The sequence below is a fragment of the Arachis ipaensis genome, chromosome B8 (genome assembly GCF_059453495.1).
Source record: "Arachis ipaensis isolate K30076 ecotype BB chromosome B8, ASM5945349v1, whole genome shotgun sequence".
In the NCBI taxonomy this organism is placed as follows: Eukaryota; Viridiplantae; Streptophyta; class Magnoliopsida; order Fabales; family Fabaceae; genus Arachis; species Arachis ipaensis.
The window spans coordinates 12,183,648-12,255,736 of NC_142443.1; the positions used below are offsets into that span (position 1 = coordinate 12,183,648).

A 72,089-nucleotide genomic window follows, 5' to 3' on the forward strand; every position below is an offset into this window, starting at 1 on the left:
AAAGTATAATATTTATGTTTGATAAATTAAATTAAAAATAATTTTTAAAATTTAAAAATATTATAAAAAAATATAAATTTAAACGTTAAATTTAAAAATTAATTAATATATAAAATTATATTAGACTTTTAAATTTTAAAAACTATGCACATCACACGCCCCTCTTTTAAAATTATATTAGAAACAGCACTCCGATCTTTTAAAGACTATGCACATCACACGCCGCTCTTTGAAAGTTGGTCAAAATTTAAAAGTCTAATATAACCTTATATATTAACTAATTTTTAAATTTAACATTTAAATTTATGTCTCTTATAATATTTTTAAATTTTAAAAACTATTTTATCAAACATAATTATTGTTATTTATATTTATTAAAAATTATTTTTAATTTATTTTACTAAACATAAAATACTACTAAAATACTACGCTTTTTAAAAAGTCATTTTTTAAAAGTTTTATCCTAAGCCTTCTTAGTAATCACTAATCACACAATTTCGATGATAGTAATTTATAGTCACATTTTCAACTAAAAGAGACAATAACGTACCAAAAAAAATTTTAAAAACAACAAATTATGTATTCTCATTCAAAGTTTCAAACAACAAGAATATAAACGGCCATGGTTTAAGGGCATAACCCTGCACTAAATCATGGTAACAACAACCAAGAAAAAAATAACAGAATTTAAAACATCTATTCAAATTAAATTATCCCACTAATAGTGCCCTTTAAACTAATTAAGGGGAAGAAACTTAGATCAATAGTGCCACCACAAAGCTAATTATTCCCAAAGCCACACCAAAAGACCTAGACGAAGCGGCGTTTCCGGCCGGAGCAGGAGCTGGAGCCGGAGCCAATCCCGGAGAATGGACAGGAGACGCTATCCATGGGGAAGCTTGAGGCGGCTTCGATGGTGTTGATGACGGCGGCTGCGTCGGCGGAAGAACGGCGGCGGAGACTTGAACGACGAACTTCTGGCCTTGCTTGCAGTTTTGTTGGTTACCGCTGACGAAGTAAAAGGGACCAGACCTATTCAAGGGGATCGTAGATCCAGATCTTCCTCCTCTGAATCTGTGTAAGGGTTTTTCTGTGTTGCATGAATCGTAGTCTTCTTTACTCACTATCAGCACTGAATCTTTTCCTCTCTCGAACTTGAAATCTGCATTCTCCAAAATTATATTCAATTTCTGTATCCATCAATCTATTTCATTTTCTTCTTAACTAATAATTTTTTATTCATAACTACTCACAGAAAATTGTTTTCAATATAAATATATAATTCTTAAAAGATGTAGAAGAAACGAGAAGGGTTTGTAAAGTGTTTGACTGACAAAGATAATCGTTGACTCGGAAGGTATTTCTCTGAGACCAGTGATTATAGTCTTCTTGAGGGTTGACAACCCATCCACTCTTGCCACCAACGTTGAATGTAGTTGCTGATGCTTCAAATGATGATGAACTCACCACAATAACAACAACAAGAAGCACTACAAGCCCTTTAATTGATGAATGAATTGCCATTGCACACACCTGTTGATCAATATAGTGTATGGTATGTGAGATATATAATAAGATTTAAAAATAAAAAGAAAAGGTGTCTACCTGAGTATTAATATTGTAGAGAGAGATGATAAGATTATTGAAGGAAATGGGGATATGGGGGATTAGGGATAATGACGTATATATATAGAGGGGTTATGAGTTATGCCGACTTATCATCATCATCAACAGCTATATACTCTCTATGTAGAAAAAGCAATTTTGTTTTGATTCTTTTTCTTTTTTTCGATGATTCAAAACGGATCAATTACATTTCAAATTAGTAATTATTGATTATAAATATTAATAATTATTTCTAGTCAAATAGCAAAGCATTTTTGGGGGTCAAGTTGTACAAGTCAATTAAAAGCTTTTAATAATACGTTTTGAACACAGTAAATTGGGGTATTCTTTACTCTCTTAAGGTTTGAATTTGAATACATTAACAAATAAAAAGTTAAAAGGTAAAACTTACAAACCTATATGTATATATATTATATATTAAAGCAATATCTTAAATGAGAAATGCAAAATTATATTGATTTTTCTTAACATAATGATTAATTTAAAGTTATATAATGGATAATTCAATAATAAATTATACATAAAAAATAAGAATAATCCCTCTGTCAAACAATATCTGTTTCAACTTTCAAATAAAGTGATTGTACAAAGCAAGAGAGAAAATTATATAACTTGATACAATTGTTTCAAGAAAAAAACAAAATTCAACTTATACATATTCTTGCTTCTTTTTTTGTTTCTTAAAGTTATATTATCATTAATAAAAATATATTATCACTATTAAGAATAAAGATAAAAATAAACAATACTATCTAAATATATATTGCTTAGAAAACACAAACATATATAACACTTATTCTAAAAAATTGGGATAACAAAAAAATTGTATCTAAAATATACAAAGCTTAATTTTAATATAATTATTTTATATTTATTAAAAAGTTAAAATTCTTTACTAATAATAATCTTTACCTTGTGCCCTATTAGTTAAACCCTAACAAAAATGACCGGGTTGAAAAGATTCACAAAAATCAGAGATTATTAGAGTTTGTTTGAAGACGAATTCTATTTCTTTTAAAAAAAGAATTTATTTTTATTTAAAATTCGATTCTATAATTTAAAATAATTATAATATTTAAATAAAATAAAATAAAATTTAATTTTTTAGTTTAGAATAATTTTTATATGAATTAAGTTTTTTATAATTTTATTATTGACAAAGTTATTTTATTAATTATTAATAAGAATATTTTTGATATTTGATATACTAAGTTTAAAAGGTGTGAGAATTAATTTAAAAATTAGATTTTTTTTAGTCTGATTTATAAATAAAAAAATAAAAATTTTTAAACAAATTTAAATAATTTATTTTTAATTATTTAAAAAAAAATTAATTTTTGTGTGAATTCTAATTTTTAGCCTTCTAATAAAATTCCTAGTATTTATTAGTAGTGAAAATGAGGTAGGCGATGCATGTATCTATACCAACTACCAAGTAATTAAGATTTGATTATTTTCCTTATGTACCCCCTTAGTGCATGTAAGTCCTTAATGGACCTTTTTCTAGTAATGAAATCACTATCTTAAAAAAAAAAAAAAAAAAAAAAAGATTTGATTATTTTCCTTCCTTGTATCGCTCTAAAAACGCAAATTTTGGATTGACACCGAAAGGTCCGGGCAGCCAGCATGCGCAGTCAAATGTTAATTTAATTTCTAGCTATAACGATATTTTTTAAATTTGTAATCAATAATATGGTTTATTGTAGTAATAATAATTTGAAATATTTTATGTTAACTCCAAAATTGATTCTACTTAAACTTGGAAAGTAGATATCCTCAATTCAAAAATATACTTAGTTATGTTAAATCTTAAATGTATTCTTTTGTCATTAACTTAGTATTCTTGTGAGATTCAGACTATGAATATCTTATCAATTATGAAAATATACATCTAGCACAGTCATGTCAATTGACTAATCGATCTATTTTTAATTAAGCAGGTTATTTACCAACACAAATTGATACAGATGAATGAGGGTCTATATTCCTTAATTATTTTTCTCAAATTTAATACTCATAAAAAAATAAAAATAAAACTTACTTATTTAGAAGAGTCATCCATTTTATTTCTGTAGTATCCAAAAAATTAATCATTAAACTTTTAACATAATAAATACTCTGGTACAAACAAAAAAAAATTAACCAGATTATTTAAAAAGAATTTTACTTACCAGAACACTGATAAACTAAAATATCTCTTGCTCTCCAAAAAGTATAATATGTAAACATATTTAAAAAAATAATTATTAATATAAAATATTTATTAAAATACAAAATACATATTAAACATAAATTAAATTATATATATTTATATAAAAATATATTACGATTGATTTTATCATACAAATAATATTTTTTTAGAAAAAAAAAAAAAAAACTTGCTCATAAATTAATAGTTATCTAGATCTAGAATTCTAGATGGATCGTAAACTAATAGTTATCCAAATGGATCCTAGATGATTTAGAGTCTTATTCACCTAGTAGCTAGATTTGTAATATCTAAGCTTCATGAGACCATATGGAATCAATTCATATATCTTTATTTAGTTAGTAGGTTAAAGTTTTGGGTAATGAAAAATAAAAGTACTATCCGTACATTAAAATTAATTAATAATATATTTATGTATAAATATATATAATTTTATTTAAAATAGGGTAAAGTATACTTTTTGTCCTTGAAGTTTGACAAAAGTTTCAAAAATATCCCTAAGTTTTATTTTATTTCAATTTTGTCCCAAAAGTTTTCGATTTGCATCAAATATACCCCTAACGACTAATTTTTCAAAAAATTTAAGATCAATTCAACAATAATTTCATAAGAACAACCCTCAACACAAGTAAATCAAGCATAATTTTCATGCATTATTGTTAGATTGGTTTTAATTTTTTTGAAAATTTAGCTGGTAAGGGTATATTTGATGCAAATTGAAAATTTTTGGGACAAAATTGAAATAAAATAAAACTTAAGGATATTTTTGAAACTTTTATCAAACTTTAGGGACAAAAAATATACTTTACCCTAATATATATTTTCTATTTATAATTGATTTTGATAACTAATTTTAGTATACATGTAACATAGTCAAATAAAAATATTAAGAAATTAAAAATAAATAAAATCATAAAAAAACATAATATTTTGTCTAAAATCATACTTAAATATATATACTAAAATTAACTATCAATATAAAATACACATTAAAATATAAAATATATATTTAAAATATATAATAACTAATTTAATAGTTAAATTTTAGTGTGTAAATAACATTTTTATTTCTTCCAAACCATATATATGTTTTCTGTTTTAATTAGTGGTTGTTTCTTCACAAATTGTTATTCGTTCTAACAAATAAACAAATATATCTTCAATAGCCATCACTTTTGAGGGTCTCATTGCATTGGCCTTTTGTTTTATGGTTGAGATGATTATTAAGGTCACAAGAGGTTCATTGTCGTTACACATTAACAACTTATATTAATTTATAGCGTTTGCTAATTTCATGCATGACTAATTATAGTAGGAAAAGAAAAGATGAACATAAAAATAAAACGTTAACTAATTATTTAATTCAAAAGAATAAGTAATTAATAATAAGCAACTCATTGGATACCATATATCAAAGGAAAAAATAATGGAAGTGTCAAGATCACTTGTGGTTATGTTCTTTAGTGCCATCATCATGGTTGGGTCTCTTCTTCCAAACAATATTGAGGCACGAACGTCTTTTATCACATATGGAGTATTGAAAAGGAATATTGCCCCCGGATGCAGCCCTAAAAATCCCTCCAGCTGCCGTGCGCCGGCACCAGCAAATCCATATACTGATGCCACAACAAATAAATCACTTACATAATCAATCGTATATAGTTTGTTGTATAGTTCATCAGTGTCACCATTGTTATGTAATGTTTGTAGATTTAGAAGTGGAATGTTTAGAAACATCTAATATGTTTTAATTGTGAAAAAAACCTTAGAGTTTGAGTAGCAAAGTATGTTATAGCATTGATTATGAAAAAATATTTATTCTGAAATAAACATATTTAATTTGTGTGCAATAGTAAAATCCAAACACGACGTATCATATTTTATAGGTTAGGGTTGGATATTTATATGTGTATCATTGTTACGTTCATACACTCTCTTAGGGTCAAAATGCGTCAAACTCATAATCGGTAGGTTCACTCAATTAAATTGATAGATTTTGCTTCTACATCGATTTAAATTTTGGATTGAATAGACTGAGAATTAATCCAGAAAAAAAAAAAAGAGTTAAACGAACTAATTTATAGATTAAACGAACAGTTTATTTTTTTTTTTTTGTGACTAAATAAGGAAAGAAACAAAGCAAAAACTATTCTAAATCCGAGCGGATGATTCGTTGGAGATCAACACCAGGCTCAGACCAAATAACATGATTAGAGTTATTCTTGGCACCATATTTAGCCATCTAATCCGCAGCTCTATTTGCTTCTCGGGACACCCATTCAACGTGAACAAGCCAAGGACGAGATAAAAGCTCCTGAATCTTATGAACCAAATCTGTTACTTCAGATGGATACCCACTTGTAAGCTCATACAAGATGGGCAGAATGTCAAGGCAATCTGTTTCACATATAATATCCCTCAAACTGCAATCCCAAGCTAAAAACAGCCCCCTCCAAGCAGCAAATAATTCACATCTGATTATAGGCCAAGGGGGAATGCTTCCAGAGCAGCCCGAGATCCAATCTCCCTTAGAATCTCTAATAATACACCCAAATCCCGCTAAATTTGAATCCATATACAAGCTTGCATCACAATTAACTTTAAAACTATTGCCTACCGGTGGTTCCCAACACAGGCAATTTCGGAGAGACCTAAAGGAATTGCTTCGATTCCTGTAAACCTGTAAGTCCTTGGCGGTAATTCTGGCCAAGGCAACAACCTTATGGTCTGTCCAAGGGTTGTCAGTGTTGAATATGTCATTGCACCTATGTCTCCATACCCACCAAAGTCCTGCACCAAAGGACGCCTCATTGTTAGCCAAGGCCTTCCGAAACTACTCTTCAAGAGCAGTACCAGCCGTCGAGTTCAGGATACTAGGATCCAACATATACCAGATTGCCTTTGATCGTTCACAGTCTCTAAGGCAATGCTCCATAGTCTCCTGCGCCTTGTTACATCTCTTACACATATCTGAAGAAGCTAAATGCCGCTTGAATCGAAAGGTCTCAGTTGGTAGAGCATCATGTAAGCTAAGCCACATAGTAAATTTGAACTTCTCTGGAATGTTTGTGTTCCACAACCAGTTCCAATTACTGTTGGCATTCCAATTTAATGTTTTCTTTAATAACCATCTGTAACCCTCCCTTGCACTATACTTTTTTGTTGCTGCAGGCCACCACTCCCACTGTGGCTCCAACTCAGTCAAACTAGGATATCTCAGACCACAAATAAACTGCTTAATCTCATGCGGAATAGGCGTGGTAAGACTATCAACCTCCCAAGACACCCCTTTCCACAAGTCAGCCACCATGAAATCTGATTCAGAAATATGTACATAAGGAACAAGGTTGCAAAGCTTACCAAAAGGAGTCCACTCATCATACCAAACTGATTTGTGGACATCTCCAATATTCCAATGAAGCCCTTCCTTGAGATGCTCATAGGCACTAACAATGTTCTTCCAGGTAGCCGATGAAGAATTTCTACTGTTTCCGTTCATACCAGATTGATTCCTGAGATATTTATGCTTCAGAACCTGCACCCATAACTTCTCACTATTATTTAGACAATCCCATACCAACTTTCCCATAAGCGCCATGTTAGCACAGGAAGTATCCCTAATACCCAATCCTCCTGCCTTTTTAGGAGTTATGGCGACCTCCCACCTGACCAGAGACAGCCCTTTTCCAGTCACTTGGCCTTTCCACAAGAATTGTCTCATCAAGGAATCAATTTTATTACATGCATACTTCGGGAGAAGAGAAATTTGCATTTCATAAACTGGGATAGAGGCCATAACCGATTTAACAAGACAAAGCCTCCCTGCCTTATTCAGTAGGCGTCCTTTCCAACTGAAGAGCTTTCTCGAAATTTTTTCAATAATCTCCTGAGCCGTCTTCCTGAAAGCTCTGGCATGACCGATGTTAATTCCCAGGTATTTACCCAAATCATTGTAGAACCGGATGTTAGAGACCCCTGAGAGAACCTCTTTTCTCCTCTCCGACACCCTCTTGGAACACTGGGCCTTTGACTTATGAAGATTTACCTTTAAACCTGACGCTCTAGAAAACAAGTCCAAACAATGCATGACCTCTATTACTTGAGCTTTTGATGCCTTACAAAAAAGCAAAAGATCATCTGCAAACATCAAATGAGAGAGTCGTGGTCCATTCCTAGAAACCGCAACTGGGTTCCACAAACCTTGGGAAACTCTATGAGAGATAAAGCAGGCAAGCATTTCCATACAGAGTACAAATAGATAAGGAGACATAGGATCTCCTTGCCTCAACCCTCTCTTCGGATTGAAATTTTGGAGCCTGTTCCCATTCCACAAAACTGCCAACGAAGAGGAAGTCACACAATTCAATATAAGATTAATGGTAGCCTTTGGAAACCCAAACCGGACCAAAGTAGCTTCCAGAAAACGCCAGTCTACCCTATCATAAGCTTTTTCCAAATCAATCTTGAATGCCATGGTCCCTTTTCGAGACTTGGTGTTCCTCATGAAGTGCATAATCTCTTGAGCAATGATAATATTCTCTGTGGTTCCTCTTCCTGGAATGAACCCTCCTTGCAAAGGACCAATGATCTCCGACAGGAAAGGTCTGAACCTGTTAACTAGAACCTTTGTGACAATTTTATAAATTACATTACATAAGCTAATAGGCCGAAACTCCCGTAAGGAAGAGGGAACTTCCACTTTAGGAATTAGAACAATGAGAGTATCAAAAATAGCCGCATTCAATGGCTCACCCTCAAAGGCTCGCTTGACCAGTCTACACACATCGTTGCTAAGAGAGTCCCAGAACTCTTTGTAGAAAATTGCTTGAAATCCATCTGGCCCTGGGGCTTTAAATGAACTCATGGTCATCACAGCTCTTTTAACCTCTTCAGACGTCACCGGTTCCACTAACTTTTGACAAGCCTCAGTACTAAGAGACGGGCAAGAAAAAGGCCCCATGGCGTCCAAGTCAATATCCTCCCTTGTAGAAAAGAGCTTTTGAAAGAAAGAATTTGCCGCCATTTCTAGAGTCGTAGTCTCCGTGGCCCAAGACCCATCCTCCAAAAATAACCCATGAATTTTGTTCCTCTTTCTCCTGATAACTGTCTGCAGATGAAAAAATTTTGTATTTCTGTCTCCACATCTCACCCATTGTTCTCTAGATTTTTGATACCACAACAACTCTTCTTGAAGAAGGACAGCATTCAGTTCCTGATGCAAAACTTGCTCTTTGATCCTAAGCTGTTGATCCTCCCGACTTTCCAGAGTAATCTGAACGTCATTCAAAAGCCTCTCCAACTCCCTTTTCTTAACAAAAATATTGCCAAAAACCTTTTTATTGAAGCTAGTTGCATCTTTTTGAACCTCCAACAAATATTTGACTACATCCGGAGCTCCTCTATTCCAAGCTGTATCAACAACATTCCTAAAAAGAGGATGAGTCATCCACGCAGCCTGGAATCTGAACGGACGATGGCCCTTGGTAGCCCTCTTTGCCATCTTGCACCTAGTGAATAATGGGCAATGATCAGAGTGAAGGCGCGCCAGCACCTCAGTATAAGCCTCCGGAAACATTAGTCGCCAGTCCTGGTTGATGACTGCTCTATCAAGCTTCTTGGCCACCTGCACCCCACCTTTCACCTTCCTGTACCAAGTGAATCTTCTCCCAATAGCCCCCATATCAAACAGCCCACAATCCTCCAATGTTTCCGCAAATTGTTCTGCTCTGGCAAGTCTAAATTGCCCCCCTCTAACTTCACTCTGCAACAAAACATCATTAAAGTCCCCTAACACAATCCAAGGTCCGTGGATCATATTAGCAATCCTTGTCAAGTCACCCCACAGTTCTTTACGCCGATGTATATGCGGATTAGCATACACCGCACTGCAGTAACTAGATGTATTGTGATTTCAAAACTGATACATTGATCAACTACATCCAATACTCTCACAGAAATATTTGAATTAGAACATAGAACCCAGATACCCCCACTATGACCATTAGCCTCAACAATACCAACACCCTGGTAACCTAGATTATTCCAAAAAGATTTCATCCTCTCGAAAGCAATATGGTTTCAAACAGAATGAAAAAAGTAGGATGAAATTTATTCGCTAACTCCTTACTATGAACCCGGGCCAATTTATTAGAGGCACCTCTAATATTCCAAAATAGAAAGCTTAAATCTAAATAATCCATAAAACAATTTGTATTGTAAAAAGGACCAACCTCAGCTGAAGTCCCTAACGAGATGATGAAGATCCACCATCATATCTCCCTGAGCCTTGCTTGTCCTTGTCCGGTTGTTGCCCGGTTTGTCTGTGTCCCTCCACTGACAACCCTTCCAATTTGCCGATTTGCTGCTTGCTGGTGTCGCCAAGGCAGTCCAGAGTCGACGGCGAATTCTGCAAAGAAGAAGGGCGCAACCTCTTGTGTCCGTTTTTGATAATGGCAGTGAAAGTCGGCACCGCAACGGAGACAGATTTGTCCTTCACCCCTTGCTGTTTAGAAGATGCCATGCGTGCCTTAGATCCGCTAACCGACCCGGTCTTCACCCCTGATTCGGCTGCTCTCATACGTAGCCCAAAGTCACGGTTCTGGTCCAATTTCTGATTTGAGCGCACCGTCATTTTATCTTTAGATGTTTGTTGGGCTTTGTTTGATTGACTCAATTTTCCTCTCCTTTTACCGCTGACTTTGGTCCAGCCAGCCTCATTTTCCAAATGTTGGGACCCTACTTCCTTCCCATGCAACGTATCATCTAATTCCTCCCCAATTTCTGCAACTATCACTGACTCTTTGGGATTGCATCCAAATTAAAAAATTTTCTCTTTTAAAGCTTCCTGTGGCTGCACCACCCGGGCCGCCATCTCGGTCACTGATGTTTCCTTTCGATCCACCCTTTCCGAATCTATTGGGGTCATTCTGCAGTCAGTTGCTGGATGCCCGAAACAATTGCACTTGTCATAAATAAGGTGTAAGCATTCATACTCCACTTTATATTCAAACTCATCGACTATCACACTCCGGACCACCGGCAAACCAAGATTAATTTGCACGCAAGCCCGAGCAAATTTTTCCCTTTCCGCCAACTTAGTAGCCAGATCCACCTTGACTGGTCTTCCCACAGCAGAAGCGATTCTCATCATGGCTTTATCCTGATAGTATCATATGCTCAAACCAGAGATTCGAATCCAAACCATAGTCTCCCCGAAAGTGTCCTCACAAGGTTTAAAATCCGGTGTCCATGGCTTGACCGCAATATAGTGACCGAAGATCATCCATGGCCCCCCTAGTAAAACCTTCTCTCGATCGTCCATGCGATCAAATTTAACGAGGAAGTATCCAAAACCCACATCCAAGATTTCATATCCACCAGTGATCCTCCATACCCCTTTCAATTTGTGAAACATGGCCGTGTAACTAAGGTTTTTTCCAAGAACCTTAATCACAATTGCTTCCTTGTATGGTTCAGAAAAGATGTTCCTAGCCTCTTCGGAGAAGCAAACTCTTGGAGGCATAGGATCTCCTTGTTTTCCAGTGACCACTGCCATGGAATCCTCATCTAGAGCTTCAGCCCGATTTATCCCTGTGGCTACCGTAGAACCAATAACCTTGTCACGGAACGAAATCTTGGAAGTCACCCTGGAACTAAGGTCGCCCTTACTTGATCCCTCCTTCACACCTGATGCAAACCCTCCCACACTCTCCCCCTTATCTCTTTCGATGGCATGGCCATCTTCTTCACCGTGTTTCACCCTCAAACGCTCTCTCCCGCTCTCTCCTTCTCTCATTCTCTCTGAGTACGGAGTATGTACTCTTTCTCTGCTAGGGTTTTTTTTTTCTATTAAAAACTCACCTATATTTTAACGAACAGTTTATTTATTTATTCTTTTTACATTTTTTAAAAAATAGAATAGAAATTTTACTAATATTTTCTGTAATTCGATTCAAAAATTCGATTTATTGACTAACAAACACAGTTTGTTTAAAATTATTTTATTTAAAAGTGATTTTTTTGTTAAAATATTTTTTTTAAAGTAAAGAGTCAATAGACCAATCTATTTATCCATTAAATTAACTATAAATGGTCCAAAATAAAAATTATAATCTATAAATAAAATAAACTTAAATAAAATAATCTATTTAACCCACCAATTTAAATAAACCAACTATCTCTGTTTTCACAAGTCTAATTAGTCTAGCAGTCTATCTCTCCCTCTTTGGTTTCCCATGTCTTTATCCAACTTTCAATTCTTGGAAATTGGAATTTAACTTTGAATTTGGACAATATTTCATGGAGTACAAGGTTGATGTCCTTATCCCTCTCCGTATATTCACTATAAGGTTACATGGCTAAGGATTCGAAGACTAAGGATTCGATCGTCTGGAACGTTTGGACTATTAAATGGTTTTAGAATAAAATATGTTTTTTAAGTTATTTTAATAACTACTAAATAGTCCTTTTTTAATTTTAATTACAAATTAACTCCATATATTTTATTCGGGCCTGCTACACATACAAGTTTACAAGTTTACAAGTTTACAAGTTGGCCCAGCCCAAATAGAACTCATGCGCATAAAGAGAGATAACATGGCGCGTCAAAATCACGCGCTCAACACTATAACCGTTACGTATGGCAGACTCTTCCACTTCTCAAAGCGCTTCGAAAACAAGGAAACCCTCCCATTTTTGAGCGAAAATCAAAGTTCAAAATATACAAATCGTTGTTCAAAACCTCCATCAAAACCCCATCAAACTCTCCGTGAAGAATCTGAAGAAAAAACAAAGCAACAATACTCAACGTAAGTTCATTAAGATTCCTGTATATTTTACTTTTCTTCTACGTCGTTCTTCTAGGGTTTACTATTATTCTTGCTTCTTTGTTACACTGTTCTAAGTTCTACGTCGTTCTTCTAAGTTCTACGTTGTTCTTCTAAGTTCTACGTCGTTCTACGTTCTTGTTCTAAGTTCTCCTGCTATTGTTGTTGATTTTTGGGGGTTTATTCCGTAGATTGGGGGTGTATACTGCTTAACCTTGTAATGTGGCTTGATATTGAAGCATGGTTAAGTGATATCTGACTGATATTTATATGGATGTATCTGAATAATATCTATGGGTGTATCTCACTGTTATCAATGGGTGTATCTGATTCTTACATATGGGTGTATCTTACTGTTATCAATGGGTGTATCTGACTCATATATGCGTGTATCTTACTGATATCTCAATTAATTTGATATTGAAGCATGTTTGAGTGATACCTGACTGATATATATGGATTTATCTGAATCATATCTATGGGTGTATCTCACTGTTATCAATGAGTGTATCTGAATCATATCTATGGGTGTATCTTACTGTTATTAATGGGTGTATCTGACTCATATATATGGGTGTATCTTACTAATATCTTTGGGTGTATTTTTCGTTTCAGAGAAAATGGCAGCAAGAAACCAAACAAAAGACCTTAAGTGTGCCACACATCTCCTGAGTGATAAGTTCAGAAACATGACTGAGGAGAAGAAGGCAATTGTGAGGGATCTCGGATTCAGTGGGTTGATGCACATCCCACCACTAAGGGTGGATCACCAACTCTTAAGGGAACTGGTAAACAACTTCAAACTTGGGGAGAACAGACTGAAAACAGGATATGGTTCTTTCCAAATAACACCAAAAACAATAGGTGATGCGCTTGGCATCAATGCAACAGGTAACTAGCTCAAAATTATAGGTGTATATTAAGTTGATGCTTGGGTGTATTTAAGGTTGATGCTTGAGTGTATTTGAACCGACTTTGATACTTTGTTGTTTTTCTTTTTGTAGGAAATCTGTTTCCTGAGAAAGTTGAGTATAAGAAACTTTCTGATGATGACAAAATAATTTTTAGAAGATTCCAGGGTAAGACCCTCAAAAGTCTTACCGATGAAATGATGGAAATCGGCGTTGGCAACGAAGAGGAACGCCTGATGTTCAAGAGGATATTCATCCTCTACATACAGATGGCGTTCCTTTTACCAACGATGATAAACAAAATATCACCCATGCACCTGGCCCCAATTTTTAAGATGGACGGCATATCGGAGAGAAACTGGGGGGGGCATGTTTTGACCTTCATGATCAAGGGCATCACAGACTACCAGGAGAAGAAGAAGAAGGCAATTGATAGCTGCCTCTTTGCCCTGATGATAATATACTTTCATCTTTCAGAAAACAAAGGCAAGAAGAGGGCTGAAAGACCACCAAAGCCTTGGATTGCCAACTGGACTAAGGAGCAATTGGTGGAAAGAATGACTGCAGAAAGAGAGGAAATTTTGGTAAGTAAACATAATATGTTGCTTGTATTTTATTTACCTAAATGCTGCTAGCTAAAATATCTAATGTTTCAGGGGATTGTGAAGATGGCGGAGACAAGAGCAAGAGAAAAAATGAAAAAAAAAGAAAAAAAGAAAAAAAAACAATAAATCAAAAAAACAAAAAAAAGGAAGGCGAGTCCAACATCGTCTTCGGAGACAGAAACAGCTACTGACAGTGACACTTCTACCTCTGAGTCTGAGACTCAAGAAGACTCAGAGGATTCAGGAAGAAAACACCCCAGCAAAAAGGGGAAAAAGTAAGTACCATACTTAGGTGTAATTTCTTTTTCGAGTTGGGTGTATTTTGTTTCGCAGGGAGAACCGAGCTGACCTGCGATCGACAGAAGGTCGCTATGTGTCGTCTGAAACGTAAGAAGCTTTATTATTTAATAAAATCTTGTTATCATGATTTGGGTGTATTTTGTGGAACCATTTGGGTGTATTTTGTGGATCAAGTTGGGTGTATGTTGTTTACTAAGTTGGGATATTAAGTTTGTTGTGTTGGGTGTATATTGTCCATTCGGTTGGTTGTATCTTGTGCATTCATTTGGGTGTATTTTATACCTGTATCTTATTTTGTCTGAATAACATGAAATCTGTTTTAGAATACCGGCTGTGAACTTGGGAAGTGATGGTCCTTCCTCTCAAGGGCGCACAGAACAGAGTAGTGTAAACCAGCCGTCACAGAGCATGTAATTTCTCTTTCAAATAACCGTTACTTTTGTTCTTCTATTACCCTTCTACTTCTAATTCTGTATATATTTTTTTTAGAAAAAAAAGCCTTTTATTATTTTATTCAAGAAAAAAAGGCAGGAAAAAAAAGCAAAAACTGCAAGTGTGTAAGTTCTCAAAAAAACAAAGCCTGTCTTCTTTTTGAATTGTTCGGGTGTATTTCTTGAATTTCTTTGGGTGTATTTTAGGTTGAGTCCGGCTGATTCGAATATGATGGTTGTGAGGGAACAGACACCGTCGGATGTGCTTGCAGTGTGAGTTTTGCAAGAATATTTCAACCTTATAAGCTTATTATTTTCAAAGGCGTTGTTAACCTTTCATTTTTCTTCTTGTTTAAAGTCCCGATTCAGGTTTTTGTGCCGGCATCCCAAACAACTACTGAGACAGATTTTGAACCAACCCCTATGCTACAGATTGAAGGGACTACAGAAACGTAAGAAATAGTATTGAGTGTATATTTGTTTAGAGTTTGGGTGTATATTTGCTAACAGTTTGGGTGTATATTGTTCCTGATTAGTTTTTTTTACGCCGTGATTAATTTTTTGAAACTGTGCAGCACTCCTGAAACCCCCAAACAACTTCACGAGACCACACCCATGCTTCCCCCAGCTCCAACTAAAATGTAAGTTCATCAGACTAAAATCAATCTTTGCTTATCATCCGTATATTCTTATTCTTATTCTTATTCTTATACATGACCAGACGCAGAAGACGCTGCTGCCCTGTTGATGATGGCACGGACAGCATCCTATGTTCCTAAAACAGATCCAGGGGTGCCATCATTCAGCCTTGGATTGACTGATTCAAGCCAGGAGGGGGCGTCAACGCAGGAGACAGAAAGGGCAAAATCTCCAGAATCTGCAAATTTGATAGAACAATTGGACGATTTGGTCCAAAAAATAGCAAGCAGTGCGGCGAAGGGAAAAAACAAAAGTCCACAAATTCAGAGGAAGACTGGGGGAGAAAGTTCTGCAAAGTTTCAAACTCCTGGGGGATTATATCAGATTACGGATGATATGAAACAAAAGTGCTACATCTGGGGGACGAGACTGAAGGAAGATGCAGATGGCAATACTAACGAGTATGAGGAGATGTGCACTCTGATTGGCCAAGGAGAATACATTTTGATGAGAATGCACCTTGTATCCCTCCAGGCAAAAAGTGATATAGAATCTCAGGTAATATTAGAATAACATTAATGTTTTTACACCAAAGTCAATTGCAATGCTTATTAATGTAAAATTGATTTCGGCATATATTTCTAGATTGTATCTGCCATCTGCCTCATCCTCAACCAGAAAAATGAAAAGAGGTTTCAAGAACAAATATACTGTCTCCCCCTCCCCCGATATTGTGGTAAGTGTTACTTCTACGAACTTTGGGTGTATTTTTTTATTGATTTGGGTGTATTTTTTATGTTCAATTGGGTGTAAGTTTAGTATTTCATTTCTTGCAGAGCATGGCACTTTCGGATCACCCAAAGGGGGAATTCATATCACCGAAAACGAAAAAGGAATTCAGGGTGGAAGCCTACCCGAGTTTCATTCCCTTCATAGATAGAAAAAAATTAACTTCGCATCCATATGTAAGTTTTCGTTTGCTAATTTTGTTAGTATGCTTATTTACTTATATGCCAAATAAAATAACACACTGTTGAAATGTGGCAATCCTTCAGATTTTTGCTCCTGTTTGCCACTTGGGGCATTGGTGGTTATGGCTGATAAATACAACAAAGCGGAAATGTCATATACTTGACCCGCTACACAAAAAAGCTCCAAGCGATGAGAGAAAAAAGGTTAATAAATTCACTGTAAGTTGCCTCTGTCTTCTTTACTTTAATATTTAGGTCTATTTCGTTAGTTGTGTTGGGTGTATATTGTCCATTCAGTTGGGTGTATCTTGTGCATTTATTCGGGTGTATTACTAATTTGTTTTGCTATTTAAGGAATATGTATTTTCAAGATTGATAACATATGCCGGCGGGGAACCTCTGCAGAAAGGGGAGAACGAGAAGAAAATTAAAGCATCATATGTTAAAATATCAGGCCAAAAAACAAGGTATAAATTTGTGAGTCTGAACATTAAACTTTTGTAAATGAGATTTGTAATTTATTTTCTTCGTTTTCAGCTATGACTGCGCTATCTACGTTATGAAGTGGATGGAGTTAATTGAGCCGGAAAACATCAAAAAGGGGAAGTATGAATGGGATAATTGGCCACAGGTAACTGTCTTTAGAACTATATAACTCTGTATTACTTTACTGAATTAATATTGCTGTTTAAACAGAATATACTTTTTAATTGTAGGAGGATGTGGACCACTATAGAGTGGAGTATGCTTCCCGGATACTATTCAGTGAGATGAATAAAGAAAGAGATCGGGCAATTAGAGAGAGTAGTGCTATAAGGCTGTCGAAGCAATCCTCTGTATTATTGAGTCTGTTTTGTCAGATTAATTCTACTGATATAGAAATTGCGTAATCCAACTGCTGGGTAGTTTGTAAATTGAACAAATGATGTAAATATTTGCCATTTATCAACAACTTCTATTCCATGTATATTTTTTCCCATAGTTAAACTATCTGTGCTGGTAAACTGTCTGTGATGTATTCAAAAACTGTATTACAGGTGGTAAAATATGAAGGAAAAAATCAAGGCATATATAAACGCAAATTATAAACTGTTACACCCAACGCAAGTCTAATAATACACCCAATATTGCATAAAATATACACCCAAACTGTCTGTGCTGTATTCAAAATGTATGAATTACATATACTAAAATATGAAGAAAAATATCAAATCAAATATACACCCATAACCTGCGAATTTTTACAGCTTTTGTTCTATATGTATCTATATATGTGTCTATATGTAAACTGTGAATTAACAAAAATACACCCAAAAGAACAGTGCTTTTACACCCATATTCTATAAAACTATACACCCAAAGAGTTATCCCCTGCTGCTGGTACCCTGAACTGATAATTCATAACGTGTCCTTGATATTGGCAGGAATTTGAATGCGCCGCTGATGCAGCATCAAACAGGTTTATCTGAATATAACATTCACACATTAGCTAACCTATTAACGAGAAAAATAAACTCAATCGCCACAAATTTAAAGAACATTACTTTTACCTCGCTTAAAACTTTCGTCTTCTTCTTCTTTGTGGCATTTGCAATCTGTTTCTCCAGCTTTGAACCTAGCCTGTTTTTTGGACGTCCTCTTGTTCGAATCCTTGGCGGGCTTTGAAGCTCGTTAACGGATTCCAAGTTGGCTTCTTCGTGGGATAAAGAAGATGTCTCCTTCCTTTTGGCTTTTAATGCTTCCATCTCGGCCATGACGTTATCATACGCACGGTGCAGAATTGCAGTCAGCTCCTCCGATTCGGAGGCAAATTTGCAAATATTTTGCGAACGAAAAACCAATTGGTCGAACCTCTTGCTTCTTGGCTCCATTAGTGGCTCGTCGTGGCTGCTCTTGATGTGTGTGTGTCGCTTCTTTACCTTCTTGCTCCATCGTTCCAGTATGTATCTAGGGGACACTTGGCTTACTTGTTCGAAGCTTAACACGCTTAGTGCGTGACGGCACAGTATCCCTCTCGACTCGAATAATAAGCATTGGCATTTTACCTCGGCTGCAACTGAGTCGTAAGTAACCACGAACTTGTTGAATATTGAGCTGGAAACTTGTTCTCCGACTTCGTATACTGAATAGCCTAGAGCGGAATTCTTTAATCTGGTGATACAATTCGCCTTTCCTCTGAATTGTGCTTGGACTTCCCTAAACTTTGCGTGAGTGTACGCATCTTGAAACTGAGCTTCAATGGAGGATTTGGTTGCACACGGTATGACCGTATGAAAATCTGCAGCATCTAATTCTTTCTCTGCTTGCTCCCTGCTTCCGAGGCAATTATCGTATTGTTTGACAAACTGAATAAGCGAGCTGTTCCGGGTGATATACTTGTTAAAAAAATGATTGCATGCTCTCGCTCCTTTGTGTGCTTCTCATCCCTGCCCAGAAGTGGTGATCCAGATAGATAGGAACCCATATGTGACGGTCTTCGTACAGATCTGCATAATACACCAAAACACAGACTATAAATACACCCGAGGGAACATGCATTTTACACCTCTGCTGCAGATTTTAAAAAGACATTACCTGAAAGCCACTTGTTGTCTGCAAGACCAAAATTCAGCAGAAAATCATTCCAATTCCTATCGAATGAGTCTTTGCTATGAGAGTTCCAAACAACTTGGCTCATTTCTTGTTCAATATCGGCATGTCCCTTGTACCCGTTTAATTTGCTTGGAATCTTCTTCATGATGTGCCAAATACACCAACGCTGAATTGTCGTTGGCATACAGGCCTCTAAAGCCCTTTTCATTGATGCGCACTGATCGGTGAGAAACCCTTTCGGAGCATTTCCTCCCATGCAACGAAGCCAGCATTGAAATAACCATTTGAATGATTCAGTTTCTTCGTTCTTCATCAAAGAGCATCCGAGAAGTGTTGACTGACCGTGGTGATTCACCCCGACAAAAGAACCACAGACCAAATTATACCTGAAACAAATTACCATGGTCCAGAATGCAAAATCATTAGGTACACCCTAACAAATGCTTCGTATACACCCAATGAAACAGCCAATATACACCTCTGCTGCGGATTCGTAAAAATAAATTAATTTAGCATCATAAACAGGGACAGTTTGTTACCTGTTTGTATTGTAGGTGGTATCGAATGAAATGACGTCTCCGAAATACTCAAAGGCAGCTCTGCTTCTTGCATCGGCCCAAAAAGCCAGCTTAATCGATTGATCCTCTTCGAGTTGGAGCTCAAAAAAGAAATCCTGATTCTTCTCTTTCATTCTTAACAAATATTTCCCGAATTTCTTTGCATCTTCTTGTTCGGAAACATTCCGCACTTCCCTGGTAATGTAATTCCTCACGTCCTTTTCGATAAAATTTAACTCGCGGTGACCCCCGGCAGCCACAACAAATGATTGGTAGGTTTTGCTTGGTCTGATACTGGCCTCCTCGTTATTCTCTATCGTACGACGAATGGACATGCTTAGTTCCCTGTGCTGTTTGAGCATCTCTGCTTTGCTTGGACAGCAGGGGTGTGAATGATCCAGCACAACCTTTGAAATGATCCAAGCACCGACATCCTTCAATGTGTGTATATAAATTCTTGCAGGACAGTTTAAACCGGCTGTCGGATTGGTCTTCTCGGTCGGAGATATTTTAGATTTCCATTTTTCCTCTCTGCTACATGTAATCAGTTGATTCTTAATCTCGTTTCCCTTCCTATTTGTGCACCGAACTCTTGTAGAGAAACCTGCAGCCTTGGCGTAGTTCCTGTAAAATTTTCCAGCATCTTCAAGGGTGGTAAAGGTCATTCCGACCTTCGGAACAAGCTCGTCATCAACAACCGAGAGAGGCTGCACAATACACCGTGTCAGAACTGTGAATACTCCCATAGATATGATTCAAATACACCCAATCATGTCTAATATGATACACCCGAACCGCAACAACTCAACTACACAATGACCTTTAAAGCCATAAACTGTAAATACACAGGCTGCAGAATACACCATGTCAAAAACTAAAAACACACCCAATCATGTCTGATATAATACACCTGAACAACAACTCAATTAAAATAACAAAACCAGTACTGTAGATACACCCACACTTCAAGCAAGAATACACCCAAAAAAAGACCTGATCTATACCCGAGCGTCTGCTATAAATTCCAGGTAATTAATCACAACTAATACATTGAATCGACAGATTCATGTTAACGTGTTAGTTTCACAGTCAATATTCAGCAATTTTTCAACTACACAATGCTATACAAATTACTGAAAGAAAATTCATTATGTAAATCAAACCTCAGGAACTTCGTTAGATTCAAATTCATAATCCACTTCGCCTGGATTCAGCTGACAATCTGAGGTTGAATGATCCATTATCTTCAAAACGAGTTCAAACTTTGATTTCAGAAAACAACAAATCAAAATAGAAAACGAAGCTCGAGTTGCAGAGAGAGAAAAAGGTAACGTAAACGAAGAACATACCAGTGAGAAAAGGAGAGGAAAAGAACGATGGAGAAGGAGGAGGGAAGACGCGCGAGAAGAAGAACAACCAAATCTCAAAATAACGAAAACGAAGAAGGAAACAAATATTTTAAATTTGGTAGTTAGATATACGCGGGATCTTATATAGCGCGTGTAATCAACGTATGTGGAGGAGCGCGTATTTTGGTTTTATTGTTTAATGAACTTGTAAAGCATACAAGCCCTAATGGCTTGTATGCAGAGCTTTTCCGTATTTTATTTAATCATAAATCTATCATGTTTATTAACAATCAAGAACAAAAACAATAACGAATTAGATCTTCCATTGATCCTAATAAATTTTTTGGCTATTCCAATCAATTAAAAGATTATATTTGATCCGTGACGTTCGTCCAGGATGTGAAATCATGTTTCCCTGAAAATCAATCGATTGGATTATCAAAACAATCGATTAAAATTCCAAGGGAGCATGGTTTTCGCAAAAATCAATCGATTGGTCATATTACCCAATCGATTGAATGATGACTAAAATGTGGGTTTTTTATAATTCAATCGATTGTTTATACTACTCAATCAATTGAATGCTTCAAAATAACTTGAGGTCTCACAATTCAATCGATTGGTTGTGATACCTAATCGATTGAATTCATCAAAACAATATGAATATGCTGCCACAGGTAACAATACTGTTGAGAGTATTAGTCCTGGGGAGAAGGATTTGAAGATAGAAAGTGATGGGAAGGGTGTTACTTCTGATTTTAAAATTGATGGTGATGATAAGCCGGCAGAGGTGGAGTATGAAAGGAATGTGGTATCTTCATCTAGTGTTGCTGTAACTGTAAGTGATGGTGGCGATGGTGAGCTAGATATGAAATATGAAGAGAAAGAGGCATCTGAAGTGAAGACAGATAATGAAAATGGAGGATCTTGCAAAGATAGTGATTTTTCTGTGGTTTCAAGCCAGCCTTCCACACATAGGGAAGAAAACATTGGATGGGACGAAATTGAAGATATTGTTAGCAATGATGAAAATAAGGGGGATGCTAGTGGGTCCACAAGTAGGGGTGATTTGCGGAAGAGGTTGACTGCAACAGACTAAGGGGAGGATCTCAGTTGGGATATTGAAGATGATGATGAGGATGTTAAATCATAAACAAAATGCGAGTTTCAGAATCATTATCATTTATAAACAGAAATTGCTTATTAATTGTATACTTCAATCGATTGAGTATCACACTCCAATCGATTGAATTTGGCATATTCATATTGTTTTGATGAATTTAATCGATTGGGTATCACAACCAATCGATTGAATTGTGAGACTTCAGGTTGTTTTGAAGCATTCAATTGATTGGGTAGTATAAACAATCGATTGAATTATAAAAAACTCACATTTTAGTCATCGTTCAATCGATTGGGTAATATGACCAATCGATTGATTTTTGCGAAAACCATACTGCCTTACAATTTTCAATCGATTGTTTTGTGATAACAACCTGTAGTCCAATCGATTGAGTTATGGAAACCTGAAATTCAATCGATTATTTTGATAATCCAATCGATTGATTTTCAGAGAAACACGATTTCACAACCCTGGACGAACGTTACGGATCAAATATAATCTTTTAATCGATTGAAATAGCTAAAAAGTTTATTAGGATCAATGGAAGATCTAATTTGTTATTGTTTTTGTTCTTGATTGTTAATAAACATGATAGATTTATGATAAAATAATTAGTTATAAAATAAAAAATAGTTTTTATGATTAAATAAAATATATGGGGTTAATTTTTAATTAAAATTAAAAAATAATTATTTAGCAGTTATTAAAAAAACTTAAAAACATGTTTTGTTTTGGGATCATTTAATGGTCCAAACGTTCTGGGACCATCGAATCCAGTGCCAGGTTACAATGACGAAACTAAGCATGTAATTCAGTACTCCAAAATAATATGAAATTTTAGTATTTTTTTAATTATGTATATAGAAAACTTTAGTATTTTGTAACTAAAAAAACATCAAAATTTTGTTTAATTATAATCTTTTTATTTTATTCTTAAGTTGATATCAAATTATTATAAAATTATAATAAAAATAAAAAACTAAAAAGATAAAAAAATATTTTTTATTATTAATTTTAAAAACTAAAATACCTGTTAATATTAAATTTATTTAATTTTAATTAAAAAATTAATTTAATTATAAAAAAATAAAATAATTTTGTAATTAATTTAAAAAAGATAAAAATATTCTTTTAAGATAAAAATGGTTTAATTGTTTGAAAAATTCAAATTTTTATTTAAAAGATTATATTACTTTTTAAAATTAAATAATTTAATTTGAATTAAAATTTAATTTAATTTAATTTTAAAAAGAACACAATTCATTTTAGTTTAATTATAGAAAAATAAAAATATACTATTTTAAGATTAGAGTTGTTTAATTATTTTAAAAATTCAATATTTATATTTAGTTGTTTAAATTTAAATTTTAAACACACCTAATCCATACAAGCAAACAAAAAAAACTAACTCTTATCGATCCAAATCCTATCCGACCCGGACCTAACTCTATCTTTTTCCGTAGCTTGTATCTAGGGGTGGCAATGGACGGATAGGGGTGAGCACGGTAGCGAGTACCTGATTACCCGTCTGAATCCGAACCGAACTAATTAAATTGGTTTTGGTTCTAAAATTAACGGATAATCGGGTCCAACCCGAACCAAACCGATGACTTTTGTTAGTGATTGGTTCGGTATCGGTTTTAGATGCACGGAACCCAAACCAACCCGCGAACCCGATCATATATTAATTAAATAAAAAAAATAAAAAAAATTATATGGCTTTTTCATTAGACAATGATTATTCATTATTAATATGTTTGGATTTTAATGAGTTTAGTTTTTAATGTGTTTAGTGTTTAACATGTTTGGATTATTTCTATTGATGTTACATGTTTATTGTACTTGTTGAATTTTTAAGATAAAAATTTGGTTTTTTTTATGAATTTCAAAGTCATCGGGTACCCAATTACCCGAACCGAACCACTCCGTTCTTAATCGGTTTGGTTTGGTAACAGATTGGTTCGGTTTGGGTACATGTACAAAAAAATACAAATTCGAACTAAACCGAACCAATTATATTTTGATCGGTTCGGTTTTAATTTTACCATAAATCCGAACCAAACCGACCTGTGCTCACCCCTATCTACGGGTTGAGATTTTTATATAAACTCAACTTTACCCTATCCGATCTTAATCTCCGGGTACCCGACCCTACTTATGGGTTACAAAAAGGATACAACATTATTATATAATTTAATGATAATTTAAAATAGAATTGATTTTTATATATAAAAAAATTAAATTATCAATTAATAATTTTTTAGTAGCTAAGAATCTTTTGCATTTAGTGAGAGGTCATTGGTTCAACATTCACTTAAAACATATTTTTATATAAGTATATAACATATACATATATAGAGTGTGGGTTGGTCGGGTAGGATTGAGACTCGACCCGCACTCTAACCGATCCACACGAGAACCCTATCCGTACTCTACCATACCCGCTGTGGATCGGGTTGACAACCCTAGGTCGGAATGGGGTCGGATTGGATACCGCAGATAGGATACATATTGCCACTCCTACGTATGTCTTTGCTGTGACCTGCCATCGCCGGAGCTTGCAAAGACCACACTGCGATGAGGAGACCTTCAAGGACTAGAAAAATCACTGTTATGGTTTTGATCCTCATGGCTGTCACTGCTCATCCATGGTGATCATGACTATCGCTACAGAGAGACCGAAATCGACTGAGAATGCAACATGGCCACTCTTCAAGAAGATCTTCCATCAATCCACCTCCATCGCTATGGCTTCCTAGTTTTGCATTGCTTGCTCTTCCCTGATTTCACCTGAACTCGTCGCTTCTCCTCCTCTTTGGTGGTGTCTTTTTGTTACGCCGTCGTATCTGGTCTTTCTTGACTTCAAACTGCTCCGCATGAGTTCGGGAGTTGATGCCCAAGAATTTGGGTTAATGCCGAAATCAGAATAGCTGGCGTTGTGGCAGGGCATCAGCATCATGGCGAGTAACGGAGCTGTATGGTGGCAGAGACGCGGCATTTTGAGGCGGCAATGAGATAATGATTCATTGACTGAGTTAGGAAAAAAAAAAGACGAAAGTAATTTTTTTTAATAAAATAAAAAAATAAAAATAAAAAAGTTAAAATAGATTTAAATTTTTTATTTTAATTTTTTTTTAAAATTTAAATCTCATAAATTTTAAAACTCGAAACATTATAGAAGTGTTATAAAAGCCACCACAAAACTATGATAATAATTAGGTGCCGTCTCTGGTGGCCCCTTGTGTTCAGTGGCTATGCTGGCTATAAGCCAGAGACCAATAAAAAAGTGACAGGTAAAAGATGGAATTGCAGCTGACCAATGATTTGACTTGGTTAAAGACAGGGTAAATTTTCTAATGAAGAACAGTAAATGTGTTAGAGAGGAGTTAATTATCAGATGATTCTTTTTTTTTTTTTTTTGGAATGTCCGGACTGGGCAGCCCAACCCGAACCAGATTTGGATCAATGACCTGTTGCCTACCCAAACCCACATTGGCAACCCTCTTCTTCTTCAACTTTCTTCATCTTCCTCCTCAAGGTTCCATCACGCTGCCGCCCTGCATGGAGTTCCGGGCTGCCACCTGTCCTTGCACGAAGCTCTTCCACGACGTCGCCTGTCTCTTGTCGCTGCTGTGCTGCTGCAAGATCGGATGAATTGGCATACGTTCCTCACCCGTTGTGGTCTTTCCATGGCTGTCCAGAGCTAACTCCGGGACATATCCGTTGTTTTAATATTATATATTTTTGGAATAAGCTAATCTGTTAGAAAGTCTAAAATCCACACTGAACTCAAAAAATTAAAACCCAAACAAACCCAACCTATTATCTTTTTCAATCTCTTCCTCCAAAAAAAATCTCTTCCTCCCAACTAAGGAGAGGATCACCACCGAAGTGCCATGCATCCTCCTCCTCAAGTCTTAGCCAAAGACAGTACCGTTTCATTCCTTCAGGAACTGTTCAGCGCAGACTCTCAAACTACAACCGTACATTAACTCCTTTTCGTTCCTCAGATCTAGAGATCAGAGTCATAGTAACCTCATTCAAAGTGAAGTTCGAAGACAGAGAGTTGTTGATTTGTTAGAGAAGGATGAAAACTTTATGATAAGACCCATTGTTAGCGGAAGTTAGATTAAATTTCTAGTACTCTATAACAACTGAATTTGTTGGTGCATTGCTTCTTTGGCTTGGGGTTGGACTTGCCCCAAAAAAAAGGCTATCCAAGATGACGGTGGCGATGCAGATCGGTGGCAGTAGCCACAGAAGGATTGGCTATGGAAGGCGACAAAAGGACAACTATAATGACCTTTTTAACCTTTGACCATTCATAAATTTTTAAATTGTTTTTGGTAAAAATATTTTAGTTACTAGTCTTGCATTAGTGATGATGATTAATTTTATAACTACAAACCTAACTATTTTTATAATATAACAAGTGTCATTTTATTATTGGCAGGTCAATACCTAGCCATCTTTAGCTACCACTAACCAAGACACCAGAGACATCCTCTAATAATTAATAAATCATTTCCGTGTCCAAATGAGAGAATCTTTTTTAAAAGAAACAAGGTCGCAGTTAGTTATTAGACTTGATGGGACTGGTAAAGTGTTACATACTTACATAATAATGTTTTAGTTGTTTTTAATTAAATCTTGATTTTGTCTTAAATATTTAAAATATTTTATTTTTATCTTAATAAAAGAAAAAAAATATTTATAAAATAAAATAAAATAATTTTTTAAAAGTAAAAATTTCAATCGTTAAGATAAAATTTGAACCTTTCTCAAAAAGAAATATTATGTAAATACCGAAACAATATTATATAATTTACCCCAAAAAGAAAGTAGAGCAACTGAGAGGGTGAAAGAAACTACTAAAGCCCACATAATAGGCCCAACCTCAATGTAGGCTTTGTTGATTTAAACTTAAGTGTGATTTTTTTCACCAAATAAAAAAAGTGTTTTATCTGTAGATCTCAACCCCTCTATATATCTCTAAAAAAATTCTTTTATGCCAGGAGAAAGCTGCCACAATCTAGTCCTATAAAAAAATAAAAAATAGAAAACTGCCATGATGATTGGCTATATTTAGGAGAGTGCAAAAAGCTCATTAGATTATAAGATTATTAATTATTATTATAAAATTACTTATATCAAATTTTAAATTGTCAGAAAAAATACATAAATAATTATATATCCAAAAATTATAGTTTCAAACCATAGCTTCAGATTTAAGAAATTATAAATTAATTGTTTTTATATTAAATAAAACCATAAAATATTATAAAAGCGTTTAATTCATAAAAAGTTTTTAAATTTCTACGAATTTTACCATATAAGATCATTTCAATCTAAAATTTTTAGTATTAAACTTTAGAAAATATAAAAAAAATTTAATCACCCATCTGACAGAAATTACTTTGTGTTTTTAGGATTATATTCTGATTTTTTTAGTTAATATTTTTAATTTTGTCACGTATGATCAATATAATTGGAATCAAAATGTGAAAGTTATATTTATATTAATATCAAAGTTACTAATATAAAAGTAATTTTGATGTGCCTTAAGCAAAAATTCAAATATAAAGATATTTTTCAGTTTTTTGTTCATCACTCAACAATAAACAATAATCATGCATGATACCCGATACTTAATGAAAATAATCTTTTCTGCCAAAAACGAAAACAGTAACAGATAACAATATATGTACAATCGAATTGCCAACCTCAATTATTTGGAGTCTTTAATTGAAAAACATTGCAATCTACGTTAGTTGAAGATACCCGATAAGTAATGCCCAAAAAAAAAACCCCCTAGTATTTTAGTAGTTATTATTAGTTAATAAACAGAAACAAACATGTTTAGTTGGGGCTTTTAAATTTTTTATTGCTTTGATATCGTAACCATCTGTTGGCAACGTGGCAGGTTACATGCTAGAAAGGTCCATATATAATACTCAGAAACTTTATATATATATATATATATATAGTTGAATTTGTTGGCATGGTTACACTATTCTTTTGGTTGCATGTACTAATACAACACACTGACCCTCACCATACATATTTATTATTAATCCGTTAACTATAATTCGGTCCCGCTACACCTATAAAACAAAATCCGAATAAAACTAAATAAACACATGCCAAATTAAAAAGAATGAGTATTTTCTCTTGACGGACTTATTCGCATAAAGTCAAATACTACTCAGGAGTAGTTATGACAAAATCTGGTTAATATTCTAAACGATTCTATGAATATCAGTAACCATCTATAGCACAACTTTATATAAAAAAAATTTAAACAGAAAATAGGTATCTTATTCATTCTGAATTACAATACATTCATTTCACTCTTTTTTAAATTTGAGCATTAGAGTGTCTTTGCATGTGTTCATTACCATCATTCTTAAGAAGCCGACGTATACCTCATCCAACTTAAGAAAAAGCGAGTTCAAGCATTGAGCAGGATGAACTATACCTTGAAGCCGACTATCTACGCAAGAACATTTGGTGCCCACCATAAGGTCGAAGTTTGAGCTAACCCCACTACCACATTTTCACCTCGTTTTTACATATCGTATGGCAGAAGAACGGAGCAACCCTCCTCCTCCTCCCACCCAGGCCAAACTGTTGGCCATCAATGAATCTCTATGAGCAGAGAACCAATAGATGGCCAATCTGTTGCATCATAGGCAAAACAACCGAAACAAGGGGGAAGAGCAAAAGGATCTTGAAAACAAAGACGAAGAAGATGTTCATACGTCAGAAGCTAAGCCCGTAGTGACAACCACCACAAAGCAAACAGTAAATAGGACCAACTTGTTTTCAAAAGACATCATGGACTTTCAGATGCCCAAGAACTTCACCCTGCTGACAACGTTGAAACCTTATGACGGAATCCGCGACCTTAACATACATGTCACCAAATTCCATATGATGATGTTCATGAACGGTGCATCTGACCCAATAGTCTATCGTACATTTTCTACCTTTTTGGATGATGCTCCTTGATCTGGTTTTCTAACTTGCCTGTAGGATCTATATCAAGTTTTGATGAGTTGGCCGACCTTTTTATCAACAACTTTGCTTCAAAGACTACATAACGAGGTTGGCAAAAGCAACCATGCAGATACCTAACCTCAACCCAGAGGTCCATTTACATGCATTAAAAAGCGGATTACGCCCATGAAAGTTCTAGGAAACCATAGCGGTGACTAAATCGAAGATATTAGTCGAATTTAGAGAAAAAGTAACAAGTCAAATCAAAATAGAAGAGCTCCGACAAACTCGAAAGGCTGAGAGGCCTAATCCTAGCAAAGAAGAAGACAAACGAAACAAATACCTGAGTAATAAGATGGACCAAAAACCATTCAAACCTATACCAAAATTCGACACATACACCTCTTTCAACACCAAGAGAAAGGACATCATTAAAGACATCCTACACTCCAAACTAATTAAACCACCAAACAAAATAGGGACATATCAAGACCAACGATATGTAGACAAATTCAAATATTGTACCTTTCATAAAAAATATGGATACACTACAGACGACTGTGTTATAGTAAAGGATCTCCTCTCGAAACTAGCTCGACAAGGTCTGCTAGACAAATACATTGACGGCCGAGGACAACGATGAAATGCAGAAGACCTTGGCCAACACTCCAAATCAAATGCAATTACAGAGATAAAGGAAAAAAGATAGACAAAAAATCTAACCAACATCGTAGAGTTATTAACTGTATTTCTGGTAGTTTCGCAGGTGGAGGATATAGCAACTCGGCTAGAAAGAGGTCCTATAGGACCATGATGCTAGTTACTGGCTCTGAGCCGACTTCTACCACCAACATGGACATCTCAGGCATCACATTCAGTTCTTCAGACTACAAAGCAATAGATAAGAACGTAGACAACCCTGTAGTTATATCACTTCAAGTTAGCGAGCCATTGGTGAAAAAAGTCCTCATGGACCTAGGCAGCAGTGCCGATGTACTGTTTTATTCCGCATACCAAAAAATGAAGCTAAGTGACAAAACTCTACAACCATCTATAGGGAAATTGGTAGATTTTTCAGGTGAGTGCATTCTAATCCGAGGTTATATATGGTTACAAACAATACTAGGCAATTATCCTAATTTTAAAACTCTAGATATTCAATATTTAGTCGTGGACTGCAAATGCTCATATAATATCATTCTAGGCAGACCTTCTTTAAATACTCTTAATTCTATTGTTTCCACTATATATTTGTGTGTTAAATTTTATTCATAGGATAACAAAATTGTCACCATCCACACTGACCAGAAAGAGGTCAGACTATGCTATAGTACAAGCCTTAAGGAAAATCCTTCAAGACAAGCCGACCAGCAATACGTACAAGTAGTTTATAACTCGGACAGTCTACCTGCTTTAGCAAACTTGGACCCTCGAACAAACCTGCAATTCCAACCTATGTCTATAGACACCTTAACAAAAATAAAATTGGAAAATAATGAAGACAAGCATACCTACATTGGAGATGCATTACAAAGACAAGATAAGGAACAACTTATCACATTGCTACAACAAAATATCGACCTATTCGCCTGGACCCCAGCAAACATGTCAGACATTGATCCAAATGTCATATGCTACAAACTTGCAATCAACCTAGAATTCCGACCTATATCCCAGAAGAAGCACCACCTTGGCATAGACAAAAGGGAAGCATCCTTAAAAGAAACTCAGAAACTACTCAATGTTGGATTCATAAAGGAACTCAGATTTACAAGCTGGTTAGTAAACATAGTCATGGTAAAAAACACAACGGTAAGTGAAGGATGTACGTGGACTATACTAATCTCAACAAGGCATGTCCAAAGAATGCATATTCTCTATCTTGTATTGACAAATTAGTTGATAGCTCATTTGGTTTTCAATGTTTAAGTTTTATAAATGCTTATACCGATTACAACAAGTACTTATGACTGACCAAGATAAGACCGCTTTCATTATTGACCATAGTAATTTTTGTTATAAGGTTATGCCATTTGGGTTAAAAAATGCAGGTGCAACATACCAAAGGCTAATAATAGACAAAATTTTTGCGAACCAAATTGGACGAAATATAGTACATGTAGACAATATAGTAGGAAAGACCAAGTCCAATAACAATCATATCAACGAACTAAAGAAAATCTTTCAACAACTCTGACTATACAACATGAAACTAAAGCCAAAAAATGTGTTTTTGGAGTCCATATGCTAACCTGCTGAGGTATAGAAGTCAATCCAAAAAAATGCTAAGTCATACTAGAAATGAGGAGCCCTAAATCCATCAAAGAATTCCAACAACTCACTGGCCATTTAGTAGCATTGTCATGTTTCCTACCTCAAATCGCACACCATTCACACCATTTTTTCAAAACATTAAGAAAGCAAAAGAAATTCGTATGGTCAGAATAATGCGAACAAGCATTCACCGAGCTAAAAGCCATACTATCCTCACCACCCATACTTTAGAAACCAGAGCATGGTAAAGCACTCTACTTATATTTATCCGTTACTAACTATGCCATTAGCTCTATCTTGGTGATAGAAACAAGTAAGTAATAACAATCAGTATACTTCGTCAGCAAATCTCTTTAAAATGCTGAATTAAGATATTCAAAGCTAGAAAAATGAGCCCTAACTTTTGTCACAACAGTAAGATATCTAAGATACTATTTTCAAAGCCACATTATCATAGTACGAATAAAACACCCACTAAGACAAATCCTGACACGACCTAAATTAGCTGAAAGATTAATTAAATGGTCCATAGAGCTCTCGAAGTATGACATCCAATACCAAACACGATGAGCCATCAAATCTCAAACACTAGCCGACTTCATAGCAAAACTCACACTTGACGAGTCCTCCTCAAATGACGAGATATAGACATTATACGTCGACGGAGTTTCAAACATGCAAGGTTTCGGAGTTCACATCTTACTCGAAAATAGCAAAAAAACAGTTATAGAACAATCCCTACAATTCATTTTTTACGCCAACAATAACCAAATAGAATATGAAGCACTTATAGCCAGCCTAAGATTAACTTATACCCTTGGAATAACACGCCTCATTGTCAAGTGCGACTTCTTACTGGTCGTACAATAAGTGATAAGTAATTTTCAAGTAAGAGACATTCTATTAAAAAATATATTTCAATTGTCAACAATTTTATCTCTTATTTTTTATAATTTGAAATATCCCACCTACTTCAAAAACAAAATTATTGAACTGATATTTTATCAAAACTTGCAATTATTAGAAACTTAATCCATCAGCCAAATTTGTCATAATTAACACGGGATGAATCCAGTGTTACATTAACAAATGTTTTGTATATTTTACAAGAAGAAGATTGACGAAAATCATCTATACAATATAAAATGATACCTGAAAATATTTAAGACAAACAAAAATTCAAAAAACAATCAAACTTTTTCACCATGATTAGAACTGAATTATACAAATGAAAATTCTTGCGACCCTTGCTAAACAACGATAATGCCTAGCTCGTCATGGATGAACAATTACAATATTATACTACTTCGCAGTATGCTTAGTTTTGTCACTCAAACTTTAAATATTATGCATGTATTGTTTTTTGCATTACTTTTTATGTGCTATCGTAATCGTCATAATCTCTCAAAAAATAATTTGTCCCTAGTAAGTAAATGATAGAGGAAACTCTCAAAATATTTCTAAAACATTTGTATATTTAGTAGTTTATATTATTCATTGTGTTCACTGTTCACAAATACTGTTAAAAATTACTATTAAATTAAATAATAGAAAATTATTGTTTTTTATAATGATATGATATAACTTTAAAAAAAAGGATTAATACACAGAATTTAGTAAATTCTATCTAGTCTAATTTAGTTTAAAGTAAATCAATTTTTGGTGGCATGACACCCTTTTAATACATATTTTGAGTTTTTTAATTTTGATATGGGGAAGGTGCTGGTGTTTCGCAGCGTTATGGGGTTTTTGGGTGTTTGACGGAGATGTGACGGCGTTGTGGAAGAAATCGGTGGCACCGATGGGGGGATGGAAATCGGTGGGACCGATTTCAGGGAGGGGTAGGTGCGCAAATCGGTGGCACCGATTGGTGACCCCCTCGCCACGCGTCGCGCATGCAGCTGGGTTCTGGGTGGCCCGTGACTCCTTATACGTGTTTCACCCTCTCAAAACCGGATACCCCTATCTCTTTCACCCTCCAATACTATCTTTTTCATTCTCACAAAAACTTTCCCTTTCTGCTTACTCTCAACCCAACCATTTCATCATTGTTGGACCACTCTTATCTCGTTGGAAAATTTGAATAAAAATGCCAAAAAGAAGGAAAACCAAGGAAGTAAATCAACCGGAGCTTCATATTGTTAATTATCTTGGAGATCCAAATTATGTAAGTTTTTATTTTTTAATAATCTTATTTAATGATAATAATAGTGATAATTTTAGATTTTATTAACAATATATATTATAATGGCACTAAGTAGAAATTAGAAATTAAACATGTATGTATGTATAATTTTATTATTAGGTTGTTAGAAATAGAAATAAAAATAGGAATAAACCTTGTATGTATGTATGTATGGAGATGAATGTTTGTACCGGTAAGGATGAACTGGATTTTTTTTTTATGTATATTATTTAAAAAAAAAAAAAAGAAAAAATGAATGTTTGTAAAAAATAATGAATGAAAGAGAAAAAAAATGAGATCTGTACATATTAGATTGGAATAGGGAGATATTGATATATTGTTATTGTTATTATCAGTATTAGTAATTGAATTTAATTAATTATTATGATTAATAATAAAAATTTTATTAATTATTTTATTTATGATTATTAGTAATTGAATTTTAATTCAATCAAATTTAGACAATATATTAGTAATAACTAAAATTAGATTTTATGCTGTGTTACCTAATAATAATAATAATAATAATAATAATAATAATAATAATAATAATAATAATAATAGAAAATTAGTAAACCTGGTATATATGAATAATAATAATAATAACAACAATAATAATAATAAAATTAGTATGTATGCTGTTTGAATAATAATAATAATAATAATAATAATAATAATAATAGAAAAATTAGTATGTAGGCGGTTTGAATAATAATAATAATAATAATAATAATAATAATAATAATAATAATAATAATAATAGTATTAAAAAATTAGTACGCTGTTTTTTGTATGAATAATAGTAGTAATAACAACAATGATAATAATAATAAAATTAGTATGTATGTTGTTTGAATAATAATAATAAAAAATTAGTATATTATTTATTTTATATAAATAATAATAATAATAATAATAATAATAATAATAATAATAATAATAATAAATTAGTATGTATGCTGTTTGAATAATAATAATAATAATAATAATAATAATAATAATAAAAAATTAGTACGCTGTTTTTTGTATGAATAATATTAATAATAACAACAATAATAATAATAATAAAATTAGTATATATGCTGTTTGAATAATAATAATAATAATAATAATAATAATAATAATAATAATAAAAAATTAGTATGTTATTTGTTTTATAATAATAATAATAATAATAATAATAATAATAATAATAATAATAGAAAAATTAGTATGTATGCTGTTTGAATAATAATAATAATAATAATAATAATAATAATAATAATAATAATAATAATAATAATAATAATAATAATAATAATAAATTAGTATGCTTTTTTTTATATGATGAATAATAATAATAACAATAATAATAATAATAATAATAATAATAATAATAATAATAGAGGCTGATTTACTGTATAAGGTTAATTAATTTCTGTTATAAGGTAATGCATATGATTGAAGGATTTTTGTATAATTGTGTTTTTGAATAATATAGTTATATTATACTTGTTCTTATATTGGAAAATGTGATATTGTAGGTTTCAAGGATGTTGATGTGCGATCATTTACACCCGCCGGATCCATATAACCAAATTGTTGAGGCACAGTTACGCGAGACTGGATTTTATTATGTATCCCAAATTGGAGTTATTAAAGGCCAGTCAGCAATGATTAATGCTCTGATTGAGAGATGGCGGCCCGAGACTCACACTTTTCATTTTCCGGTTGGTGAGTGTGCCGTGACCTTGGAGGATGTGGCGGTAATTCTCGGTCTGCCAACAAATGGTCTTCCGGTTACAGGTCCGACCATGAGTAGCTTTGAGGCATTGGAAGCCGAGTGCTTGCACCAATTTGGAATTGCACCCAGCAAGAATGACTGTAGAGGGAGCTTTATAAAATTAACGTGGTTTAGGGGTGTGAGAGATCGTATAGTGTTGAATGATGATGTGCACATGCAGATGTATGTAAAGTGTCACATAATGTTGTTATTTGGGAAAATTCTGTTTGCAGATAAGTCGGGTGCAGCGGTGCACTGGAAATTTTTACCTTTGCTCCGCAACTTCGGTGGGAGCATACAGTTTAGTTGGGTTCGGCATGCTTGGCACACTTGTATAGATCATTGTATAGGGCAACTCGTGTCGACTGCAAGGAGATGGACGGTCCACTGACACTGTTGGTCAGTTGGGCTTGGATCCGGCTACCATTTCTAGCGCCGATTCCTGGCAATCCCCGAGTGTTTCCAATTGCAAACAGGTAATTTTGATTAAAGTATGCATTGAAAAAATTGATAGAAATTGTATTCTGTTTATGGTAAGATAAGTTAACAAATGAATTGTCCGTCTGCAGGTGGCATAACTGGGACCGCTAAAACTATACCTACCGATATAAAACGCTTGCGCACTACAGAAGGTTGTTGGATGATCTACAAGAAGGACAAGTATTGTGTAAAATACAAGTACCTTATGTAACTTCTTAAGTGAATTAATTGTTGTGTAATCATCTGACTGGTTCGATGTGTCCAGTTTGTTTGGCAGGCTTATGGCATTGGATACATCGACCCAGACGTAATTCCTTTAGCCATCCGTCATAATTCGGTTATGTGGAGTGCCACAGTGCCACTTATATCTTTTGAATGCATCGAGTGGCATGCAACTGATAGAGTCAGGAGGCAATTTGGATTGATACAGGGTGTTCCTAGTGAAGAGCGGGATCTAGGTGCATCACACGGCGAAGTTCTAACTGGGCCTAAGAATCAAGATTGGGCCAACACCCACTCGCGTTGGGTGATGCAGTGGACCAATCGATATAGTCACACTCTATCTGAAGACTTGGAGCATTTACATTATCCGTTGGAAATTTACATGCATTGGTACCGAGAAGCATATGGTGACCACTTGCAATTGTCGAACCTTGTTTTTGAAGAGAATCCAGAAGGTCCTCCACCACCACCACCACTGGCACCAGAACCGGAACCGGAACCGGTAGCCATACCTCCACCACCACCGCCACCGGAATCGCCACAACAGGGGGTTGAGTATTTTGCATCATATGTTCCTGACACGCATCCGTCTGATTATTACTCAGCGTCAGTCCCGTCACACCAACAGTTTTGGGGTGGTTTACATTTTGAGTATGGAGAGCAACCTTCATTCAGTCAGCTGCTTGGTTTCATGGCATCGGGGTCGCACTAGTCACATTCAGGTAATTATATTGACATTCCCACCGACCATCAAGCACATTTGGGTGGTATTACTCCAGCTAGGAGGTCATTGGATTTGAGATCTCGGGTTCGCACTTCATCTGATAATTTTGGTGCCAGAATGTCTGTTGACTCGAGCAGAAGTACTGAAGCGGCGGGAGGGATCATACAAAGTGGAAACCCTAGACGTATTCCGATGACTATGATTCATGAGAGTAATAGAGCAGTTCATGATGAGACTGATAACTACCTAGTAGACTATCCAGAGGATGCGGATGAGGATGAGGATGAGGATGATGATGAGGATGAGTCTGAGGATGAGGGTGATGATGAGGATGACGATGCTGCTGACGAGGATACAGCGCCTAGTGCAGGTAAAATATACTGTTAGTAATGATTTAGGGCTTGAATTTCTATTAGTAGCTTCATGATGAACTTGTATTTATATATGTATTTGTATTCCACAATGAACTTGTATTTGTATTTGTTGTGTTTTCATAGGTACGGCCACAAGTGAAAAAGGTAAAGGTTACAACCTTAGAGCTGATCCTCCACGTCGGAGTGCAAATCGGTATACACCATCCGCCTTTAACAGGATTGCAAAGAAGTGCAGAAAGTTATACAAAGATACGAAGTGGGCACCGAGGAAGTGAAGTTGTAACTATTTAATTATTGAGAATGTTAATTAGGTTCTTACTACTATTTAAGAAATAATGTGTACTATTTACTTATTGAGTATGTTAACTAGGTAGTTATCGTTGACTATGTTAATTTGGTTATTAGTATTTACTTATTGAGTATGTTAACTACGTTGTTATTGTTGACTATGTTAATTTGGTTATTAGTATTTACTTATTGAGTATGTTAACTAGGTTGTTATTACTTTTTGCCTATCGAATATGTTAATCAGGTTTGAAATGAATATAAGCAATGGTTGGTCAATTCAAATGTCAATGTGATACATAAATGTAAATCCAAACGAAATGTAAAAAAAGGTAACTACTACTCTTCGACTGGACCTGCACTCGGTCCACCACTTTGACGACATCTACTGCGACTATGGCCCTCGGCACCGCATTGCTTGCATCGCCTCGGGCGACGCAACATACGAGTGTCCATCTCATTCAAGAAGCGGGTCATCTTCGGCCGGCCTTTGGCTACCCGTCTGAGGAACGGGTTTCCAACGAATCTAGGTCCATGATAAGCAGGCCACGTTGCCGGATTTCCCAGTGGTCGAAACCTAGCCCTGTATACTCTTCGAACTTGGTCCATCTTGTAAACGTCATTAACGTACACTTGCCAATCCAACCTCTGATTTGCACAACACGCAAACACGTGTCGACACGGAATTCGGTCAACCTGGAATTCACCACAGTCACACCGATAGTGGCGTAGGTCAACTGCATACTCAACCCCACTAGGCATCTCGCGTACTTCGAAGACTTCATTTTCTCTATCAAAACAGCTAACCTGTATGTTACCTGATGCTCGTTGATTTGCATGCAGCTTGGTTGTCACCATCTCAGAGAACACAAGTCCAGCACTGATTCGGGCTTCTGCCTCAGCTCTTTTCCTAGTGAACAACTCATTCAGTCTGTAAAATGTAGCCTTAACAAGTACAGTGACTGGGAGATTGCGTGCACCCTTTAAGACGGAGTTGATACATTCCACAAGATTAGTGGTCATATGACCCCATCGGTAACCACCATCAAATGCCAAAGCATACTGCTCACGAGGGATCCGATCAAGCCAGTTGGTGTAAGCCTCACCCCGTTCCTTTAATCGTTCATAGCGCATCTGGTACTCCCTAGTCGTCCTCGAGTATCCTATGAAAAACATTCAGTCAACTATGAACACCATTCTATTTGATCGTACTTACAATAAATTCAAAGTTCATTCTATTCAAACTTACCAATGTTGACGATAAGCTTCTGCAGGTAAGGTGCTTTGAACTTCCTCAAGAAGTTGGACTCAATATGTCGGATACAAAACATATGGAAAGCTCTTGGAGGAGACCACACCCCATTACTTCGTTCAATAGCTGACCTAATCGAATCGTGTCGATCAGAGATTAGTCCGACACCATCACGTGTCACCACATGTTGACGCAGGTTGCTCAGAAAAAAGTACCATGCATCAGAAGTCTCTCCCTCCACTATGGCAAATGCAATAGGCACGATGTTGTTATTACCATCTTGTGAGACTGCAACCAATAAACAACCCTTGTATTTTCCATACAAATGAGTCCCGTCCACCTGCACCACTGGCTTGCAGTGTCTGAAGGCCCTTATACAGGGGTAATAACTCCAGAAGACTCTATGTAGAATACGTATATCAGGAACCAAATCATCCCCCTGGTAAGCTGGCATTGTTTCAAAGTGAACCACTGCTGATGGCTCTTTGTGGCACATGGCCTCAAACCATATCGACAAAGCTTCATATGATGCTTTCCAACTTCCGAATATTGACTCGACCGCCTGCTGCTTTGCTAACCAAGCCTTGCGATAACTGATGGTGTAGTTAAACTTTGACTGGATATCAGCAATTACTGATTTCACCTTTATAGACGGGTCAACCTCTACCAACGGCTTTATTGCTTCTACAACTGTCTTGGAATCCAGCTTCGAATGGTCTTGAGAAATAGTAGACCTGGTACAAGTATGACTTCCATTGTACCTCCTAATCTCCCAACAGTACTTCTTCTGCATTTTGGTTACCCTGATTAACTAGTCACAACCATTCCCATATTCTGTACATTTGGCATAGAATGTCGTCGGTTCCGACTCATATACCCGATAGTCCACACCTCTCCGGATGGTATAATCTTTCATTGCCTTGATTACTGTCTCCCTTGTACTGAATTCCATCCCCACTGTGAACTTACCATCCGCCACAACAGGAGGGGCTGCATATATCAAAAGTAATAAATGCTTCATTAGGTACTCAGTAAGAAGTCTTTTATTACAACTCAATTAATAAACACACTTTACTATGTAAGATCGTCATAGTCTTATTTTTCGCTATTCCATCTACGTAAACAACAACTAAATATCATTCACAACAAAGAACTATTAATTAATAAAAAAATCAAACGCTATGGTCACAAATGACCAGTCACATATCACATACATTACTCATCTGACTTATCGATCTGCTATTTCAGAGATTCACATAGCAACCTAGGTTTACGCACCTGGATTCATATATTGCGGAAACTCGGTGCGTGCATAGCCTCCAAATCCAACGACCGCATGAAAGAAGGCTCCTGAAACGGATGCGGGTTTGCTAGTGCATTTGCAACTTCTGCCACATCTGCGTTCATGGCGCCGCCAGCTTCTTCTTCGTCCTCACCTGGACCGACGATCTCATAGTTACTTTCAAATTCATCTTCGCTTTCACTATTATAATCTTCCAATTCAATGTTACGGTCCGCTTCAGATTGCTCAAACTCAATATATAACTCGATGCACGACATTCGGCGGCGATTTTCCATGTACATTGAAAACATTTCCTGCATACTCGCTTCGTCCATCACATACTTGGTCTGAAATTGAACAAACCCACCAAACACAGGTAAAGGATACCTGTACAAAATACACGATATTCTCCTACATCTTTGAGAATCTATCTTCTCACAAATCACACCTTTCAACTCCTCAAATGACAATGTGAACGGAATAACAACATCTAATGGATTTTCACACACAAATTGAATTCCCTCATATGTTTGTAATAAGATTTGTCCGTAATAATAAATCTTCAATACAACTCTATCATCCATAACACTAACTATTCTCAACCTCACAGGGATTTCTTTTACAAAAATGAAGGAGAAGAATCAGAAAAGAGAAGAGAGGAAAAGAGGATGAACATTAGCTGACGAAGAAGAAATGGGGCTTCTGTGATACCACCATCCGCTTTTTGTATGGACTAAGGGCAAATCGGAGGGACCGACCGCTGCACCCCCAGATCGGTGGGTCCGGTTGGTGCACCACGGATTAAAATAAAATTCTCTGCCTCCAGTAATCGGTGGGACCGATTACTGCACTCTTAGCTAACGTCTTCCAGCACCCACAAATCGATGGCACCGATTTAATACCCATTAGCCTCTCCCTAGCACAAATCGGTGGCACCGATTTCATACCCATCAACCTCTCCCTCACACAAATCGGTGGGACCGATTCCTCCCTGCTTCAAATCGATGCCTCCGATTTCTTCCCCCAAAATTCCAAAAAAAGCAACGCCGTCATAACAGTGTAAATCACCCGTAATCATCATATCCCAGCATAACTCACACCCCAAATCATATCTAAAAAAATCAGCCACATATTTTCCTATCCTATACATACTTTTCTTTTTGATTTCTTTTTCTTCTAACTTTTAAGCTTACTTAATAAGGGAGATAAATATCTATTACTATTATCTTTTAATATATGATGTTTTTTTTTTTTTTTCGTTTCATAACTTTAAAATTTACTTAAGGGTGATAATACTTTTTTACCTAGAATATCATCTGAAAAACGTAAATAGAAAAATTTTAAAATTTTTAATCATACTACGTGAATCAGTAACTAAATTAGATATTTTTTTATTATAATATATATTTAAATATAAAATACAAAATATATAATATAACATATTTATTTATTTACAAATATATAATAATCTAGTGAGTGACACATAATATTTTTAAATATTTTTAGTTTAATGCACGTGACAACATGCATATATTTTCTTTTTCGTAAATATTATCCAAATTACAAAAAAATCTTATTGAAGTTATAAATTTCTTATATTTAATTTAAAAACTAAAACAAGTATCAATCTTAGACAACTCCTCCAGAAGATGTCAAGATAAGATTTCTTTACTTTAATTATCTTGGCATGTATATCTATATACAATAATAAAAATCTGACTCCTAATTATTGTTATATTATTATCTACGATGTAAAAATACTGATATAAACATAAAATACAATATAATATAAGACACATAAATATATAAAATTTAAATTTTTATAAGATATAAAATATAAAATATTTTTTTAAATAAATTATAATAATATTTTAATAAATAATAAAATATATTTTTTAATTTATTTTAAAAATATATTTTAATTATTCTAATAATTAATAAATACTAAATAAAATAAATTTTAATTATTTTTAATTAATTTTATTTTTTAGTTACTCACTATATTTTTTAATCTAATAAATTAAAGGCTAATTCATCATCAATTAAAACTTATTTAAAGATCTGGCGCTTATTGTTAGCTCATCGTTAACTTATTGTTGGTACTTGATAGATTATTAGGTAAGAGCTTCCAATCGCAGCCATAATAATGAGAGTTTCAAGTTTCAACTGAAAAATTCAAATAAAAAATGAAAAGCTACTGCTAATTATTTATTTGTTACTATTATTTTATTCAGAGCTGAATGGAGCTACGTAATGAAGCCTGATTAACCTATAATCTAGTTTTCTCTCTCCTCTCTCTTACAGGGCAAAGAGGGAGAAGGAGAAGGAGAAAGAGAAAGAGCCATTGCGACTTCCGTTTACCAAAAAAACAAGGACACTCTGAAATTGTCAACAAACCTTTGCTAACAAATAAACACACAAGAAAATCGCTGTTCCAAATCCAACATCATAATTGTGCTCTTCTCTCTCTCTTTTTTTTTTTTAATTGGATTATTGATTTGTACGGCGGAAGTTACATTTGTTTGTATGCTGATGCTGTTGAAGGCATACCTTTTGGAATTTGCTCCCAAAATTTCTTGTGTGTGACCAATTTGAGTTCGTTGGCCTTTCACTTTCTGTATCTGAATCAACGTGGGTTCTTCCCTTTTGACTCATTCTCAAGCAACCGTTTTTCTCAATTTTTTGTCTGGCTTCTTTGAATTTGTCAAGCTAATTGCTATTTGATATGATTGGTGTTGGGTTATTTCCTTGGGTTCTCTCTAATCAGCTCCAACGGAGAATTGGGTCGTTGAATTTGAGCTGAATTTTTGTTTTTTCTGGGATGGAATTGAGAATTGACATGGTTGCTATTGAAAGATTGGAGCTTTGGTTGTTTAAGAGGAGGAAGGGACTAGGGATTTTGTTACAGATTGCATTTGGTTGGTGGATTTTTCTACTGTTTCTTCACCCTGTGGCTGCTCTGAGACCCTTGAGGGAGAGAACTCGTTCTTGGGGTGATGAGGTTTGCCACTTCACTTTGCTTAAAGAACCTTGTCTTTAATTTAATATATTGACTATGGTGAAAATAAAATGTGTGTTTTTATTCTATTTTCAAAAGTAGTACCTTTTAATTATTATGCTGTGCTTCTATTATATTTGATATGAATCACAACATTCCTCTGTAATGCCATTTTTTCCATGTAGATGACCCTAGCTAGTTGGGAGCACTTAATTGCCTTGCTGCTATTATAGTTGTTGTCAGTTAAGCTGTGAGAGAGTTTGCTATACTTACTACTGTAGCTTTCTGTTGTGAAACTAGAAAGTAGAAATGTGGGACTTAGTTTAGTGTTTTTATGTTAAAAAGATGGCAATGCTGTTTGGGGAAAGGGATGAAGGTGTTTGAAGTTCTAAACATTAGAGAAGAAATAGGTGATGATATTTAATCGGTTGAGGATGTTTGTAAGTTTTGTTAACTTCGTCATTAATTAACTTAATGAGAGGGTTGAAGAAGACACACTTCTGAGCAAGATAAGGAAGGTAAGAAATTGTAACAAAAAGCCGGTTACGAACATGCTACATTTTCCAAGTTCCATAAACCAAGAGTCCCACTAGTATTAAAATTGATCAATTAAGTGGCTTTTAAACAGCCACTTTGGCAATGGACCTTTTGCAAACTATTTTCTTCTTATCCAAATAGTTCTCTGCTTCCCAAATTTGTAGTGGCATACATTTTCAAACCTGTATTGGAAGTAGCACAAGCACATTGTGCCTTAAAATGGAAAACAAGTTAGATCATTTGTAATTATGTTTATTGTAAAGGACTACTCATTTTGTGATGTGATTTTTACTAATTTGTTAGTACCTCGAAGGGCTTAGCATTTCATCGTAGGACCATTGGTTTGTGTTTTTTTTATATTTAACTTGCACAAACACTGGCATGTGATTCAAAATTATCTTAATTGATAAATTGTGATTTTACTATGATTGAGGAAAATCTGTTGAAAGGAGAGCTAATCAAAATTGGTTTTAATTAAAAATTTAGCTAATCTGTGTTGAGGAAAAACTTGCCCCATGTACTAATTGATCATTGGTTTTCTCAGTGGCTATTTACAAGAAAAGAAGAGAGTGATATTGGTCCATTTTCACAATGGAACATTACAGGAACTTACAGAGGTTTGTATTCTTTAATGCTTATGATTGTATTCGGGGTTTCATGTTATCTTTTGAGTTGTTGTTTTGGTCTGTTTTTCACATGTTTAATGTATCAAATCTTGCTTTATTTGTAACTACTTCATAATTTGAACAAGTTCATTCTTCAGTAGATTAAATTGCTTTTTTATGAGGACAGAACAATTTTGTTAAAGGCTGATGTTACACACCCTGAGGTAGTAGTGAGACCAATTGAGAGAGGAAGAGAAGCTTCTAATGCTAAAAGAGAGAAAGAGTGAAAGTGATAATATCCCTGTAACTAGCCACCTGGCACAATCAGTAGGAAGGTGTGAATGAGGGTGAGAAAGCTTGACTCTTTAGGTGTGGATGGAGTCATGCATTCACCCTCATACACATGAATGGTGGTTATATATCTAACGGTCAGATCATGTAATTCTAATAGCTTCACTTTGAAACAGTGTGTGCTATGTTTGAATAAACTTTATTATTTTATTTGTTGTAGAATATATTTGTAGTCTTTCAGAGTTTGAGGATGTTTGTGTTAATCTCTTGAATGCAGGGACTTGGAAGTTTCTGGATACGGCAAATGGCTCTTCTAGATTTCCAGATATCAGAAAAACACGCGGTAGTTCCGTAATTGAATTAATTAGTACGCCCACAAAGATAACTGGAGTACATTATATCCAGGTGAGATTTGAACTGTGAAGCTAATTTCAGAGAATTCAACTTTCATATGAAATATAGTTTCTTATTAATTCTATCACATGTCATCCTTCATATAGCTAATTTATTAACTTTTGAATTCTCTCTTGTCAGGGGGTCATTATATACCACGATGTTTTCGACAGTGAATATGATGTTGGGGGTGCTCAAATCAAAGTAGAAGGTGTATATATTTGGCCTTTTCGACAGCTTCGGTTGGTGGCCAACAGGTTAGTTTCATATGTATAATACCATCAAATATGTAGATCAAATTATAGTAACCTTTAGTTCACAAAAATGACCATGCTTCTGTAAAGTTTAAATTTCTTTTCATTCTAGTTCTGAATTTCACTTAAATAAGTTCTTTAATACTCTGCTGTATTTACAAAGAAATACTCATAATCATTAGACTAACCGGTATTATCTAGAATCAGAATGTGCTTAACACTTTCTTTTCCTCCTGTTGCAGTGGAAAAGAGGGAGACTCAAGTCAGGATGATGACTATATTTTTTCTAATCCATATCATCTGGTAACCATCTTTCTTGACATTATCTTTGTTCTATATTTAGTTATGTATTTTCTTTTACATGCATATCATTGATCTTTCACATTGTATAAATTGGTCTATGTGGCAAAGACAATAGGTTTATCATCCAAAATGATAGGGAAGAGAAAAAGTATGTAATCATAGGCTTCAAGCAGGAGGATGAAATAGAAGGGCGTCCTAGGTGTTATTTATGATAATTGATAAGAAAGTGTCATTCGAGCTTTAATAAAATGGTGAAATTAAAAAAATTTGATAAAAGGTTTATTATTGTTTCCCCTATTTCGCTGCTATTGATTCTCTTTCTTTTCACTATGGAGGATTAATTAATGTAAAAATTCCTTGTACTTTCCTTCTTTTCATCTTAGTACCACTAAGCATGTTTACTTGCTATATACATTGTATGCAGCTTGGGGTTTTCTCTTCTCAGGTGCTTCAAGATTCTTCACGAGATAAGATATGGAGAAGAAAACACTGTAATTTATCTTTCATTCTAGTGTATTTTAAAGGGATCCCCCCCCCCCCTCTCTCCTTCCCCTTTTCCTCTTTTTCTTCTTCTTTTGTCTATTTATGTTGTACTATTGACTTGCTACTTTTTTACCTTATTACAGCTCCAATGCATGAAATGGATAAACATTGTAATATTGAAATCGCTGCACAGATTTCACGCTTGCCATCCTCAAAAAGTGGTACTTGTGTTCTCTTAGCATTTGAAAACTTTCTATTCCTTTCTCTACTTCAATGTGAAATTGGAATGTTTCTATATGCCTTCGTTCATGTTTCTTTTACTATATCTTTTTGAGTTTTTCCATTGCAATGCCAACATGAAATCTATGATCACATTGAATATTACCAAATGTTTATTGTTTGTTACATTTAGATTGATTGTAGAAGAATTATATGTATGTTACAATGTATTTTTCCATCATTTATGTGCTACCTGGGTGCATTCTTGTATATTTTTGCCCCAATGGTTTACTGATTTGTTATATTATTTCTTATAGACGGCGAGCGTGATCGTTTTCACCTAGAAGGGTTAATGGAGAGTCCCTCGGTGGATGATGATGGGGACTGCTTCTCAGCTTTACTGTTAAATGCAACTTCTGTTAACATTGAGGTCTATTACAACAAAGCAGTGAACTATACCTTGATGGTTACTTTTGTATCCTTCAATCATGAATGGTTTACAGCTTTATGACACTTATTTTCTGTTATGTGTGAGCTCCTTAATGTGCATATACCAGATCTCTTTTGTGCAAGTTCTTCTATTGATTCGTCAAATGGAGCATAGCAGCACTCAGTCTGTAAGAATTTACTTCGTATTTTTATTTTTATGTCGTAGATTTGACAAATGGAAATAATATAAAACTTTTCAATTTATGGCTTAATGTACCAAACATTATTTGTCATAAGTTTTCATAATTTTGTGAATATATTTGTAGAAAATGAATTTGATTAAGATATGCCTTTACAGGGTGCTGCTAAGGTTTCAATATTAATGATTGGCCAGCAGGCGATAATGGATGCATATCTCTGCCTTTTACACCTTACTGCAGGAATACTAGTTGGTAAGTTGAACCGATAATTTTTTTTGTGGGGTCACATAATTGGGGAAGAATATGTGTGTTTAAAACACAGTGCTCGGTTTTCAAATTAATTGTGTTATATATTATCATCTTAAAATAGAGTGGACTTGTGTGATTAATGTTTCCATAGTAATAGTAAGAAAGCATGGCTAATGCAGCACTAATGATTTGTGCAGCTTCATCCCATTGATTTGTAAACTGTATACCATACATCACTCCCCCTCCCCCTGCCAAAAAAAAGAAAAATGACAAAGAAAGAAGCCAGATTCTTAGCTGAATAATTGATGTTGCTTCTTGACATGCAGAATCCTTGTTTAATGCTTTTGCAACTGCCGCATTTTTCAAGTTTGTTGTCTTTTCAATATTTGAGATGAGATATCTTCTCGCCATCTGGAAGGCTAGTAGACCTTTGAGTAATGGGGAAGGTTGGGAGACAATGAGGCGTGAACTTTCCATGTTATACAGTCGTTTCTGTAAGTACTCATAAGAATTAAATTTTGTTGGTGCAATCTGATTTTGCGTGATCTTATCAACTAGGGTATTCCTTGGAGTCATTGATTCCATAATATTTGTTATCAAGTTGTCTACTGTCCCGAGATGAACTACTTTTGTATCTGTTTATCAATCTAGAGTCAATCTATTTATTATTAAGTTTTTTTCCCCGTTTATTCCACGAGAGGAAACTATGTTGTGTGCTTGAATTTATTATGGGGTTTGATTGACTTCATTTGAATAGCTCTTCAAAATGCTGCTAATAACTTCGAATTTCATAGCATTTACTGTATTTCTTTTGGGGCAACATGAACCTTTGAACTTACATGCATCGAGTTTTATGTTGTATGAAGAGTGGCTGAAATTTAACTTCTTAACTTTCTTTTGCAGATGGAATCTTGTTGGGAGGCATTCTTTTGATGTATGAGTTCCATCATTATTTAAGACCAATTCTTCTTCTTATGTACTCTTTCTGGATACCTCAGATAATCACCAATGTTATTCGCGATTCACGCAAGCCATTGCATCCTCACTATATCTTAGGGATAACCATTACTCGGTTAGCAATCCCCTTGTATGTTTTTGGTTGTCCTAACAATTTCATGCGCATAGAATCAGATAGGAGCTGGTGTCTTTATTTGGCTGTATTTATTGGGCTTCAAGCCGCAGTTCTTCTTCTTCAGCATTATCTTGGGTCTCGATGGTTCATTCCTCGTCAGGTTAGGCTCAACTGTCTTCTTGATGCTATGCAAATACTTATGCATTGATATAACTTCATCCTATTCCTTTGAATTAGTTGAATGTGTGGTTGTATTTACTTGTATGGCATTGTTTTAAGCTTTAACAAAGATTTACATACTCTTTCTGTTCCCTTTCATTGATAGATACATTGATCCAAAGATGTATTTAAAAAAAAGGGTAACAGTGATAAATACAAGGGAACTGATGGGGTATATATGAATAGTTTGTTTATTGACAAAATTAACGTAGGACATTTTAGCGTCTATGTCTATGTAACTTGCCGTACCTAGCGGGGAAAGACTCGGCGATCCTTTATGCATCTTTGGTAATTTTGCTCCATAATGTTGGTTATCTTGTACAAGCATGATTTTACAGCCTACTAGTTCTCATTCTTTCTGAATTTGCAAAATTTTCATGAATGATTCTTTCCGAGTCATCCTATATCTATATGATTTACAGATACTACCTGAGAAATATAGCTACTATAGGAGGTTTGATCAAGATGCAAGACATGCTTCGGACTGTGTGATTTGCATGACATCCATTGATCATACTCAACGGTCTAATGACTGCATGGTAGGCCAATATAAAATGTTACAACCTTTGCATTTTTAAACTTCATAATCTGGATTGAAGTCTAAGGGCACTCTCTTACACAGGTGACACCTTGTGATCATTTCTTCCACTCTGGTTGTTTGCAAAGATGGATGGATATAAAGATGGAGTGCCCAACTTGCCGGCGCTCTCTACCTCCGGCATAGCGAGAGACTTTTACAGTGTATGTCCATAGGATCAACTGACCCCGGCTCATCTTCGTATTTTTTTTGGCATTATATGGTTAATGGCATCCAAGTGTTACATTGTTATACTTCAAACATTACAGGAGAGAAATGAAATTACACGGGTCTGGTTACCCTTTTTCTTATGATATTAATGACGGGTTTCAACCTCTAATAGAAACAATTTAGTTTCAGATGCTATGTTTTCTGTACATAAATTTGGGGAAGCAATCAACTCAATTGTAATATTTTTCCCCACATAGGAAGAATACTTTTATTCTTTATATTTTAATTGCGTTCAAGTTAGAATTGCAGTATCTTAGATTTTAAAAATTGAAATCAATATGCAAAAGTGCAGCATTATTTGGTTGAAAATTCCTCTTGATAACTGCTGTTTCTGATTCCTTTGTGAATAAGTTGAGTTTTGACTGTCCAAAAGATTAGTCATGAAGTAATCAAGGATGTTTATATTTTTTATTTTGGGATTGGCTTGCATTTTCACCAGAAGTTCCCATGTACCTAATTTCAACCCCCAAAATCATGCTGGCTATCGACATGGATATGTTTGGTTTGGCGTTTGGACTAGGGGTGCACATGGGCCGGGTGAAGCCGGGTTTGATGTGACCCAGACCCGACCCAAAATATACGCCGGGTCTATTTATTAGACCCGAACCCGGCCCTAGACCCGATGAAACTAATACACTTTCGAGCCACAATTATACCGGATGAAAACCGGGTGAAAACCGGACCGTTAACATTACATTACGTTGATACCTTCTTGTAAGTTAGCATGTAAAAATATCCAAATTTCCAAGACTCCAACCATTATTTAACATGGTAAAATTCACTTAGAAAAATATAATAAGAACCAACCCTTCTTCAAAATTAAAGCATAACCACAATAAATACTAAAGTATAATCACAATCAATACTAATATTGTCTAATAATACCAAATATTTAAATCAATACAAATAACATAATATTATGCATTAGTATAAAGTCTTATGCATTCTAAACATAAAACATTAACTTATAGTCTTATAATGACTAATAACACAAAATATTAAGATTTACAATACTTAAATTCCACATAAGAATAGTCATGATCCATCACTAATAACATAAAATATTAATTGTGTATGATGACCGGGTCACCGGGCCGACTTCGGGTGACCCGAGCTATGGCCCGGACCCGAACCGAAATAATGACCGAGTCTATTTTTGAGACCCTTACCCGGCCCTAAACCCGATAAAATCACATCAAATTAGCCCCAAAAGTATTCGGGACCGGGCCGGACTTCGGGCCGGACCGGGTCTGTGCACCCCTAGTTTGGACCATGAAAAATATTTTAAACTTTTGCTTGGTTATTTTTTTTATTCTAAATGCAAATGTTATTTCACACTATGAACTCGAGTTTTAAGTAAAACTAGAATGAGACTCGCGCAATGCGTGGGGTGGTAAATTAATGATAATATATAATAAATATTAAAAATTATTATGTTTTGTAGAATTAAATTAAATATGTGTAAAGTAAAGTTAAATTTAAAAGGTGTTCTATTTAAAATAATTTGTAGTACAAAAGATTTGGATGGTGGAGTTGTACAAAGTGACATTTTTATTTGGTGCTTGATTTTTACATTTGTTTTAGTTGATGGACTTAGTCTTTTTATGTGGCGCTCGTCCTCCTTTTTTTTATTGGTTGTTGTTAGAGTTGTTGCTTTCTTCGTTTTGTCTCGTAAATTCTTGTGAAGGCATATTTTTTATGAATTGTTGAGTTGTATGCACTTTTAAATCCTGCAAGTTCTTGTGAAAACAGATTTAATTGTATGCACTTTATGAATTGTATGCACTTTTGAATTGGTAAGTTCTTGTGAAGGCATATTTGAATATCTTGGTAACAGTTTATTGTTGAGAACTTTGTTTGATATTAAAATTATGGGAAAAAGACAGATAAGTCCCTTACTTTTTAAATTTTTGACAAATACATCACTGACAAAATTTAAATACAAAAAAGGTCCCTGACTTTAACAAATAGAGGACAATTTACTCCTTCCTTCTATTTGCCTCTCATACACCAAATGGAACTGGCTGACGTGGCTGAAACGGTGTCCAGGTGTCCGTTACCGTGCCACACTGAAAGGAGAATAAAGTTCGAAGGACAAATAAGTCTTTGACGTCATTTTGCAAATAAAGTTCGAAGGACAAATAGGTCCTTGAGAATTTAGTTCATTATGCTTCTATATGTATCACATATTACTATCTAATTGAAATATACCTATATTATGTATTATATATTACTATCTAATTTAATAATCAAATGTGTCACATGACACTCTTATTAAAATTGAGAGAAAATATTTTTTTTTCAAAATTAATAAACTCCTTTCCTAAATTCTCTCATCTACCTCTCTCCATCTCTCTACTATTTTTACTCTATATATAATTATATTTTATATTAGTAATTTGACAAATCAAAATATGTCATCCGATATTTTTTTACAATTAAAATATTTTAAATGTAAAAGTATACACATTAAATTATTTTAAATTTTAGATAACAAATGTTAAAATTAATTACTAATAAAAAATTATATTTTTTCATATAAAAATAATAACTAAAAATCTTATTATTTAATTTTTTATCTGCAAATATCTTGGTCTTCTTAGCTAGAGACTTTTGTCAACTTACGACTTTTTTGTAAAAGTAGTTTGATTATTATTATTATTATTATTATTATTATTATTATTATTATTATTATTATTAAATGCTAAAATAATTGTCAAAAACGTTGTCTACGTAACTTTAATTAGTTAACAAATTTAATTTTGGTTGCTATATTTTATTTTCTACATAATTATGTTAATTGTCATCAAATTAGCATTTAATACATAATTATGTTAATTGTCATTATTTTTTTTATAACTATACATCAAATCAACATTTAATACATAATTATGTTAATTGTCAATAATTTTAATTTTCAATTATTGTAATATAATTTTAAATTAATGGTAATTTTTGACAAGTTGATATTGATATCTACTTTAAAAAATAAAAATCTATGATTTTAATTATGATAAAAATATATATGATATGATAATGTGATTTATTCAATCACGGCAAATATATGATGTATAACATAAATAATAAAAAATTAACTTAATAATAACTAATTTATATAATTATTTTTGTTCTAATAAAGGCTATATATAGTGTGTTTTGTGGTTCGCGAGCTAAATCTAAGAGTCAACTCATTTTTTTAATTTATTATTTTTCATTGACTACTTCGTAGAATAAGAATGTATTCTTCGTTTTTCATCGAAGTTGATCTTTTTAAGGTACAATTTATAATTTTTTATAGCATTTTTTATATACTCATTCTATTATATTATTCTTTTGATAATTTAATGATTGTTCTTATTGCAATTTATTCTTTTCGTCTAATGTTCCAGTGCGATTGTCTTTTATCACAATCGTTTACCATGCACCACATCTATTAAATACCATCTCAAGTTGTATTCACTGATTCGGGTTCTAATTATATGGATGTAAGCGTCCAATGAAGCCTATGAAGGGGCAGTAAACTCTATTTTACCGAAGGATGGTTGGATCTACTCACATATTATGACCAACCTAATGGAGTGTGGGTAAAGTTTGTTTTCTTGGAAGGAACTCGATTTTTGATTGAGGAATTGTTTGCACGGAGCTTTGTAGGGCAAGTTCAAGTTTCATCCCCTCCAAACTTTCTACGTTTGCCTGGAAGTGGAGCACATAATGAGATTAAATTTTCTCAATTTAAATTCAGTTTTGGTAAATTCGTGTCAAACTCGGAGATGCAATTTCAACGATTGGTAATATATTCAAATTTTCTTATTTTAAACTTTTTGTAATTAAAATAATTTTGTAACATATTGTGATTTTTTCAGAAATTACAGGCCTTCTTTTGCCATTGAGGGGAATAAAAATAAGTTTAGTTTCACGGTGTGGCAATTTTATACTTTGCCACATTACATGGATAGCGGATGATGAAGCTTATTTAACAACAGAATGGTCTAAATTTGCACAAATTTTAAATGTTCAAACTTATGTTGTTTCAATTGCAATTGTCGTTACGAGAATGACTCGAATCTTAACGTGTCTAAGGACTAGATTAGATTAAATATTATTTAAGCAATTTAGTTCTAATATTAGTATTTGATTAAATTAATTTTAGATTCATTTAAATTTAAATTATTATCTCAATTTATATATTACGACTATTCTTTTTTAATATATTATTTTTAAATTTTTAAATATGTTTCTTTTTTTTTCGGTTTTTAAGTTATTTTTATTTCTATTTTTATTTGCTCTTAGTATAACTAAGGAAAAAATAGTTAAGTTAAAAAACTACAAGTAATAAACATTATTTTTGATATGACAATTAGTTTAATCCACTATATAAAATTATTGTAAACAAATAATAAAATAATTAATAATTGGGTAAGAATAAATTAACAATAAAGTTTTACATGTCTAATAATATTTTTAGTTGTGTTTAAATTTTGATAATATGTTTAACTTACTTATTTATATAATGAATACATTGGAGATTATATTATCCTTTATATAATACGAAATTTTTACACTATATTATTTGATAATTATTTATTTATTTAGTATTATATCTTTTTTCTTTTCTTTAATTCTTTTTTCCTCCCAAATAAATTTATTATAATTATATTTTATTACAATTAGCATTTAACTAGCATTTAATGAATAATGCATGATTATACTAATTTAAAAATATATCTTCGTTATAATTATATAAAATCAATATTCAATGTATTATTAAACTAATTATCAATCATGAATATTTTAATTATTTTAATTATATTAATTGATATAATTCTAATTCTCATTCATGTGCAATAATTTTATTAGTAAATAGTTGGTGCACGTGTTAATGGTGATCCATTTAATTTGATATCAATTAGTCAATAATAATAATAATAATAATAATAATAATAATAATAATAATAATAATAATAATAATAATAATAATAATAATAATAATAATAATAGAAAAAGTCTATACAGTACATATATTACACTACTATGATTCATAGTATCACTGTGAAATTAAATTGTATGGATATAAGATTAATTAAAAAGATTAATCATTTAGCAAATTATTAGGCAATAGATAAAAATAATTAAAAAGTCATTGATCAATCTCATTACAAAAAAATAATTTTTTATTAAATGTTAAAATAATTACCAATTGTTTATCTTCAATAGTTAACAAATTTAATTTTAATTGATATGTTTCATTTTTTACTTATATTTTTATTTATTAGTTATTATATTTTTTATATTTACAGTAAATATTGAGTATAAAAGAATAAAAAATAATACTAATTATTATCTATTTTATTTATTTAGGATCATAATTAAATTTGATATAATTATAGCAAGTATCAACAATTAATAGTAACACAATATTATAATTTTAAGTTGTATAATATAATGAAAAAAAAATTATATAGTATAGAGTGATAATAACCCAATTTTTCATTTTTATGTATTAAGATTTGAGAAAATAATTTTATGTAATTTTTGTGAAAACATCTAATAATAAAATCTACTTCTACTTAATATACTAAATTAAATTTTCTCTCAACTAATGAAAGTGAAATATCAAATTTTCATGAGCTCTTTTTTCCTCCCAATTGGAAGTACTCTTTTTCGATATAATAATAACATTTATTATTATTTATCAGTTTTTTTATTTTTATTTCTCACATTTATTAAAAATTCCTTTCAATATTTTAGGTATTAATTATTTTTATTTAATTAACTTATTTTAGGTATTTAATTATTAAAATTTTAGGTATCAATTATACTCCAGTTATGGTATTAAAACTTTGAACATGAACTCAATTCAATTTTAGACAATATCGAGAGCAAATATATATGATATTTTAGGTATTAATTATTGTTATTTATTAACTTATTTTAGGTATTTAATTATTAAAATATTAGACATTAATTATACTCGTTTACAGTGTTAAGACTTTAGACATAATCCCAATTTAATTTTGGACAATGTCAAAAGTAAATATATATATGATATTAAATTAGGAGAGCAGAGTTTAATTTTACATAAAATAATATAATATAGTATATAAATAAATTTATTTCACAAATATAATTGTTTATAGTGTGATATTTTACTATGATAACATATATTTTTGTATCTGTCCCTATATAGCAATAATATATATATTCTCTTTTAACTCATTATTTTTCTATCACATGACATATTCATTATTATATTTCAAACTTAGAATTTTCTGGATCTAACATTAAGATAAAGGAATAGCAAGCAAAAAAGAATAAAACAAAAACACAGGAACATTCCAAACGTAATTACTGCTAATTCTTTTTTCTTTAGTTTTCAAATATATTATTTATTTTATTTATTTAGAGTAATAATTAGATTTATTATAATTGTAGTACAATTATCTTTCAACTATTAGTATTATTAGTATATTTTAAAAAATATTGACATATTATTAGTATATATAATAAGTAATAGTAAATTTTCTCTCATGTTTATTATTTAGAAAATTTATAATTTTGACATAGTCTTTATTCTATTTTTTTTCTTTTTCATACCGCTACTGTCTACGATAATATATATCAATAGTATCACATATAGTAGATTATACAAAAGAGAAAGTATGAAAAATAAAGACAAGAATTATAAAGCTATAAAAAGTCTCATCCAAGTTTGACAAGAACAAGATGACTTACATAGAAATAGTTCTAATAGATGATAAGATTAGTTGATTCTTTTACTAAATTTTTTCAAGTAATGAGTTTATAAATAGAGTTTAATTTTGATGTACTGATACTGTTAAGTATTTTACACAGTCGTGCAATCACATTCATTATTTTGGATGACCATTCATGCAGTCAATAATGTAAAAGGTAGTTATTTTTACTGATATGTTATTACGTAATTAGATGCACGTGTAAAATTACTTTACACTGTCAGTGCAACAAAATTAAATTCTTATAAATATTTGTAGTTTGTATCTTAAGTTAATTTTATAAGTACATCATTTCATAAGTCAAAGACAATTCTTTTTAATAGCTTTGTAGATGCTAATAGCTTTTATATTTAATTTGTTTTGTAGTACAGTACAATAAAATATAATTTGTTGTTTAATAAAGAATTATTTGACAAAAATATTTGAGAATAAATTGGTAGAAAGAAAAGTCTATATCTTCTCAAATTTTAAGATTGAGGAATCAAGCGGAATATATCTTTCGACTGCGCACACGTGCAAAATATCTTTTAAAAATGAGTCACGTATAGTACATACGATCTATGATCGTAAAATTCGAGATAATCATTTTAATTTGCTTGTCGATGATATATTGAAACAAACAAATGAACGATTCTACTTATTTGGTACGTAGTTAATTTATATTAAACCACACAAAACTGTTTTCCTTTTAATTTTAAGTTTTACCAAAAAAATTGTATAATAGTATCATTTTATCGATAACAAAACTTTAACAGTTTATTTATAATAATATTTGAAATTGTATTGTGGCTTTTTTTAAGGTATATCCTTCTATTAATGTACTACCGTTGGTTTTATCATTTAACATAAAATAAATTAGTAAATTCTCTTTATTTTATACTCGTACAAAGTTATAATATCTTATATTATTCACTCATTTGACCTTAATTTGGTATTTTTAATTCAATTTTTTGTTCAATTAGATGTTATTAGACTCTTGATGGGAAAAGAAAAATTTATATTATAGTAAAAAATAAGGAGAAGTGACCAGTACATTGTGATTGATCTTCATGATTTGCAATATGAAAAATTTTAATATTTTAATATGAATATTTTGTTTGGTAATAATTATGTGTTGTGGTGCAAAATTTTTTTTTCTTTATGTATTACTATTTATTTCTCTTAATTCTCGCTTTCATTCAAAAATGAGAAAAAATAATATACACACAGTGGGATCAATTTACAATCCAATTACTTAATTCTCTACGTGATCACCAAGCAATCGAATACATAATTATTCTCTAATACATAATTTAATACACCATGGTAAGCATATTGATTTAGTATTTATTTATATATTTTATTTATTTATAATATATTTGTAATTATATTATATCTATTTTTATTAATATATTTTTAAAAAAAAAATTATTAGTGTTAGCACATAGTGTATTAAATAAATTGAATGATAGATACAAGTAACTATTTTTTTTTCAGTCAAGATTCAATAAAATACTATAATTTAGACTTGCAATATCAATCTATTAATAGTGAAGTGGAGGAAAAAAATGTAATATCATATCAAAGAAATTTTTTAAATTATAATTGTAATTTATGATTGAAATCGTAGTTTAAATATTTTAAACGGAATAATTTTATTTAGAGAATTTATAATTCAAACATAGTTCTTATACACTTAATAATTATATTCGAGTTAATAAATTTAATATCATATTTAAAAAAACGAATAATGCACATCATATTACTTATTTATTAATTAAATTATTATAATTCAAATTAATTTTAATAGAACAATTTAAAATTATAATTTTAATCTTATTACGTGTATAACACGAGTTATTACACTTGTTATAAAGTAATAATAGAGTTATAAGTAAATAAAAATTATAGTCTAAAATAATACTAAATAAAAAAGTATTTAAAATACTAAAAAAGTATGGAATCTATTTTTTTTTACTTTATAAGATTTGTCATTGTAATTCTTATACACGGTTTGTTATTGTAAATTTTTTATAATTTAAATTATTAATATTATTAGAAACGACAAATTAAATAAAAAATTAATAAATAAAAAATAATAAAAACATAATCGAGTATTATAATCCAAAATAGTACTTAAAATATGAGTATTGAGAGTATTAAAAAAAGAATACGATAAAAAAAATATTGAAAAAATACAAAATTAACCTTCTCATGTATATATCTAGAATAAAATGATAGCATAATATAAAAAGTTATTTAAATTTATATTTTTTAATAATTTTTTATCTAAAAATAATTTTAAATAGTGTAATTTAAACAATATTTATTTTATTATAATCTATTTTAATATAAAAATTACCAAATATAAATTATATTGATACTAACTTACTTTTCATAAAAACAAGTTTAGAAATTAATTTGATTAAAACTTCCTTTTGTAAATCAATTTTACTACTATCATACTAGCAAACTATTAAACTACTATGTAGACTATTTGGCCCTAAAAACTTCAGTTTCTTGTAAGTTCAGTTTTTTTTTTTTTTTTGGTTAAAATTCAATAGACTAAAAATTAAATTATTATAGATTTAAATTTTATTAAGGGTTTATCATTATTTAATGAGTTTTTACCTACACAAGACAAAATTCAAACTTTCATTATTTAAACAGATAAGTGAGTGAGATGAGTGAGCTAACCATTTGACCAATCTAAATTTGTTTATTTGATAAAAGAGTAATTATCCAAATCAGTCCCCGAGAATTTTAGAATCGGACATTTTAGTCCCCAAGAAAAATTAATACACGGATCAGTCCCCAAAGTTTTACTCCGGTAGACAAATCAGTCCCCAGTTCATTTTTCGGCAGAGTAATTACCCAGATCAGTCCCTAAAGATTTTAAAAATGGACATTTTAGTCCCCAAGAAAAACTAATGTACAAATCAATCCCCAACGTTTCTCTCTGTTAGACATAATAGTCCCCCATCCAAAAATAAATAAAATAAAATAATTATTATTATTAATTGCACAATAATATTGTACTATATTTTTTGTATTTTTTAGACAAAAATAATGATAAATTTATTCATTAAATTTTTATATATATATATAGTCACTCAACAACAATAACAATAATAATAATAATAATAATAATAATAATAATAATAATAATAATAATAATAATAATAATAATAAAATGATTAGAGATTATTTTACAAGAAATTCAAAATTAAAATCATTTGATATTTTTATATTTAATATAATCAAAAGATGTCCTAGGTAAAAAAAATTATATATGTTTATATTAAAAAATATGTATTAAAATAAAATATTTTAATTTGAATTTATATTAAATACATATTTTTTTTAATACAAACATATTTTTTAAAATAGTACATCTTTTGATTATATTAAATACAAAAATATCAAATGATTTTAACCTTGATTTTTTTAAAAATAATCTCTAATAATTTTATTTATTATTATTATTATTAATTACATAATAATATTATACCATGATTTTTTGTATTTTCTAGATAAAAATAATGATAAATTTATTCATTAGATTCTTATATATATATATAGTCACTCAATAATAATAATAATAATAATAATAATAATAATAATAATAATAATAATAATAATAATAATAATAATAATAATAATAATAATAATAATAATTAATAAAATTATTAGAGATTATTTTATAAAAAATTTAAGGTTAAAACCATTTGATATTTTTGTATTTAATATAATCAAAAGATGTACTATCTTAAAAAATATGTTTGTATTAAAAAAATATGTATTTAATATAAATTCAAATTAAAATATTTTGTTTTAATACATATTTTTTAATATAAACATATATAATTTTTTTTACATAAGACATCTTTTGATTATATTAAATACAAAAATATCAAATAATTTTAACTCTGAATTTCTTGTAAAATAATATCTAATAATTTTATTATTATTATTATTATTATTATTATTATTATTATTATTATTATTATTATTGAGTGACTATATATAATATATATATATATATATATATATATATTATATAAGAATTTAATGAATAAATTTATCATTATTTTTTTCTAAAAAATACAAAAAATATAGTACAATATTATTGTGCAATTAATAATAATAATTATTTTATTTTATTTTATTTTTGGACGGGGGACTATTATGTCTAACAGAGAGAAACGTTGGGGATTGATTTGTACATTAGTTTTTCTTGGGGACTAAAATGTCCGTTTTTAAAATCTTTGGAGACTGATCTGGGTAATTACTCTACCGAAAAATGAACTGGGGATTGATTTGTCTGCCGGAGTAAAACCTTGGGGACTGATCTGTGTATTAATTTTTCTTGGGGACTAAAATGTCCGATTCTAAAATCCTTGGGGACTGATTTGGGTAATTACTCTTGATAAAATACATTTAATATAAGAAGATACACTATGCAAAACAATTAGATATAGGATTTTAATTTGATCTTTTGTAAATATGTTTGGAGAAATTAAATTAATTTTCTTTCGAATTAAGAGTTTGTTTAGGTAAATTTCTAAAAAAATATATTTTTTAAGTTATTTTTTTAAAAAAATTTTATAGAAAAATTTTTTTTATTTATCAATTATGTTTGAGTATAACTATATAAAAGTATTTATTTATTTATTTATTATGTAAAAAACATCTTTTTTTAAAAAAAATCTTTTAAAAAAAGATGTAAATTGTAACTTCATAAAAAAAGATAATTTTTTTATTTTTTTAGTGTTTTTATTTTTAATACTAGAAATTTATCAAATATACAAAAAAAATTTATTAAAATTTTTTTTTTTATCAATTTAATAGCGTTCAAACAAACACCTAGTAAGCAAATCGGTAGACACTAAGTGACTTTGGTACTTTTTATTTACTTGGATGGCTGAAAATTTGGAGAAAAGTAGAAAACAAATAAAAAAAAATAAATCAAAATTTCCCTTGTATTTTACCTATGTGTTGTAAATAATTATCGAAATATAAAAAAAGTTGAATCAAATGCATTAATGAAAAATATGTAGATTTCCGTATTCAGAGTTAATCTAGAGAGAATTACAGTATCATTCATTTGTTTTGAAAATTTCATCAAAAGTTATTTTTCCTTCGCCCGAAAAAAATGATAGTTTAGTCTAGAGAATAAGGCACGATGAGTTCACAATCCAAAGCACAGGTAGCACACTCCTGACATTTGTGTGTGTCACTTCCTATTGCATCACATCCACGATTTAGCAAGGCTGTACCAACAATTTTAAGAATGTTTAAAATGGGGCTTTAAATGGAAAACGATAGGTACTAATATATTATCTGTCAATTTATTGTTAATAATAATTAATTATTATATTTTAGTATATATAAAAAAATACATCTAAAAAATATATCTATAAAAATATTTTTATTAAACACAATCATAAAAAAGACATTTTTATTAGACACATTTATAAATATATTTTCATTAAACATCGGTATAAATAAGAGTTAATAGAAGTTGGCAGAAATACTGTTGGTAACGTAGCGAAATTGTTAATTATAATCCGTGTCCATGGACATTAAGATTACGTTTAGAAAGAAGATTAAAACTAAAAGATTGAGATTGAATTAAATATTTGTATTATATTTAATATAAAATATATTAGATTGAATTACATTTTAATATTATATTTGGTTTAAAATAATATGGAGATTGGAGGATGAATTTAGAATTTAAAAAGTTAAATAAAAATTTTTTGATTAAAAAAATATTATAAAAATTTCAGTTTCTATTCTTAAAAATTTTAGTCACTTGTGTTTTTATTCTCTGAGACTGTGTTTAGAGCAAAAACTAAGACTGGGAGACATTTTTGAGACTATATTTGGAGCAGAGACTTGGGAGATAAATATTGAGAAACAGAAATTTAATTAAGTCTCTATATTATGTTTAATATAAAATATATAAGACTAAGTTATATCTTAATATCCTATTTGATTTAAGATAAATACACAGGCTAAAACAAACAAAATCACCTAAATAACCCTTTTTACCTATTCACCCTCACCCTCACTGCACCCATTCTTCCCTGTCCACCATTGGAGATTGCCCGCTGTGAGATATATTTTTAAAATATGTGAAAATCTATTTTGAAGAGTTACATCTCTTCATAGAGTTGTGACTTATTTAAAAGTTATGCCTGTTAAAAGGTTGCAACTATTTAAAAAGTTATGTCTGTTAAAAGGTTGTAACTATTTGAAAAGTTGTGCTAGCTGCATGCTGCATGTACTTCGTATCTATAAATTTTTCTCATTTCATTATTGCTAGACAATCCATCTCAACACTTTCTTTATGCGCAAAAGGATGAATAGAGAATATTATTCTGTAAATTATCATTTAGTGTAAAGCTTGATAGTGTGAGTGCATAAACAAGTCAAGTATTCTTCATTGTATTCTACAGGAAATTCGCCAGTAACCCATTTTGCATACCATTGTACATTGGTGGGGCGAATTAAGCCTAAAGGAAAGTGTGTGTAACACACGCCTTGAAAAATTGCGCTATTTGATTCACTATCCCCTTCTCTCATAATTCACAATCTTTTCCTCGCATTCATTCCTTTTCGTCGCGTTCTTCCTCTCATCGCCCTTCCTCACGTTCATCCCTCTTCATCGCATTTTTCCTCTCGCCACCGGTCATTCTCGCTGCCTCGCTGTCAATCATTCTTGCTGTTTTGCATTCACTGGAGCCGTTCGTCAGCGCGTCCCCTCCATTCCTTGTTCGGCAGTGACATTCATCATATGCATTTATGTGACATTGTTTGGGTGTGTATATTGTAATTGGTTTGTCTATGTAAATAATTATGTTTAATTGCTAATTGTTATACTTGATGTAACTGTTTTGATTGTGTTTGAACTTCTTTACTTGTGTTTGTGACTGTAATTGGTTGGATGGTAGTGGATTGGATGTTGATTGAGTTGTTTGGGTCTGAGGCCGTGATTGCTTATGTGATGGGCCGGAGGCTGTGATTGGATTGTTTGTGGTTTAGTAAAGTATGAAAAATCAGTCTGGTTCATTATAGACTTAATGAACCTATGTTTGGAATAGGTTGTTCATTCATACTGTTTAGGAAAAATTTTTAAGATTTTTATAACAAGGAAAAAGGTTTCTAAATTTTTGGGTATTTAACTGATTTCTCTTTTAAAAAGGATTTTGGATTTTGAATGTTGAACATTTGGTTTTTGAAAAGGTATATAAGACGAGCAATGATCACTGTACTTTGAAAACAGTTCTATTTTACGTATCTTATTATAGCAATTCTTTAGCCCTCTAGTGAGAACCAGCGAAGACGATATTCTCACTCCTCTACAGATTTTTCCTTTTCAATATATGGACGAAGAAATCATAAAGAGTTTATTTTATCCTCTATTTACCTAATATATTGTATTGTTTTAAATATTATTTCTTTTCCTTACCTCTATTCTTGTAATTTTGTAAGAGGGATAGAAATTATGATATGCAATATTTTTGTAAGTTAATACTATATATATATATATATGATTTGTAAGTATTGTACCTGGATTGTATGCATATATCTATGCTTTTAACAAAAGAAAGTCTTTCTGTACGAGTTATACGGTTTTAAGTTTTAAACAGACTCTAAGCATGTCATTTTGATACATCTGTCCCCAATTCTTCTCTTCTCTTTTCTGATTTTAAAATCCTCTTGTTTGAGATTATTGAAATTATTGAATCTGATTTTAGAATTTGTTTTTGAGATTGTTGTTTTTGTGAGAAATGATAAAAGATAAACTTAAAATATAAAATTTTTTATGAAGACATTTTAAGAAAGAAATATTAATAAAATTTTCTCTATTTTATGAAAGTACTAAAATGATTAAAATCTCATGTCTCTATTTTATGAAAGTACTTAAATGATTAAAATTTTGTCTTTTAATTCCAACCCAATTCTCTAGTCTCAATCCCAATACCCAATACCAATACTACCTAAAGGTACCGAATAAATTGAAATTTTATGTTCCGAAATTAATTTCAGTCTCTGATCACCAAATACAATACTCATCAAATACAATACTCAGTCCTAATCCCGTCTCTAGTCTCCAGAGTCCTAAGAAACAGTCAGAGAGCTGGTCACGGAATTTTGGTCAGACATACTTTGCATGGCGCATGTCTGAATTCAGATGCACAGACCATCGGACCAAGTCACCCCATACAATAAATAAATAAAATAAATCTGTAGAGAAATCGAAGTAACTTAGGACCAGGTAATACAAATTTGGACAAAAGTAATTTTCATTAGAGAGCAACACATTGCAACCAAGCATCAAGCAAAAACAGCGGTCTTCAATAATTTCAACCAAATGGTCGAGCAAAAAACTAGACAAATTATAAGCTCCAGAAATATAACAACCAATTTAAAATTAAGTCTGCGAAACTATGATTTCTAAATACCGGGTCCTTATCTTGGGAGGAACCTCAACCACAATCATTTCTTCCAAGTTATTCAATGCATAGGAAAACCAACATAGTTGCTCCATATCTCCATATAGTTCTTTTCATCATTATCTGTATATTAGCCTCCGCCAGATCCGTATTTCTTTCCGAACAGGATCAGCTGTAGCTTATCGTAACCAGCAAGCACTCCAGCACCTGCCACAGCACGTAGTATATTCGCACCGGCACCTTTGAAGAGTGACTTGGTACCCTCTTTAGCAACAATCTGTTTGAATGCATCCAAAGAGCTGTTGTATTTCACAGCTTCTCCTGATGTCATCATCATTCTTCTACGCACAGTATCAATGGGATAAGAGGCCAAACCAGCACCTATTGTGATTCCCCAACCCAAAAGGAAACTAGCGAGGAAACTATCCTGTTAACAAGAAGTATAACTGAAGTAAGTAAATGAAAAAAATACAATCATAATCTAAGTAGAATGACGAAGAATCCCAATTTGAATTTTAATAAAGTTTGTTAGTCATGATAAAATAACTTCTAAACTATGTTATTAAAAAAAATTATTAGGCCTAAGTATCAACGACAGTAGCAAAATCACAGGGCACTCATGTAGCAAATATATCTAGCTAAATTATCTATATCACACAAAACGAAAATTGAAAGTCTCAGATGAAGTGTGGCGTAAATCTATAAAATACAACAAACCAGATATTAAAGACCAATTTTTACAAACCTGCATACCACCAACCAGAACCACTGGTTTCAGAGAATCATACATTCCGAAGTAAAGACCACGGTACACTATAATTCCAACACATGAGATGTTGAATCCACGATAGAGACCAGCAACACCGTCAGACTTAATGGTCTTCCTGTAAACATCAACCAATCCATTGAACTGCCTCTCCCCACCCTTCTTAGCAGCCTTAGCATCATTTGCCAGACGTGTTCGGGCATAGTCTAAAGAATAGACAAACAAGAGGGAGGAAGCCCCAGCAGCTCCACCAGATGCCAAATTCCCAGCAAACCACTTCCAGTAGCCATCTTTGTCTTTTTTAAAGTTGAAGAGCCTCTTGAAGTAATCCTTGAAAGCAAAGTTCAATGCCTGGAAGAGGAAAACAAGAAATAAGATCTTCAAAATAAAATAACATTGTATAACAAAGTTACAACTACAAAAATGGAACAAAATAAACCACAATAAACAATCTAGCTAGGCTATATTTTGTCGTTAAGTGGAGATAAAAAACCACCTGTGTAGGAAAGTATCTGATAACGTTAGCAGTATTTCCTCTCCAAAGGGAAATAATTCCTTCATCCTTCATAGTTCGAGCAAAACAATCACCGATTCCCTTGTATGGTTCAGACAACCGACCAGTTTTGAGCATTTCATCCTGATTTTGAATGAGCAATTTAACTCGTTCAATTGGAGCAGCAGCCGTCTTAGATACAGCAGCAGATACTCCTCCCATGAGAAAATCCACTAAGAAACCAGATGCTCCCTTTTCAGCCGGAGCGTGCACAGTAAATGGATATACAGGTGCAAGAGAAGCCAAGCCTGGAGCCTGCATGCCCCCATTGATGTGACTACCACTGTTGGAATAGTTTCTGGATGCAAGCCTGGACACAAGATAAGATTGTCCAGCTAACTTCTGAACTACTGATGGATGCTGCAGCTGCTTCTGCTGTGGTTCCGCCATGATTACAGTTTACACGGTGACCTATAATTCATATACAATTAACCATAAGTAACAGCAAAATCGGAGGGGGAAAAACTAACAACACGAACACAAACACAAGAACAAATGCATCTAGCCTTGAAAACGTGCAATGCTTCATACGCAGCATATGCACATATATATTATAAGTAGTTATACATAAATTCCACATCATTAACAAATTAATATTAGTATTTAGTAATAACACGTAAATATAAACAATTCTCGTTTCATAGAGCTTTACCATGATTAATACGCTAAGCTTATGAATTATGAAAGTATTATATACAAAATTCAAAATCACTACATAAGAGAAACTGCAGCACAATGAGAGAATTCCAACGTCTCGATCTGAAACTAGAGATTCAAAATTTACAAAAACTAACATGGCAGAAGCGATTTCAGTTTGGGATCTCGCTTCACTCGCTAAGATAGCTACTACAAAATCAAGTCAAACATACAAAACTCAAAAACGACGGTTCATACGCGAGTGTGTAAGTTCTAAAAATCGCTAACAGCCGACTAACGAGATTAAATTCATAACAAAATGCAAAAACAAAAAAAAAAACAGTATAGTAAAATTCAGTAGCAGAGTATGCGGTAGATCCATGGTATGTAAAAGCAGATCTTGAAAATGAGAATGAAAAGAAAGAGAAATGGATGCTTAATGTAAGGGAGAGAGGTACCCGAAGAGGGCGCCGAGTGAAGGTTGTTAGTGTCGTCCTCAGATCGTGAGGAACGGGGAAGAAAGAATACGCTGAGACTGGCGCCGTATAAATGGGAGGAGCAAGAAGAAGAAGAGTGAGAGTGAGACAGTGTGAGACTAGGGTTACTTTAATGACTAATTTACCCTTACCCTCTCTCTTTAATTACCATTCGTCGTCATTGACTACCATTTTTTCTTCTCTGATGGCTCATGCCTGAAGCCTGATCCACGCCAAAAGTCAAGTCTAGTAACGGTCAATCCTTATCCAATGGTAGATAAATACCTTTTTTTTTTTATGCATATATTAGGATGGATAATGTATCTATCTATCTATTCTTAATATATAAATTAATGTAAGTTTCCATGTCCTGAATAACATAAAATTATATAAAAAAAATTATTAAAATTTAAATAAAAAATATATATAGTAATTATTATTATAAATATTTTATAATTTAAAAATATTAAAAATAATTAATATTTATTTTAATCAATTTGAATTAGTTAAATAGTTATCTCATTTGTCTGCTTAAGCAAGTATTTAGAGTTCGAATCTCACCCTTAATAAATAGAGCATCAATATGTCGTGGATTAATTCTCAACTTACCGAGTTAGGAAATCCGTAGAAAAAAAAATGTATTTGTCTTTAAAATAGATTAATTTTTCATTAATAGCAATACTTATGGACTTTTATTTTTATTAAAATTTACTTAGGACAATTTTATTTGTTGGTATTATATTCATTCTTAAAGTCAAAACAATATGATCAACATTATTATTTGTTAAAACTTCACATTTTATGAAATAATTTTTAAATTTTCAAATTCATAAATTTATGTCATTACAAAAGTTATTAGATTGATTAATATTTCTTGATAATATGGTATACCAAAATACCATCGTTGAGTATTAGTTAGTGTGAAGAGAAACCAATAATAACTTTTTTTATTCAATATATAATTTATTCTATTGAAAAATAAATTAATATTTTCTAAATTTATAAATACATTTTCTCTAATTTCTTACACTATTTTATTTGACAATATTTAACATTAAAAAATAGCAAATAACTATACTATCCCACAATATATATATGATGTGCAAAATAATTTCTTGTCTTGAAATTAATTCTGGTTAGTGAGATAAAATTTAAAATATTTTTTATTTTCTTACTCAAATTTAAATTTAAATTTAGAATTGATTAATGACTCATTTTTTTTAATTTCAATAAAAAGATAAATTGGTTAGATGTAAAATATTTAGCATTTAATGATTTCAATCATTTAAATTTTAATTACCAAAAATTGAATTAAAAATTAATTATAAACTTAATAATCGATAATATATATATTATATTAGTACGTAAATAATAATATCCAATGTATTAATTATTTATATTTTTGACAGAATTAATGTATAATCTATTGAGGATTGATTTATTATTCAAAATTTTTTTCATAAACTTTGTAATATGTAAAAATAGTGATCTTATTTGTTATTATTATTTAAATAATTTTTTATAATTTTTTAATTAGGTAATTAGCTTAATTAATAACTTTATTATTGCTTTTATACTAAAAAAAATCAGTTTATACTATTTACATATTTTTTACTATTAATAAATAAATAAATAAATAAATATTTGCACTATTATATTTTGTTCTAGATGATGACTTAAATTACTTATTTTGTATGTTAAATAATATTTTGTATGTTAATTTATTAAATATTAAGATAAAAAAATTATTCAATATATTATATAAATAGTCATTACAGAAAAAAATTATATATCATATATAATAATCCTTGATATATATAGTGTTATGTATATATTAAAATTATCTATTTTAATTATGTGAGTTATTATTGTTATTTTTACTTTTTCGTTACATTAAAAAATAATATTTAAAACTAAAAAAGAGATAATTAATTTTTTAATTTGAATTAAAAAAATGTCTTGTAAATATATTCAACTTTTACATATACTAAGTGTTATAATATTAAATAGTATAGTATTTGCTATAACAATGACTCAAAATATTAATCCAAGATATATTTGGGCCTAGTAAGATCTCAATGCAAGCAAGATCAACTAAAATTTATTGTTAGGGTCCCAAATTCGACTTAGGTTCATTACCTTAAAGGCCCAATGCAGATAAAGTCCACGCATCCCCTCTTAAATCGAATCAAATTGGATCTCCGTTGCTAGTTAGATATGATAATGAGTACTCAGAGGAGCGTGAGAAGCCCCCTTCCCATCCCTCACTCTTATTTAAAAAAAGAGTAAAAGACAAATCCGTCCCTGACCTTTTTTACCGCAGACATTTTCGTCCCTAAAGATTGGGAAATACTTTAATGTCCCTGACCCCCAGAAAACTGGACATTTTTATCCCTCCGTTAGAGTGTCTCCGTTTGCCCTAACGAAAAATGGTGACATGGCTCCCGTGGCGCTGACATGGCCGTTACGGGCTGCCACGTCGGATGGGCTTTCCAAAAGAGGACAAATTAGTCCCCAGAGTCGAAAACGCTGCCGTTTCTCCCCCACCTTTCGAAACTAACCTTAACTCACATACGCAATATCCATAACACCAAAACGATCAAAATCCCTCCCCTGTTTCTCCCTCCAAAAATTGCACTACGTGAAAGAGCAATCGACGTGCGGTGAAGTTGCTATCGGAGGCAGGAAAGAAGGTTACTGTGGAGGTCAGCACTGCCGTCTTCCTGTCAAGGTAAGATCGCCTTCCTTACCCCTGAAGTTTCTGTAGTTCATGTTTGTACTAAGGGTGAAGTGATCATGTGTGCATGTTGACAGTGTGTGTAACAGTGGTTTAATGAGGGCTAAAAATGGTTTTTAGAGTATGGTGTGTAGTAGTAGTAGTAGTAGTAGTAGTAGGAGGTATTGTGTTAGGGCAACGGGGCTTCTGTAATAAATTTTGAATGTATCCTAGTATTAACACATAGTTGTGTCTTGGTGAATTTGAGATGGTGGATGTTTTTGTGGTGCCAGTTTTTCACTATGGAGACAACTTCGTGAGAGGTAGTGATGGTGTCCTTGTTTATCAAAATGGTAAGGAAGATAAGTTCCCGGAGATGGACCTAGATTTTGTGAACTTCGGGGACCTTGTAACGTTATTTAAGGGTTTGGGATACCAGTCATACAAGACAGTATACTGGTATGATCAAAGAAGTGGCTTTCTTGAGTCTGGGCTGAACGAGTTAATCGGGGACGCCGGGATCAATGCAATGCGAGAGAACTTACTGAAGGACCAATAGTCTCTTGAGTTCCACATTTACTTTGACCACCCCATTGATGCTCCAGAGGTAGTAGATGATGCTAGAAAGCATGGTGATGATGAAGTGGATGTGGATGAAATTTTAGAGGAATTGAAGACATCCTCTTCATCGGATGATGGGTACGAGAGCACCGAAGATGTATTGTATAAACCTCCACCAGCTAGGTTTGAGAGTGATGGAAGTGATTCTGACAGTAATAGCAGGGCTGCTGGTGGCAAGAGAAAAAGAGTAACGGAGCCTAGAAAGAAGGTGGCAACCCCCAAGAAGAAAGTCACAAAGAGACAAGGGATGAAGGATAATTATAAGAAGGGTAAGAAGAAGGTGCAATATGGTGCGAGAGAGAATGCAAGTGGAAAAGACAGCTGTCAGGCTAAAACAGGGGCAACTGGTGATGGTGGAATGGACTCAGATGCTGGGCCGAATGATGGAGGAGCTGGTGGCAATAGGCCTGAAGTGGTGCCAGATAATGTAGGGAGATACCATGTAAGTGAAGTCCCGACAGAGTCTGAGGAAATCATGTTTGAGTACGAGTCAGAGGAATTGCACACACCTATGGGATCAGAGGATGAAGGTGAAGGCCACAAATTTCCAGAGTTTGACGATGACTATGCTCATGGTCAGGGCAGATTTGAGTTAGGGATGAGGTTTGCAACTGTTGAACGGTTTAAAGATGTGGTGAAGGACTCATTCATTGCTGAGGGGAGGGAGGTTAAGTGGATCAAGAATGATTGGGAGAGAGTGAGAGTGGGCTGCAAGGATGAAGAGTGCAATTTCTTGGTTCATCTGTCTTACAACAAAACCCTGCAATGTTACCAAGTTAAGGCGTACCAGCCAGAGCATAGTTGTGCAAGTGATTTAGGGAGCAACGCAGCTGACCAACATTGGATCAGCAGGAAAATAGTGAAGCGGATGGCTACCCAACCACACATGACCACTAGGGAGGCAACTGAATTCCTAAGGGAGGAATATTTGTAAGCTCCCCATCCCAAGACGCAAACAACCAATTTTATGTTGTTGCATACGGGGTTGTCAGGGCTGAGACAAAGGATGCCTGGAAGTGGTTCCTAACTAACCTTCAGACAGACATCGGAGACGATGCAAACCACGGCTGGAACTTCATTTCGGACCAACAGAAGGTATGATGCATTACTAGTTCATTATTGTGCTGCTTTCATATACTTGCTGAATTGTAAATGCTTGTTGCTCCCATTCAATGCAGGGTTTACTCCCTGCCTTAAAGGAGGTAATGCCACAAGCCAGGCACAGGAACTGCGTCATGCACATGTGGAAGAACTTCAGAAATAGGTTCAAGGATTTATACATAAGAGAGGTTGTCTGGGAGTGTGCCAGATGCACCACAGTCACATAATTCAAGGACTGTATGGAAAGGTTGAAAACAGTGAATCAGGGGGCTTGGGAGTACCTCTCCAAGTTTGAGCCAGAGACATGGGTTAAGGCATATTTCTCGCATGGGCCGAAGGTTGATAACCTCACTAACAACATGTGTGAGGTGTTCAACGCCAAAATAGTTAACTACCGCTGCAAGCCAATCCTCACTATGTGTGAAGAAATCAGGTGTTACTTGATGAGGAAAATGGTAAATCACAAGCGAGTATTGGAAAATCACCCGGGTAAACTAGCACCAGTACAGCAAAAATGGATGGAAAGATTAGTTACTCTTAGCACAAAGTGGACGGCAGAGTGGGTTGGAGATAATGAAAGAAAAAGGTTTGAGGTGAGCCGCAAAGAAAGCAAGGTTGATGTGGACCTCATTAAATACACATGCTCCTGCAATCGATGGCAACTTAATGGTAAGCAAGAAATCTACTTATAACACCCTGACTACATTGTTAATTGTTTCTTCACCTGTATTTTAACTACTCTTTGCTCTGCGATCAAATTTAATACATGATTTGGTTAGGGATGCCATGCACACATGTACTTGCTGCTATTGTGAAGAGGCGTGACAAGGCAGAAGATTATGTGCACCCATGGTTGTGTATGGAATCAATCAAAAGGACATATTCACACTGCATCAAACCAGTCCCTAGTGCAGAATTCTGGCCCCGAACTGAGTACTCACAACCAGAACCACCCATCATCAAGAGACCTATTGACGGCCAAAAGTT

At 32.7% G+C, this 72,089-nt stretch overlaps 6 protein-coding genes and 2 pseudogenes across 6 annotated transcripts; 3 read left to right on the forward strand and 5 right to left on the reverse strand.

Moving 5' to 3' along the window:
* Positions 1-622: 622 nt before the first annotated feature.
* LOC107614538 (mavicyanin-like) lies at positions 623-1,719 on the reverse strand. The gene is made up of 3 exons (XM_016316730.3): positions 1,606-1,719; positions 1,335-1,533; positions 623-1,162 (listed from the first exon to the last, which is right to left on the reverse strand). Exons 2-3 carry the CDS (start codon positions 1,522-1,524, stop codon positions 756-758), a joined length of 597 nt encoding a protein of 198 aa, XP_016172216.1. The 5' UTR covers positions 1,525-1,533; positions 1,606-1,719; the 3' UTR covers positions 623-755.
* An 8,933-nt stretch (positions 1,720-10,652) lies between these two features.
* LOC148547232 (uncharacterized) lies at positions 10,653-11,390 on the reverse strand. Its single transcript, XM_088495344.1, has 2 exons — positions 11,037-11,390; positions 10,653-10,994 (listed from the first exon to the last, which is right to left on the reverse strand). The coding sequence occupies exons 1-2, from the start codon at positions 11,388-11,390 to the stop codon at positions 10,653-10,655; spliced, it is 696 nt and encodes a 231-aa protein (XP_088351470.1).
* A 1,890-nt stretch (positions 11,391-13,280) lies between these two features.
* On the forward strand, positions 13,281-14,455 carry LOC148547233 (uncharacterized; annotated as a pseudogene).
* Positions 14,456-15,167: 712 nt separating this feature from the next.
* LOC148547234 (uncharacterized) lies at positions 15,168-16,119 on the forward strand (annotated as a pseudogene).
* A 21,663-nt stretch (positions 16,120-37,782) lies between these two features.
* Positions 37,783-38,774, reverse strand: LOC107610498 (uncharacterized). Its single transcript, XM_016312547.3, has 2 exons — positions 38,693-38,774; positions 37,783-38,606 (listed from the first exon to the last, which is right to left on the reverse strand). Exons 1-2 carry the CDS (start codon positions 38,772-38,774, stop codon positions 37,783-37,785), a joined length of 906 nt encoding a protein of 301 aa, XP_016168033.3.
* Positions 38,775-38,814: 40 nt separating this feature from the next.
* LOC148547235 (uncharacterized) lies at positions 38,815-39,488 on the reverse strand. Its single transcript, XM_088495345.1, has 2 exons — positions 38,911-39,488; positions 38,815-38,821 (listed from the first exon to the last, which is right to left on the reverse strand). The coding sequence occupies exons 1-2, from the start codon at positions 39,486-39,488 to the stop codon at positions 38,815-38,817; spliced, it is 585 nt and encodes a 194-aa protein (XP_088351471.1).
* Positions 39,489-42,117: 2,629 nt separating this feature from the next.
* Positions 42,118-49,277, forward strand: LOC107612359 (transmembrane E3 ubiquitin-protein ligase FLY2). The gene is made up of 14 exons (XM_016314106.3): positions 42,118-42,978; positions 44,057-44,129; positions 44,686-44,813; positions 44,943-45,058; positions 45,298-45,358; positions 45,783-45,849; positions 45,985-46,062; positions 46,378-46,535; positions 46,618-46,677; positions 46,848-46,941; positions 47,265-47,432; positions 47,842-48,170; positions 48,652-48,768; positions 48,852-49,277. The coding sequence occupies exons 1-14, from the start codon at positions 42,799-42,801 to the stop codon at positions 48,951-48,953; spliced, it is 1,731 nt and encodes a 576-aa protein (XP_016169592.1). The 5' UTR covers positions 42,118-42,798; the 3' UTR covers positions 48,954-49,277.
* A 14,788-nt stretch (positions 49,278-64,065) lies between these two features.
* On the reverse strand, positions 64,066-66,929 carry LOC107612363 (ADP/ATP translocase 3, mitochondrial). The gene is made up of 4 exons (XM_016314113.3): positions 66,647-66,929; positions 65,496-65,963; positions 64,979-65,350; positions 64,066-64,660 (listed from the first exon to the last, which is right to left on the reverse strand). The coding sequence occupies exons 2-4, from the start codon at positions 65,940-65,942 to the stop codon at positions 64,364-64,366; spliced, it is 1,116 nt and encodes a 371-aa protein (XP_016169599.1). The 5' UTR covers positions 65,943-65,963; positions 66,647-66,929; the 3' UTR covers positions 64,066-64,363.
* Between the last annotated feature and the right edge of the window lie 5,160 nt (positions 66,930-72,089).

Excerpts from the sequence above, each read along its gene's own strand:
- LOC148547235 (XM_088495345.1), bottom strand. The coding sequence starts at position 39,488 with ATGCAGAAGAAGTACTGTTGGGAGATTAGGAGGTACAATGGAAGTCAT.
- LOC107612363 (XM_016314113.3), bottom strand. The coding sequence starts at position 65,942 with ATGGCGGAACCACAGCAGAAGCAGCTGCAGCATCCATCAGTAGTTCAG. Across the intron at positions 65,351-65,495 it reads TCAGATACTTTCCTACACAG|GCATTGAACTTTGCTTTCAA; the intron begins GTGGTTTTTTAT and ends TTCCTCTTCCAG. Across the intron at positions 64,661-64,978 it reads TTCTGGTTGGTGGTATGCAG|GATAGTTTCCTCGCTAGTTT; the intron begins GTTTGTAAAAAT and ends TCTTGTTAACAG.
- LOC148547232 (XM_088495344.1), bottom strand. The coding sequence starts at position 11,390 with ATGGCAGTGGTCACTGGAAAACAAGGAGATCCTATGCCTCCAAGAGTT. Across the intron at positions 10,995-11,036 it reads ACACTTTCGGGGAGACTATG|GATAAAGCCATGATGAGAAT; the intron begins GTTTGGATTCGA and ends TGATACTATCAG.
- LOC107612359 (XM_016314106.3), top strand. The coding sequence starts at position 42,799 with ATGGAATTGAGAATTGACATGGTTGCTATTGAAAGATTGGAGCTTTGG. Across the intron at positions 46,063-46,377 it reads CTTGCCATCCTCAAAAAGTG|ACGGCGAGCGTGATCGTTTT; the intron begins GTACTTGTGTTC and ends TATTTCTTATAG. Across the intron at positions 46,678-46,847 it reads AGCATAGCAGCACTCAGTCT|GGTGCTGCTAAGGTTTCAAT; the intron begins GTAAGAATTTAC and ends ATGCCTTTACAG.
- LOC107610498 (XM_016312547.3), bottom strand. The coding sequence starts at position 38,774 with ATGTTTTGTATCCGACATATTGAGTCCAACTTCTTGAGGAAGTTCAAA. Across the intron at positions 38,607-38,692 it reads GAAGCTTATCGTCAACATTG|GATACTCGAGGACGACTAGG; the intron begins GTAAGTTTGAAT and ends TGTTTTTCATAG.
- LOC107614538 (XM_016316730.3), bottom strand. The coding sequence starts at position 1,524 with ATGGCAATTCATTCATCAATTAAAGGGCTTGTAGTGCTTCTTGTTGTT. Across the intron at positions 1,163-1,334 it reads CCGAGTCAACGATTATCTTT|ATTTCAAGTTCGAGAGAGGA; the intron begins GTCAGTCAAACA and ends TGGAGAATGCAG.